Source organism: Echiichthys vipera (assembly GCF_963691815.1).
Source record: "Echiichthys vipera genome assembly, chromosome: X".
NCBI classification, from domain to species: domain Eukaryota; kingdom Metazoa; phylum Chordata; class Actinopteri; order Perciformes; family Trachinidae; genus Echiichthys; species Echiichthys vipera.
Window position 1 is genome coordinate 38563761 of NC_139825.1, and position 72089 is coordinate 38635849.

Consider the following 72089-nt stretch of genomic DNA (forward strand, 5'->3'; position numbering starts at 1 on the left):
CACACACACACACACACACACACACACACACACACACACACACACACACACACTAAACCACTGACATTTACAAAGAGTGTGTTTGTATTGATAGAAATCACCAGTCACTCCCACCACTTCCCAACAGCTACCTTACAGCCTGCGTTTGAAGTTTCACTTTTTGAGATTCAGTTGTGAACCTTTCTTTGCCTTTTGCACATAAGCATATAGGGGTTGTTTGTTAATGTCTTGCCCTTTTAAAGAACTATGTAACATGGGTTTCAATGAAGAAATCAATTATTCTTAAAAAAAGAAAGAAAATACATTTTCCTTTGTTGTTCAGAGTTATGGCTGATCAACAAGTTGGCTCACTTTGGGCTGACTCTCACGCACAGATTTGTGCAATGACTCGCAGCAGCATCTTTTCCTTCCTGCTACTGAAGCAAGAAACTCTTTCAAAGCTTCTCTCAAACGCTGATGCAGTGTTTTGTAAAAAGGCAATGATGTAGTAATGTCTCTGTGTGCAAACCTTGTCCAGCTTGTAAGAACTAGAAATGTCATCCGTTGTCCACTAGATGGTGTAGAACACATAGACAATGTTGCGGTACCCTAGATTAGATTAGTCTGCTGACTATTTTCTCAATGAATGTCTCTAAAAAAGACACTAAAAAATGCTGATAACATTTCCCCGAGCCTTCACCTGGAGATAATCAGGTTTGCCCTGCAGACAAGCTGGCAGATTTGAAAAAGACTTGGTCTCCTTTAATTGAATTTGTGGAAGGGGTCCACTTTGACTTGGACTTTGCTCATCTCACACCATTACACGACTCTGAATAGAAAACCAGCTTCTTGCAACTGTACGCCCTAGATGTTATTTGTTATTTATTTTATTGTATTTTTTTTTTTTGTTTGTTTGTTTGTTTATTTATTTTTTTATTTTTGTATCTGTGCACCTATGGTTTCACTTCATAATTTAGCTATAGAAAAAGACGCTAATGTAATGCATAACATTTCCCAGAACCTAATGGGATATCTAAGTGTCTTGTTTTGTTTTGTTCAGTCAACTGTCAAATCAAAACCAACATATATATATGATTTACAATGATACAGCTCCTTACTGAATCAAGCTGAAAGCAGAGGATGTTGGTATTTTTGCTTTAAAAGAATGACTCCAACCCTTAAACGGACTTGACTGATGGATTCATTATTAATGGTTGGGATCCTTCTTTAAATGTTTGCAATAGAAGTATAATAGTATAATAGTAGTATAAGTATATTCATGTAAAAACTTGTTGCTAAAAAAGTTTTGCTTTTACTTTACAGTTTGGATGTAAAATCTATTTTTTAACAGTTGTACATTGTATCCAAATTTACAATAATAATATTAATTACTCATTCAGAATTTATTATTCAGTGTTGAACAAAATGTTCTTTGTAAGCGAAAACCTGAAAAAGCCTTTATATTGTTCAGGAGCATCACTGCTATTTTACAAGTTGTAATAACACACAGTAATCGAAGGGGTATTGCAGTTGGTCTTTTAATGTACATTTGTTCATCACTTGACCCTGAAGGTGACACAGAGCATTTAAATCTGCAACAAAAAAGGAGCCAGGGAACAAGAGAGGGAGGGAGGGGATGTAAGAAGACAAAAATAACAAAGGCATGTGCCTGTCTCTCCTTGGTATTTTCCACCCTGTTACATAAAATCCCTCCTTCCCTCTTCACAACCCCGTCCTTGGTTTCCCTCAGCTCCTCCCTCCTCCCTGTCATTGGTCAGCCGGTCGACTCCACAAAGCCACAAACTTGTTTTCATCCAAGTGGCTCGGAGTCCACTGAGGCAAAAAGAGGAAGCAGTGAAGGAGAGCAGCAGTGTGGCAGCCGGCAGCATCAGTCACCTTGGAGCAGTCCGAGTGAGCAGAGGAGGTGGGAGGTGACCGGCAGCCTCTCTGCTGAACTCTCACTGATCATCTCTGAGTGATTATCTCTCCGGAAACATGAGCTCCTCATCGGCCAACCTCCACAACCAACGCCTGCCCTGTGAGTCATTTTCAGAAACTTCTAAACCTTTTATAAAAACTCATCTTTTAGTTCAGGCGGATATTTTGAGATGTAGCCACAAGTTTTTATTTTTAGATGTAGAGCAGGACATCAGAGGGGAGAAAATGATTCTCCATATTTTGTTGTCAGAAGTAGGCCTACAGCACACACAGATTTATGGCAAAAGAACAGAAATCAAAGCTTCAATGAAAGCCTTTCCTACTGTTACATTTAATGTATCTGCATGTAAGGCATCAGAAATCCTTTTTTATATGAAATTTAATGTCTATATTATATTAATTGATGTCAAATGAATGTCAAGTAAGTGGACCTGGAGTTTTCTTTCTTTATGATGCACATCAGATCTATTCACTGCTCACTATGAGGCATAAGTATGGTGTGTGTGTATGTGCATGTGTGAGATATAATATACAGTAGAAGCCGGTGTGACAAATAGCTGCCGTTGTGTTGATGATGCCTGAAGTAAATGGTCCAAGTGCTGCGTCAGCCAAAAATCAGACAGGAATGTTGAATCATCACCCTGAGTAATGTTCACTAATACCAAATGAATAGGTCACACTCTCTTTGCACAGGAACAGAGACACACTCACACACACACACACACACACACACACACACACACACACACACACACACACACACACACACACACACACACACACACACACACACACACACACACACACACACACACACACACACACACACACACACACTGTGGCAGGCTTGGATTAGGGCCATCGCAGGGCTCCAGACAAAGATCTCTTATTTCTAATGGGATTGTGCCTGCGGATCTCATCAGAGTCGACTGACTGCAGATTGTTCCACAGACACACCAACCCAGTCAGGACACACAGACATGAAATTGAATTAGTCTCAGTGAGATCAGTTTGTGATTTCATGAGGCTATACAAAGGATCAGGCCTGCAACTCCAATGAAGACGTCTCCCATCTGTTGCTCTGCCCAAGGCCGCCGTGCGTCTGTAGTCCACTCTGTCACGTTCTGAGTGTTGTGGGAATGTGCCAGAGAGTGATACACTGGTGTGCTGCAGAGTTAAGTACTGGCCAGCTGTTGAGAGCTGTTGAGAGCCTGTTACAGACAGCAGGGTCTTGGTTGGAGAAGGAATTGTTTCGATATTCAGAGCTGAGTCCCCCTGGACTTGACCCAGATAGAACTGAGGAGTAGATTCTGTTTAATGAGCAAATTAGAGGGGTAAAATCCATATCAGGTCATGTCTGCATCTTTAATTGATCACACTCAGGGATATATACAGAACATATAACTGCTATGCTGCTCTGATATCTAGACATTGGAGCGTAATGTCTGAGCTAGAGGGAATACTACAAATGGGCACACCCATGTAAGAAAGAAGAAATACATGTGGGTGTATTTACCTCCTTTACATGCTGTTACAATAGTCTTCACAAATGTCAAGTTACATAACTCGTGAAACACAATGCACAGATAAATGCAGACTGATTTATATCTGTTAATCTGTATTTTTGCCTCTAATTTACCACTATATCATCACAAAACTTAAAATTGATGTATCTCAGTCGATTCATGTGGATCGTTTTGAGAAGATAAAACACTTTCCAGTAAATTACAGTAATGCAGCATTTTATGCCAACTCCTAATAAACTAAACAGAAGAAGAGAACAAAACCTAGCGCTAACGTATGTTGCCTGCAAAAGTGAAGACAAAGAACTTACAGGGGGTGACAGCAGAATGGCTAGCTAACTAGCTGCTATCGTGGAGGAGTACGTCCACTCATTAATTTTTTTCATTTCACAATGTACTTTTTATGATGAAGATGTTCGGGCATGGCGTCTGTTGCTAGTTACCGAAACAGAGTAGGCTACTTGGAGTGCTTGACTGTGGTCACTAAGCATCTGCCACCCGCCATATCCCCAAGAGTGGGGACAGGGTATTAGCTAGCTGCTAGCTAAGCTGAAATAGCTAACGTTAGCTTTGCTTGATAGTGATAATAGCAACATTTACCTGTTTTGTTTTGTTTTCATCATCTTTCATGATCATTCTTCTTTCGCTTTCTCTCCTGTGTACCAGTCAGCTTGAACCTCTTCACTGTTAAAATATAACTCAAAAATGGACCCCACAGTCTTTTTCGGCACCTTGAAGGTGACACAGAGCTTTTTCAGACCGTTTTTTTTTCCTTTGAGAAATCTAGGAAAGTCGCTAGCAGCCAGACATGGCTAACACAAAAAAACATGTAACACGCATCTACATGCAGTTTAAAAACCATACCCCGGATAAAATCGGGGTTCTCACTTCCCAGTCTACAGACCTAGAGAACTCTTTCAGTACCCAATTATTCATGCATGTACACAGGATTCCCGGATTACTGTCAGGTTTCTCATCTGCGCATGCTCCCAACTTTGCAGAAGTGGCTTATAAGTGGCAGGAAGCACCGACGCTGAAAACAACGTTAAAAACACAACAACAATAGAGCATTACCTTTTAACCGATGGAAGACTTCGCCACGGCAAGTATGATTACTACCAAGGAGACCCATTTCTGTCGTAATTTTGTCAAAAAGGCGGGTTGCAGTGCTGAACCATCCAAAATGGCTTTTTTTAACCACTAATATTGCTCAAAATAGCATCAAACCTCTGCAGTAGCATGATAACAGTCCCCACACATAAAACGAAGCACCAACAACATAGTAGGCGAACTTGATTTAAAATGTTGATTTAAAAAAAACTGTTTTACAATGCTACAATAACTCCAGTGCATTCGGTAATCGACTTGTTTGGGCTGCCGGTCAATATAGATTATTATTTGGTGTATATTCATGCTGAAAAAGACCGCAGGGTCCATTAGCGCCAGAGTTACACCTTAATGAATACGTTTTTTTTTGTGGTTCGGAAGGTGTTACTTTTTCACCTGGTGTGTTGCTCTAGCTACTGGCCGCTCACTGTTGATGCGCGTGCATCACACCCATCTCACACACTCATCTCACACACCCCCTTTTGATGCTGTTCCAAGTGTTGTGCCACAAAACAAGGCTAAACCAAAAATCCTATTTTTATTAAATCATTCTTTCCTCTCATGGTGGTGCCATGGCGTCATGTGGTTCGGATATATGAGCACTGTCAGATGGCTGTTTTCTTTCCTCAGCCATGATAAAAATGCAGATTACTATCAATTCAGTCTCTTGAAGGCAAATATGTGTTCACACTTTTCTCTTACGTAAACAACAGGAATACTAACAGGATCACTGCTTAACAATGTGAGAAAAGCACACATGGAAAAAAATACACAGATTATTCTATTATAAACAATGTCTTGCGGCCTGTTATCACTTTAAGTGAGTTATATGTGTGTTTTTGTGTGTGATTATTCTAAACAGCCTTGTGTAGATGGCTGAATAAAGTTCCCATCAATTCAACAGTCTAAGCTGTGCAGCCCTGGGGACATAGACCAGCTCCTCTCATTAGTTCTCTAACAAATCCATCTACTCACCGTTGAGCTGAATCCTCAGAGTATAGACAGAGCGAACGCCTCCAGGAATACACTGTGTTCAGAGCCCTAAACAGAAAGACAGCAGCAATTTATCATGTCAACACTCTCCCAAATGCGTAAACCGTGCAGCGCAAATTCTCCTGTTTGGTCAGATACTGATTTGGAGTTTGTTCACTGAGGCACTGATGTTGCTGGAAGAAGAAAACGTATTAGTCCTCAAAATCAACAAAAGAAATCAAAACAAAACAAAAAGGTGGGAAGTTAAAGCTGCTATAATCAGTACTTTTGTATTAATGCTGCATTTCCACTTAATGATACAGCTCTACTCAACCTTGCTTATTCTTTTTTATTTTTTGTTGGAAAAAGTTATTGATAGTTATTTTTTAGTTACCACCTGGGTCGAGGTTCTGTGCAAGTTGAGCTGATACAAAAAGACAAACTTAAAACATTGCAAACCACTGACTGGTCAGAGAGAGTCATCACGTGTGTAACACATGACATCCTGCACAAACCTAAAATTGTAAAAAAAAAAAAAAAAGCCAAGTTACATCAATAGCAGCCTGCAAAACTATGCTGCATCAGGTGACAGCCCAGTAAGAGACCTGCGGGACAGCCAGTGAGTGATCTTGGCTGACATTACAGTCTTTAAGAGGCTGCAGCAAGCTCTACTTTAATGCTAGATGAATATTGGTATCATGTGAAACTAGACGACCTAAGGGATACATTAGGGCCAATCGTGTTTTGCTAGCTTGTTGGGAAGGAGGCTTAATAGCGCTCCATATTTAGGGCCATTTAAAAACAGTGAGGAGTCCATCAAAGTTGAATCCGATGAAATAATAATGAAATCTTAGACATTAAATACAGTTTTAGTGCAGTTATATTGCATCATTAAGTTACCTCAAATGTTATAAAGGAAAAAAGAAAGATAAAAAAAACAACAACATATAAAGCCAGAATTATTCTTCGGGCTTACAGTTAAACACCAAATATGAGGCAAAACAGAGTTCAGCTGTAAAAATGTTTAAATACTGTAATCTTATAAATCATGTACATTTTCTGACTATGCTAACAAAAATAGTGTTTAGTCTTTTATGGCCAGCAGCACCTGCAGGCCATCCTGCCTCAGCCTCATCAAACAGAGATGAGACACTGTGTTGGGTTTAAGCAAACATTCCTACAGTTCTCCCAGCTGAAGTGAAAACAGCTTTAAACCTCCCTCACAAACATGGAGAGAGGCAGCTGTTCCAGGAGGAACATGGAGTCATGTGAATGTTGACGTGACTCCATGTGAGAATTTAATAGGGAAAGTAAAGTTTCACCCTTTGTCTTTTAGAGAGAGAGAGAGACTCAACTCTTACAGAGAGGATGTACTCGGTTAACTTTCCATTGATTTTTAAAAGACACATATATAAATTTTGAATGACAAAAATATGTGTACATTGAAAGAAAGACACACAAAAAGGTGGATTCTAATCATTATATTTATGTTGAAGTGGTTGGGGACACTAAAACCCAAGTCTTTTAGTGGTCTATGGTCAATTAGGACACAGTGCAAGACACTTGGCATGAAAATATAATGTAATATACAGATATTTTTCATGTATCATTTCTGCATGTTACCTTTTATTCTACTGTTCTTAGTGATAGTTATTCTAGATAGAAGTGCTTTGTCAGCTGGTGAAGCCTATTGTGTTGATCAGAACGCATGACAGTCTACTTGGGGGCTTATGGAGGGCAGTGGGACACGACACTGACCTACAAACAGTCCTATTGTCAGTCTGGTTGTAATCCAGGCAGGAGGGAAGGACGGAGAGGGTTAACACTGATGCCATTGTTGTCCTGATGGACCAGGCTGGTGGAGCTGGACACTGCTTTGTCCCAGCAAAAACAGCCCAATCTAATATGGAAATGAAAACACACACACACACACACACACACGCACATGCACACGCACACACACACACACACACACACACACACGCACATGCACACGCACACGCACACACACACACACACACACACACACACACACACACACACACACACACATACAGACCAGACTGACACACAAACACACATCAATAGCTAACATAAATAATTCACTGTCCTTGCAACTGGAGCCCAGTCAATTTTGCCCAGTTATTTGGAGAGACAATAGGGATTTTTGAGAACCAAAAGTAAAAGTCTGAGACAGAGCGACACTCCAAAGATATTATTGTCCATTTTCTACAAGCACGGCCACTTGTCTGTTCCACTTAAGCTCAAAGCATTGTGTGTTCTGAGGACTGAGAACAAGATACAAGCAAGCAATGTGATGGAACTGAAGTCACGAGGAAATAGAAAAGTGGAAAACGAAATGTGCTGTTGAAGCAAAAAGCATAATTTTTTAAGTAATAGTGATAGAGATCAATTAGCACATTGCATTTATAGTTGTTCTTGCTGCTAGAGCAGCATAAATCCTCTACCTGTAGCCAAACAGCCGCTCCCCCATTCTTCACGACCACTGAGACGCCATAAATTAGTGTAACAGCCCGAGCAAAGAGACTGAGCAACTAATGACCAGCTGTAGACTGTTAACAGCCTGCTGCTGCTGTTTGGATCAGTGTTGTGCTGGAAGGTACAGAAAAACTCTTGGTAAATACAACAAGATGTCCTCTTTAGCTAATGCGCCTTTGCAGAATTCCTTCTCTCTATCCTCTCCATCTCTACAACACACACCCTTGTGTTGACTCATTTTTTTTGGCTAACCTCTCTCCCACCATACTCTAGATTTTTTTTAAAAACACATCGTCCTCCTCGTTTTTAGCCTTTATGCAAGTGTTCCTGTCCTCCCTGAACTTTCCTCAGTCCCTTCTTTTGCATCCTCTCTCTCTGTCTTGTCACAGTTGACAACCCAGCCAAGTGAAATAATATCTCTATCCTCTGACAAAAATGTGTGGAAAGGGCAGCCAGTCCACTCTACAAGTGTTACCTCAGAGGTCCATGTCTGTCACAGTGTTGGTCACCATTGGTGGCTTAGTGCCAGCAGGTGACCATGCCTCAACTATTGTGTGCGTTGGAGAGAGAAAGGGAAGAAATAGAAGAAGAGCTGATTTATGGAAGCCCAGAAATGACTCATCATGAGTAAATCAATAAATAATGCCATTTGTTTATTTACTATTTTATTCATTCATTTGATTTATTTTAGGATTTAATGATGTATTTATTTATGGATGAATAAGTCTTTTTTTTGTCCTCCATTCTGCGAGGGAACAGGAAAAGAGTGACATTTGTTCTGCTTAAACCACTAACACAACAGAGCTTGATGATTTTGCTTGGCAGTCTGCTATTTAAATCTAATGGTGGGAGGCAACACATGGAAGTACCACCACAGCCATTTAAACAGGGATGACCTCATGTACAAGGAAGCTACATCTCAGAAACGGCTTTGGCTTTGATGAATAGACTCAAGCTGAGAGTCTGGCAAACTGTTCCATAATCAAAGCAGAGGAGGAAGAGACGGTTCCCACAGGGGTTTCTGTTTAACTACTGTTAACTGAGGGGTGTTAGCCAGAGCTGCTCCTTCAACCAACAAGTATAAAAACAACTGGATCATCTGGAGAGGCAATTTTCTCTGGTCTATTCTGCCCGGACCTTCTCTTTTCCTGTCACAAGGGAGTCTGTCAGTGAGCTCACAGTTTCACTGAGCACAGTAAGGGGCTAATGGCAGCCTGTGGTAGACACCGAGCCTTCCCCTCCCCTTCATTCAGCCTTCAGATCAATATGGAGCTTTTACTGTTTGTGCAGTTGGTGTTTCGGGGTCACGTCCTCAAAAAATGTGACAGTGGAAAGAAGCACATGATACTAAATAGATACATAAAGTGACCTGATTCTAAGCTTTTTGCGGTCTTCACCCTGTTTAGAAAATAGATGTATAGTTAAGCTGAAGGTAGCAGACACTGAACAATCATCATGTGGGGATGATGCATTATATTTGCCGTCAGCAGTGTCGGGTCTGCTGAGACACTCCGCAGTAAGTAACTTTCAAGGTTTTTAAGAAAGATTTATAAAGCAACAAACGAAAAAAACTCTAGAATTGAAGGAATTTATTAACATTGCATGGTTATTACAGTTAAGGATGTAATTTTACTAACACATCAAAGGCTGAGTTTAGGTGTTTCCACCCTCTGCTACATCCAAATTGATTTCCTGTAAATGGCATCATGTCTAAGGAGTGCAGGCCAGTCCCGTTCCTGCACATCCAAGCCTTTGTTCACCACTGAATGGGCTCTTTCTTTCTCTCTCCCCCTGAGCGGAGGATCTGGGTTTGTCTTTATGTGGGGAGGCAGAGTGGCGCGCATACACATACACACACACACACACACACACACACACACACACAGACACACACACACACACACACACACACACACACACACACACACACACACACACACACACACACATACACACACACGTCCGGCCTGCTCTGTCCGTCTGTCTGTCTTTTCGAGTTATTCTGCTCGTCCAGCTGGTTCTGAACCCTGATCTATGACCTTTTCTGCAGTTAGTCCCTGAACGGTCAGAGGAAAGACGGAAGGGAAGACAGAGAGAATGGAGGGAAGAAAGGACAGTGGACAAAAATAAACAGAAAGAAGGATAGAGAGAGGGGCAGAAACATGAAAGAAAGAGAGACAAAAAAGAGGGATAGAAGGGCAAAGTGAAAGATAGATAGAAAGACAGAAAAAAAGATGAGAGAAATGGAAAAGAAAGAAAAGGAAAGAGCGACAGACAGGAAAGAAATAAAGAAAAGGAGACAGACGGACGAAAAGAGAAAAAAAATACACAGGAAAGGGTAAAAAAGTGAGACAGCAAAGCAAAGAGAAAGAGGAAAAAAAAGAAGAAAGAAAGACTGGAAAGACATAAAGAGAAAGAAAACAGGCCTGCAGGTTTATGTCTGGGGCAGCAGGCCCTTCAGACATCTTGTGGTATGGAACCGAAGACTTTGGACTCTGTGGCCGACTTTTCTTGTGAAAGACGATTTTCCCATGAGTGAGTGGTTGCGCTAATCAGAGGTCACGGGGGTCGTTCGTGGCCAGGGAAGCTGTATCAATCAAGGTGAACCTATTGAAAAAAGAACTGGATAGGGAAGCAAAATCAATGTGAGCTAACCTTTAGCTCTCCACAGGCCCGGGCCTTTAAGTAGAAACAATCAATGCTGCGATCAATCAGTGTTTAACTGAGTGGAAAAAAAACTCAGGGATAAGCAATTTGTGTAAACCTGTAGCCTGTAATGAAAAGCATAATTTTCTTGATTGCAGCACAGACATGCTATATAAGTCCTGTCTGCTCTCCTTTTGAAAGGAAAGAAAGGAAGGATGGTTATTAATCCAGCACAAATCCAGTGTTTTGTTTGACATGATGTCCTTGGCTGGTCACATTAAACTGGAGCTCTTTTTATATATACACACGCTTTAAACAGGCAGCTCCTGATTGAGAGTGACACCTGGCTTTGGGAGACTCTGCAGACAATAGTGTTTCTGATTGTTTAACAAAGCGAGGAGAGGAGCGCATCGTACACTGACAACCTCAGACATGCACACAAAGACAGAAATGCTGCAAAGACAAAATGCCATAAAGGATCATTTATGCTCCCATTTCTCGCATAATTAGAGATGTATTCAACGTTCTAATTGTCACTGCCCCTCATGCTTTCATGTGTCCTCTACGTTGGAATGGACGTTGAGCAAAACATCCTTTAGAGAGCATCGCTCAGATTCAAAAGTTACTCCAATAAAGTTTGAAAAAGTCCATGACAACAACAAACATGGCGAAAATGGAGGAGATAACGATTCTGCGTCTATTGAGAAGTGTCTCTAACGGAGATCACCACGTCTCAAGGGAGTCGAGTGCAGGCAACATTTATGATCTATGATTTAAACTGATATTCAACACAGTACCATGCCCATAGACTGTAAAACACTGACCCTCACGGCTGAATCCTCCCGTTGCTCCAGATTAGCATCTAGTGTATGTGCTATCGATAGTAGGCTAATTTATAACAACCTGATTACAACCTGTAATCATTAACCTGCTGTCTCAGGATATTTTCTTCTTCTTTATGTGACTGGCTGCACTCCTTTAATGCATAGTTGTAATCACTAACATCACCTCCTGCAGGGGACTTTCTATCTCTGTTTGAAACCAAATCTGATAAATTTCCTCAAGTGATTTTACTTGAGTCGGTTGAGGCTTAAGTCTACAAGCTTGAAAATACAAATAATCTTAGTTTTTTATTGCTGTTATTGCTGCAATGTTGTAGAGCCAAAACTAAAGAATGTTATTCTCTGCTAAGGCCCCATTTACACAACAATGCTCCCAGATGAAAATGACAAAATATTTGATCAGATGTGCCTTTTGTTTGGACGGCGACAGCGTTTTTGTTGCTTAAAAACGCAAAAAAGTAAAACCGCCCTCCAGAGTGGAAACCTTAACAATGCTCCACTGTTGTATTTCTGTGTAAAGGTGTAAAAACACAAAAGTGTGCTCTGACCTGCTCATGCTGGCTCATATCACGTACGTGTTTACGTAACAACCATGTGCAGAGAACAGGTAAGCGACAACAAACATGGACATGGCGGTGGGAGGCTGCAGACCAAGCTGCAGATCCCTGTCACATTGTATGGTGTCCTGCTTCACCGCTGTTAGGGAGGGAAGTAGAAGGAAGTTTCTACACATGCACGAGTTTTGGGTGGTGTTGTGTGGCAGTGCTTCACAGCACCACCTAGCCACCCAACGTGCATACTACATCAAATTTCACACACTTTTGCATCACCCTATGCATGCAGATTTCCCCCAAAGACGCTCACTTAAACACGGAACAAAAAGTGAGAACGTAATGCCACTTTTGCGTTTCCTTTCTAGATCGTCTTCGTCTAAACTGGGCCTTAGTGTACAGCCATAGTTTTCATAAATTTAGGGCTAGACGCAGACATAGGGATCTGCACAGTCCCTTCAATTTTGATCCTTTGTTGTTGTTTTTTAACTGTTCTCTGTGAGTCCGAAAAGTTACGGCACTTTTTTAAAGCTTTTGAGACAATCAAGGAATCCATCATAATAGTTAAAGGCAGTCTTTCTGGAAGAACTTTCCATGGTCCAACAAAACTCTGAGGATTTCATCAGGATTTTCCAGCTCAGGTTTGGAAACTACAAATCCATAACAGATAGCCTGAGCTGTGAACTAAGGCTGTGGAGCAGATGAGAGCAGTCCCTGATTATACTGATTTTGGGAATTGCAGGGTGCAGTATTTTTTGAGCTTGACCCATATTATGGACTCAAATAGTAATAATAACAATCGATCAGAAACTTCAATCTTTGCTCCACCAATTTTGACCATTATTATGTTTTTAAAGTCAACTAAAACCTTCTGGAAGGTAGCCCTTTAAAGAAGATATGATAAGTTGAATGTTAAGTCAATATATCCTGCTCTCTTAAGGACATACAGTAGAAAGCACTGATATTCAAGGAAATAAATGAAAAGTTGCTGAGGGATGAAAAGGAAGAAAGAGGATGAACGAGGATCAGAAGAGCGGTTTGGTGCATGGAAGGTTTAGATCTTGTCTGCCTGGCCAGAGAAACCCTTTTGATGTTGGTTTAACAAATCATTTAATTTATTTTCCTGATCAAAAGCAAGACAAACAAGTCAAATGTTTAGCACTACAGATACTATTGATGTTGTGATCACTGACAATGTGTCCATTGACAGGATCCTACAAAATGTAATTATTAAATTGATTATGATTTCGGCCAGCCTGTCAGTTTGCTTGTAGATTTGTTTTCAGTCTTTCCTGGCTCCGTCTATGAACACACGCATACAGTACGTGCTGTCAGCCAGTCCAGCCCTGGGGTTTTAGTTGTTCTCTTCTCCCTTTCCCTTTCAAAGCTGTCTGCCTGTCTGATCCCAGAGCCAGTGAGGTCCCTGCACCCAGGAGGCAGGCTGTCAAACAGGGAAAAGCTGAGCTGCAGTGACAGGCGCGTGTCGCTCTGTTACCACGGACATGTGGTATGTGATGACAGGACTGTGCTGATGCAGCACTCTGAGGATGACAACCTGTTGCTGCTTAAGGCAACATCTACATTTTCTAGGTTCATAGTTAGCCTTGACTGCAGCAGTTATTAAGTCATGGCTGTAGTTAATAAGGAGACAGGTTTTCTCATTGTGAGTCTCTTCATATTGGCAGATACAACAGATAATCCCTGGAATCTTTTACCTTTCTTGGTATTTTAAACATATTCAGTTGAATGAATCACCCAGTGCTCTCAGTACACAGTAGATCATCTTCACATTATTATACACTTCATAATAAAAGACTGGAACATTTCAGTGCTTGTTCATAGTATGTGTTGAAAGATGCAACATATATTTTTCTATAAAATGAATTGAAATTTATAGTATAATTATAGGCTTTCTTGCCGGGATTAATACTGCATGCTATTGATCAGCCGGAGCTGGAAATGATGTAACGCCCGAGTTGACTGTGTTCGTACAACGAGTTGGAAAACCATTTATTTCACAGTGGTGTTTGCTCTAGCTTACTCATGTTAGTCATTGTTAGCAATACCAAAAAAAAAAAAAAATGACACTGTATTTTGCACAAACACCTGGCCACATATCTACGGATAGACGTTGGACAGCACTGCGAGTTTACTGATTTAACGAGACAATTAAATGAGACAGAATGAACAGTATGACAGCTTTTACTGTTAAGAGGTCAAGGTTGGTGAGGGTCGTGTGTTGATGGTAACCCTAGATTTGCAGAAACTTGAACTTGGTCATCAACCTATTCTAACCTTAATCATTTGAGTTCAATGCCTACCCTTAACTATTTCACAAGATCTTGGGGTACCATCTAGGCACGGCCATTGGTGAGGTTGTCCTGACTTCCTGTGTGTGTGTGCGTGTGCATGTGTCTGTGTGCGTGTGTGTGTGTGTGTGTGTGTGTGTGTGTGTGTGTGTGTGTGTGTGTGTGTGTGTGTGTGTGTGTGTGTGTGTGCGCGCGCGTGCGTGTGTGTGTGTGTGTGTGTGTGTGTGTGTGTGTGTGTGTGTGTGTGTGTGTGTGTGTGTGTGTGTGTGTATTTTGTTACCTTTAGAACACTACAGAACCAGGCTAGCTGTTTCCTAACACATGTTGCTTTTTTAGACTGAGTGTTTTTTACAACACTTCACCGGAGACAAATTCCTTTAATTCATTTAAGTTGATTCTGATTCTGATATTGTAGGAATTGCTTATAGATATTTGTCTCATCAGTATTAATTCCGGTGCTAATTCCTTTTCAGATACATTTACAGTCCAGCATTTCTCTTCTCCTCCTCATTCCTCTTGCAGTCACACTGCTGCAGTTCACCCCTCCACTCGCACACATTGGACTTGCACTTAGCTTTATTACAATGATGCTGATGAGGGGGGGGGATCTCACAGAATCTCAAACAAGATTAACTTACTGTAATAAAAGACCTGACTGCTTGCTTTTGCAAATCCATCTGTGGATGCATGGGCATTTAGTAAATGTGCAGTGTGGATGATCAACAACGAATAATTTTGGTTTATACGATTGACTTTTCATTACCTCTCCATCAGTCCATACAAAGAGGATTCCACCTCCTTCTGCCCCTTACATACAGCTCACTGTCTCCCCCTTCTGGCTACCAACATTAGACCCCTGTGTGACTGTAAAACAGATCTCACACGATCTGTCCCATTACACAACACCAGGTAATAATCTCAGTGACTCGCACACCTACCGTCAGTGTGGAGGAAATATTGTGTGTGAGATCTCCTTGCATGGTGTTTAACGGACATGCAGCGGTACATGCTGCCTGGCCTCCAAACTGCCTGGCCTCCAAACTGCAGGTATCAGATATGAAGCTTTATCAGATCTCATATTCAACTTCCTGTCCTTCCTGTTGTGATTGCCAGCCGAGACTGAACGAGGCCAGAGGCTCCCAGATATAGACACAGCACAGCAGCTCAAGTTGAGAGAGAGACAGCGTTTCTTCGAGGAGGTCTTCCAGCATGATGTGGACGTCTACCTGTCTTCGGCGCACTTGTGTATCCGAGACTATAAGAGACGTGAGTGGAACTGATTGCATTTTTGTAAACCGATGCATACACAAATGCACATTCATGCATATCATTGCATCGCTTCCCCTCTCTCCTGCAGCTCCAATTGGCAGCATCTCGTCCATGGAGGTGAACGTGGACTTGCTGGACCAGATGGAGCTGATTGACATCTCTGATCAGGAGGCCTTGGATGTCTTCTTCAGCTCTGGGGGAGAAGAGGGGGTGCTGACCTCCCCGCTGCCAGGTATGGACACTCAAAACAGAGCACTGATTAAACACACTGAGCTATTGTCTACCTAACAATATTTTGTATCTGACTCACAGTCCAAGGAAACAACAACAACGAGGAAGTCATCAGTAATGGACTCTTTCGACATGTCCTCGAGGGTCGTGACGCCAAGTCCCGCATGTCCTCCACATCTTCAAACTCCTCCTCTGACAGCCAGACCACCAACACCCCTGTAGTCAGGTCAGACGATGAAGAAACACACACCGGCACAGTCAAGCGAAGAGTCGTGCCTCCAGAGATGGAGAAGCTGAAAAGTCAGACTCCATCATCGTCTCCATAGGATGCGGCGTTAGGTCTCCACATGCACCTGGGAGTTGAGGAGTAGACTTTGGGATGCATGCTATTGAGAGAGGCCTCTCTTGGACTGTCTTCACTGGTTCTTATCCCTACTTTCGACCTTTCCTTTGATTTATGAGTGCGTTGGGTTCTGTGTGTGTTTTGTGGGTTGGGTCCATGAACTGTAAATATGGAGATTTCACATTAATTTCCATTCATGTTTTGGCATGTTTTGACAGAAAAGATTTGTTCCCGTTTCTGACCTCATAGAACTTCCGGTTTATGAATGATGACTTTTGTACAGTTAACACAAGCCAGAGCAATAGTGAAATTATAATTGGATGACATGACGTAAATTTGGCAATAATAGGCTTCATACTAATAAATTTACTATCTTGTCCTGCAGATGCAAATAAAATTCTCTGTTTTTTAGCTCCAGTTTGAATTGAATCTCTAGGATGATCTCTTTGTTTTAACAATAAAGGAATAGAGGAAAATGTATTCATGTGTTTCTACTAAAACTAAAACAGTTCCTGGTTATTTCAAGGTACCTTGACGAATATAAGCAAGGGCTTTCACAGAAGCTTGAGAACGCCACAACAAGAACTTGTAGGACAACCTCATAAAAAGCCCTCAAACTATTTGTTTTACTTGCTTGAGACCATAAAACGTCAAGAATAAAATATAGAAAAAGTGTCACACCTAGGCAATGTTTCAAAAGTCCCATCACTACAAGCATTGTTCGATTCTTAAGACAACCTTATGAGCAAACAGTGTTGATGGTTATAAATGTATCTTGGTAAAATAAACACACACACACACACACACACACACACACACACACACACACACACACACACACACACACACACACACACACACACACACACACACACACACACACACACCGCAACCTGTGTGATTACTATAATTCCTTCGTGTGGGTGTGTAAAGAAAAGAGGGCCGGCTCTCGTCTTTCTTTGCTCAAGTGTCAGAAAAAGAAAAAGCCTCAAACACTCATAGCTGGACGTACTGAACAAGCATCATGCTCTGCTTCTTCCTCCTGGTATGTAGCAACACCGACTTCAAATCTTTCTGAAAGGACTTCAATATATGTCTGATGCTGTAACTATTATTTTATCAATGTCAGTCTCAAATTTATTTCAGTGTTAATTAAAAGGGGACCACCAAAATTAAGAATTACAATATGATATATTCTCGGCCTAGAAACGTCAAATCAATACGTGTGAACATGAGCTACTCTCTCTGAAAGCCAGAAACCAGAGATCTAAGTGTCAAACTTGTGATGTCATCATGTATAAAGTCTGAAACTGCTCCATAAACGATGAACGGGACACTACTATTGTAGTGTTGTCAGATGTGAAACAGAAATAGTAAGTTTCTACAACATCTTTCACAATTCATTGTTTACGAAGCACCTGAACATTATACTTAATGACATCACAAGTGTGAATTTTAGCTCTGTAGTTTTTGGATTTGGGAGAGAGTTGTTCATTTTTATTAAAATGTTTGGACTGTCTCAGACCAAAGGAATGACATGTATGATTTTTTTTAAAGGTTCCCCTTTATAAATGATTTTTTTGGCAGTTTTTCAAGCCTTTATTATATAGGACAGACAGGACATGGAGTGAGAGAGAGGAGACATGCAACAAAGGGCTGTAGGTCAGAGTCGAACCCGCCGCTGCTGCATCGAGGACCTTCAGCCTCTTTACATGGGGCTGAATTGTTTCATCTGGGAATACAACTGTGGCCCGCCCCAAGACAACATTTTGAACATATGAACCTACTGCACTTTAAATTAGCTGTTCATCACAGTTGCTCCGGTTTCTCTTCCAGAGTAAAAACTGTGGTAAAACTGTTGCAAAGGATAATTTTGAATTATGTGACAAGGTTGCACAATTTTTTAATAATATCTATAAAAATCAGTCATCAGTTGTTTTTCCAGTTAATATTTCTTTTGTCACTCTGCTGGACTAAGTCTATTGGTCTACTTCCAATAGAAGAAGTAAATGAGGTGCAAAGTACAGTACCCCACTGTGACATTATTGCTTCTATTGAAATGCATGTGTGCGCACTTCTGAACTGGTTCCCCGTGCAGCACAACTCTGACACAAATTAATACTTAAGTGTACAGACTATAAAATATGAGATCCTGCCTGAAACAAACATTCCTGCATACTATGACTTTCATTGTGAAGACCGCGTGCTTCAGGTTTGGTTGGCTGTTTGTCTTTCAGGTTCATTATTTGTCAACTGCAACATGCACAGATCTCCTGAACCGTACAAAAAGGTCTTGGATCATTGACTCCTTCACTATTGAGGAGGGGCATCCAGGGCCCTTCCCTTATGTGCTGGGCAAGGTGAGGAATCCAATCATTTGCATTCACGCTGGTGGAATGTAACTAACTATATTTACTCAAGTACTATACTTAAGTGCAATTTATAAACATTTTAAGTACTTATACTGTACTTGAGTATTTCAATTAAATCTTTATACTTCTTCTCCACTACATCATAAATACAATTATTGTATGTCTTACTCAACTTCATGTCTAACAGCTTTAGTTAGGCTACTTTTGTTTAATACCTTCCCTTTCCAGTGAAAGCTGTGTATCTCCAAATGTGTTGAATTTGAACGTGTTATTTTGTCATGAACTGAAGGATCAAGTGTTGCTTCATGCTACTGTTTGAGCTAAATAAACTATTTTAAAAAGCCTCTTGGAACAGCTGCAGAATGCATAACCATAACGCTGAAAACGTTTTTTCTGACATCATGAAAAGTTGACTTTTTAGATATATGTGTGTTGTCTGTAAACAATCACGAAATATCATGTGCTCGGGATGTCACAGATAGCACTTGACTGATACAAGTGTAATATCCACAATGATAGGCAGTCTGATGCGTTTCTTTGGAAAACTTGGTTACTATCTTGTTTTGCTGATCAGCTCAAGTTTCACCTGACACTGAACTATGTTGTAAAATACTTACTATGAAACACTGGATGAAAATTCATCAAAAGTTGACACACTACAAACATATGATCTTATGGAACATGATGCAATGCGGCAGATTAAACTTCTAATTATAATGAAAATAGGCTGCAGAAATACCAAACACTAGCATTTGCGTGCAAAGCTCTTAAGACAATCAACACGTTGTGTTTATATGTCTGTAATGAGCTTCATCTTGACACCTACAATCATTTTCTTCAATTTTTATGGCTCTATACAAATGTAGGTCATGTTTTTTGTCATGAAGATCTAGGAAGTCTCAATGTCTCAGGCTCCCTATATCCAAATGTTAAGTGTTTGATGTTGTGTTGTAGATTAATATTGAGCGGAGCTATCGAGTATACTTTGATCTCTATGGCGAAGGAGTGGATGAGGACCCAAAGGGAGTTCTTTCCATCCACAAAGAATCTGGCATCGTGTCTGTCCACAGGGCTGTGGACTATGAGGAGGAGACGATGCTAAAGGTTAGACTCACATACAGAATAACATACCAACATTTAGAAACAACCACCAACCACCTTCTTTTCTATACTGCTGCAAAATTCTATACATTGATTAGAAATGCACATTATGTCATATAGTTACTGGTATTGACTTTATGATTTTCCACAATGAACAAACCCTAAAGTGCTCAGACTCATTGCTCTACATAATTGTTCTATTCTGTAGTGAGTTTGACTGCAGTTGTTTCCCAGTAAAAGCTGAGTATCTGACCAAAGCAAGGCATAATGCAAAGATACATCAAAGGAAGCTTTTACAAGCAATATACCAATAAGTGTTCGAGTGACCGTGTGATAAAAGTTAGTTTGAACATGAGTGTAGAGTTGACATTCCTATTCAAATAAACATAGAAGGATGGTCAAAACGCTTGCTATATTTGTGTGTACTATTGCCAGCGAAAACAACTGTTAACAATAGCGTGCTACATTCACCATAAAGCTCTAAATAAACCAACTTGCAGGAAGGAGGCATCTTTTTTACTCTGTCTGTTGCCTTGCTGCTGGAGAGGAATTGATGATTGCTGGATTTAATTTCTAAATCTAGTGGTTACCAATCAAGAAAACTAAGTTCTCAAACTAGTGAGAGTGACAAACTTGACAGACCCACTCACGTGTGTTGTCCCCATAAAACGAACTAAAGACCATCTTTTGATGGAATCATACCAGCCACGAGGCCAGGGTCGTAAAGTGTGGGGACCTCTATTTCCTACCCCACTACTTCCAGCACCCTGCTTAAGCCACACCTATCTTCAAACTGGGCCTTCATTTGGATCTGAACTGCACACCTCTAAAGTTAATGAAATATAAACACTTGGCAAAATACTTTAAACCATCTCTATGGTAGTTCCACTGAAGTAGGTGTCTCCAGGATCACATTTTGCCATGATGACATACACAAAAATAGTAGCAAAGCTCTCGGAGCTGACAACAGCGTTCGTCAATTTCACTTGAACTACAGTTCAATGTGCACTACACTGTCAAACCTTTAAACCTGCACTTTTCTCAGTGAATCATCTGGGTACATTTTAGATGTGTAAAATATTGCTATCAGGTGTTACATGAAGTTGAACATACAAAAATCAACTAGTTTAGCTCATACAAGCAGTAGACACAGTGGAGTCAGGGTAATATACTTATATTTCATATAATAATCACAATATTCAACAATACAATAATATTTTGTCTTTACATAGTGACTAACTGTGAGTCCCATCTTTCAATCTGTAGCTGAAATTTGAGGCCAGAAAAACAGATTTGTCGAGTGACACTCAATTAGGAGTTGAAATTTCCATACTGGACATCAACGACAACCCACCACGCTTTCAGAGGGATCTGTATGAAATCAGTGTTGACGAGGAAACCACACAAGGTAAAGAATAAACAAAATAATATGCCTCTAAAGAAAATATTTTTTCCTTCACAATGTCTATCAAATACACCCCTTTTTCTTTGTTTTGCCTAACAGGTTCCCCTCTCCTGATGGTGCTGGCCTACGACAGAGACCAGACAGGGACACCGAACTCAACATTCCACTACGAAATCAAGTCCGTGTCTCCAAATCCTCCAGACACTGAGTTTGTCATTGATGAGTCTGGAACAATCTCATTCAAAGGATGTTTGGATCATGAGGCAAGTGTCTGCACAGTTATACTTTCCTGTCGATGGACTTACAGTAGCATTTCCTGTTCTGCAACATCTTCACTTGATTAGAGAATGTAAAACGTGACATGTGGTATTTATGCAAATTCTATATGTACCACAGACTTGCTTTGATGCAAAGCATGTGGAAAACACACTTACCGTATAAGTAGCAGAATGACCTGGCCCATTTTTAAAATAAGTAAGTGACTAGATATATTTTAGATTTTAATACACACATAAAAAGGTATACTTATGATTATATAAAGAAAGACAATTACCGTGACTGAATTAGGAACTGACTCAGTTTACAGTAGTTGTAGTATTTGTTTATTCTCATACCCTCATTCACTCAACCGCTTATTCGGGATCGGGTCGCGGGGGCAGCAGTTCTAGCAGGGGAACCCAAACTTACCTTTACCGGGCCACATTAACCAGCTCTAACTGGGAATCCCGAGGCGGGGAACCACCTCCCAAGGAACCACCTCAACTGGCTCCTTTCAACGCAAAAGGAGCAGTGGCTCTACTCTGAGTTCCTCATGGATGATTGACCGGTAGATCGAGAGCTTTGCTCAGCTCTCTTTTCATCACAATGGTGAGGTAAAGTGACTGCAACACCGCCCCCACTGCTCCGATTCTCCGGCCAAACTCACGCTCCATCGTCCCCTCACTCGTGAACATGATCCCGAGGTACTTGAACTCCTTCACTTGGGGTAAGGACTCATTCCCTACCTGGAGTAAGCAAGCCACCAGTTTTCAGATTTAGAGGTGCTGATTCTCATCCCAGTCGGCTGCGAACCAATCCAGTGAGTGCTGAAGGTCACAGAACCGACAATGTCATCAGGACCACATCATATGCAAAAAGCAGAGACGAGATCCTGAGCCCACCAAACTGCAAAACCTCCCAACCACGACTACTACTCCTTTTTAGTGTGTTACTTTCTGGTCCCCCCTTTTTGAAACGGCTCCGCCAGAGGTGTGAGTGGAAGGTCTTGAACAGGGGCCTCCTCCAGATGTTCCCAGTTCAACCGCACTTCTCGTTTGGGCTTACCTGGTCTGTCCAGAATCTTCCCCCATCCTCTGACCCAACTCATCACCAGATGGTGATCAGTTGACAGCTCTGCCCCTCTCTTCACCCGAGTGTCCAAAACATACGGCCTCAGATCAGAAGTCTTATAACAGACGGCCGCTTGGATTTAGATCAGGAGACCGTTCCTCCCAATGTTGCCCATGTGGGCGTTGAAGTCTCCCAGCAGAACTATGGAGTCCCCACCCTGGGCCTGGGCTTCCTCAGAGCAGAGTCTCTCTTCCACTTCCTCGATTTTTCATGTTGTCTTTGTGAACCATTCTTGGTCCGGCCTCTTGCCTGAGACCACTCTGCCATGGGAGACCCTACCAGGAGCACCAGGCTCCAGGCAACACAGCCCTGAGGGACACAACCCTCTCCACCATGATAAGGTGATGGTTCTCTGAGAGGTTTATTTTTGTAGTATCTTTCAAATAATTATATCGTATTTTTCAATTCTATATTTATGTTGCAGAACTTTTTTGTTATTTGCCTTTCAATATTTCCTGGCAATAAAACCCTTTCTGATTCAGTTCCCTATATTAATCTAGTGTAAACATTTTCATTTGCATGCATTAAGGTGGCGGAAATGTTCACAGTGGTGGTGGAGGCCAAGGACCATGGTGATGTAGTCAGTCTATCCAGTTCAACCACTGTTGTCATGTATGTCAAGGACAGCAACAACCACCTCCCAACCATCAATGGACAAACAGTACGTAGTTGTCTTGGTTAACAATCATCTCTGCACACAGTTCTTCATGCTTTTGCACACACATGCAGTAATTATTATATGTGATGATTGTTGTTGCCATTTGACAGAAAATCATGTTTTAGTCAAAACATTATTCTATTAAATGCTACAATCACGGGAATAAAGGGCAACGTTTTTATGCACTTTCTAACCTATTTACAATAGAAAATAACAATGTGGGAAGTTAATAAATTGTCATGGGTTATCATTAATTAATTGTCAAATGTGAGAAGAGAAATGGGTAAGTAGAAATAAAGAAACTATAAAATACTGAAAAAATACATATATAGATAACAAAGAGATGAGGAATATATACTGTAAGTTAGAGTTGCAGAATGGCTAGAACATAATTACTTTTCAGCTTCACTTTATAATGTAACCTAAAAGAATTATTAATTAATAGAATTATTTTGAATTATTTTGTCAGTAAGGGCATTTTATTTAACCACCGAATAAATGGTGCAGAAACCCCTACTTTCTGAAAAGAAGAGCTGCAGGTTATTAAAAGGAATATGTAGAACAGATGTATCAGCTCTTAACTTTAACTTTCATAAACCAACATATTGCAAGTGTTAATCAAGTTAAATTTACACTTTAAAACAAGTCATATCAGCTCTATGAATGAATAAAAAGCAGTATAACAGACTCGTGTCAACCAAGTAATCATATGAGAAAATTTACACAAATTATGTTTACATACTTTATAATAGCAGTAAGAAGCACTATTACAGATTTCCTTCCCCTGACTTCTGCACTGTGGATGCATACAGGGCTCTGGCAAAATAAGAGAAGATGAGACTGGGACATCTCCTCTGCGGCTGCATGTGACAGACAAAGACACCCCAAACAGCCCGGCATGGAGGGCCAAATACACCATTCACGGTGACGATGGACGGCACTTTGAAATAGAAACAGACCCAGACACTAATGATGGAGTCCTCTCAGTCATAAAAGTAAGTGCAGTTAAGCTGCATGCTTTACATTACTGTGACACCCACCTCTATGTCTGGTATGTATTTATGCTACTACATACATGTTTGGCATAGTTTTTCTGCCCGTAAGTGCTTTAGTTAAATTCAAAAATGCTTCATGATAACATATACTGTATAGTATATTAACAATTAAACTTAACTAATGTATAATTTCAGCCTTTAGACTTTGAGGAGGGAGCACAGAGGGAGTTGACCATCTCAGTGGAAAATGAAGCACCATATTTCTCCTGTAAAGTGAAGGAGAGGACACCTTCAGCTCTCTGGAGAGTTGATAGCAGTACAGGTGATCATCCTCTGCCCCACTCTGTTAAAGTCATCATCGAAGTTGAGGATACCAACGACCCCCCACAGTTCGGTGTGTCCGTCAAAGAGGCCGTGCTGGAGGAAAACGCACCCGTTGGAACCTGGGTAGAGAAAGTGACTGCTGCTGATCACGACTCAAGTTGGGCAACAGATTTTGTGTAAGTTGGACGTTCATTCCAATATGAGCTCTTATGTGGGACTTCCTACAATAAAACAAATTGTATTTTTCCACAGGTACAAGGTAGGAAATGATCCTGCTGGCTGGGTGACGGTGGATCCCCGCACAGGAGACGTCACTACAGTCAAGACACCTGACAGAGAATCTCCTTATGTGGTTAATGGGGTCTATACTGTCTTACTGCATGCAGTTGACAATGGTAAAACTCAAAATGTTGCTTACACAAACCAGTTGTTATATATTTTTATGACCAAGGGAATGTTTCATTCAAATCTCCACTGTTTCATGACACTATTTGAGTATTATGACTTTGATGATCCAATGAACTTTCCGTTGGTGCCACCAGCAGCTTAAAGTTTTCATTTATTCTGTGAAATATCTTAAAATCTGCTGGCGGGACTGGCATAATATGTGGTACAGACTTATTTGTTTCCCATTAATACAGGATGTTTCATCTTCCTTTTCTTCTTTGGCCATCATGAGTGTGATATCTCAACATTCGTTAGGATGGATTGTCACTAAATTTGCTACACACATTCAAGCCCACAGGATAACTTTATTAGCTTTGTTGAATCTTTTCATGTAGCGCCACTATCTGGTCAACATTTCCATTAGTCCAATATGTTTATTTTCAACCAATTCTCATTGTCAGGACCCCTCTGTGTCACTTGTCAAGGAAGTAGCTCTGCGTCAAACTGTGACACACTGCTATTTTTAAATGGGAAATGTGGTTAACATCGTGAATGCAAACAAAACTACATGAGTTACTTACAGGAAGAGACTAGAGGGTTCAAATAAGTATGTTTGTAACGTAACTGCAGTGACCCGTAGTGTTCCTGTGACAGTGAGCAAGAATGAACAATACCAGGATCCTGAAATCCAAGCAGCTAAATGGAATTCAGCTCTTATTTATTTCTTCATTTAAACCTGTGCTCTTTTTACTGTGACAAATCAAAATGTCTTCTGTGAAAAAGGCTTATTAGAAAATGTTAGCATTGTCACTGTGAGCATGCTGGCATTAGTACAGTTTCAAAGTGGTGCTAGCATGGCTGTAGACTCTTATTGTTTTTCTATGTCGGACAGATAAACCCCCAATGACGGGCACAGCCACACTGAACATCCATGTTACTGACCAGAACGACAACGTGCCTCAGCCAACAGTGGACTATGTGGATGTGTGTGTGTCTGATGGACCCACCACCATCAACATCACAGCCTTTGACCTGGATGAAAAGCCCTTTGAAGGGCCTTTTACATTTGAACTGCTGGGGGATGACAGCGGGAAATGGAAACTAAATCCATCATATGGTAAAAAAACAGCTATATTAAAGATATTGGGGCAAACATAAAAAAATCCCAACATTTCATGTTTAATTTTGGATTCTTTCTCACAGGGTACACAGCTGGCCTGGTGAAGGAGCCCCAAGTGTATGCCGGCCCATACACAATCCGTCTGAAGATCTCGGATCTGCAGGGACAGTTTGGCATTTATAACCTCAGTGTGACTGTGTGTGATTGCTCTGCGTCTCCCAACTGCAGAAGCCGCCAGGGCACTGCTACAATAGCTGCCCCTGGTGCTATAGGCGTAGCGTTTGCCTCGCTGTTTTTTTTACTCCTGTGTAAGAAACTGAATTGTTGCCTTTAGTTACTCTGAGTGTAACATTAAAATTCTAAAAACTCACTGCAAGTTGAATTTTGTCATCTGACAGTTTTGCTACTGATGGCAGTCACTGTGACTGTCAAAAAGGAGTTCATCACTTTGCAGACCGGTGATTCCTCTGGAGAAACCCTTCTTGTATCAAATATTGAGAATCCAGGAACAGACTGCAAGGTCTCTGCTTAGAAACATTTGCAAACAAACCATTGATACATACCAGATTTCTTTCTTCATGCAAATATTGTTTCTTTTTTTCTTCTTTTAGTTACCCAGCAGTGTCCTGGCAGTGTCCACTGATGAAACGCACCATGAGCACAAAGTTGGTATTGTACAGGTTTTTTCACACAAACTTTAATGAAGACAGTGCTTGTAAAAGATTATTTTTTGGCAGTTTTTCAAGCCTTTATTGTATAGGACAGGAAATGGGGTGAGAGTGAAAGGGGGAGACATGCAGCAAAGTCACGCAGGTCAACCCATGGCCGCTGCCTTGAGGACCTTCAGCCTCTTTACATGGGGTGGGTGCTCTAGCCACCGGCTGCCCCCTTTATGAAGGATTTTAAAAATTTGGGAATAAAACTGTGGCACGCCCCAAGACCACATTTTGAACATGTGAACCTACTGCACTTTAAATTAGCTGTTGCTCCGGTTTCTTTTCAACAGGATATGGAGCAAAATTTCATCTACAACCATTTAAGAGATCACAGAAGGGAAAACATTTCCTACATAAATGACAACTGGAACCTGGTAATATGCACTCATTGAAAGTTGATCTGTCAAAACTGTACATTCAAATATTGTCTGTTTCATTGCTTTTCCTCTCATCTTAGACTACTTGGAATTATCTAATAGCCAATGGTTGCTATCACACCCGCCAGGTACAGTTTTGTTTGTGCTCATTAGTTTGAGGTATAGTAGCTGAAGAAAATCTTTGTGAACTGTCTTTCCCCAGACTGATGACATGAGAACAATGAATTTCCTCTACCCAAGGAACTCAAGCTACACAGACACAGCACTCCTATCCCTGCTTGTTCAGGTTAGTAGTGCATTTACAGTATTGTGTCTAATTTACAGCAAACAGCCTTGTAAAAGCATGCATGTTCCTGCTGCAGTAAAATAAGCACTGCATTTAGGCTATGGTTTTTCCACTCTTGCAGAGGCTGTCCTCTCTGCAGGAGACAGATGTGCTTGACTATGAGCCTCACCTCTACGCAGATGAGGGGGACTCAGACACCCTCTCAGACCTGGAGAGCATCACCTTTCCTCCTGATGAGGATTCATTAAAGAAAGCACTGGAAGATTTGGGTCCCACATTCAAGCAACTGGGTTCCATTTGCCAGCCACGACATATACAAAACTGAACATTATGTGACCGACATCTGTTTTTGAGTGGTGAAAGAAACAAGCCGTTTAAAAGTGGATGCTGATACAAGTAATGCTGCCAATCGTGTCATTTAATGGTCAAAGTTCTCCACAGTTCACTTTACAGCTACAGCTGTGTTCCAAAAGAAATGTGCAGTTCCAAGTATACAGAAGATTAATACTAATAAACATACAGGCTTAGTGAAGACAAATTTCATATGGCAATATACAAAATGACAGTGAATACATTTGTTTCTAACACCACTGCCTGATTTAAAGAAATCCCTGAATGGAAATGTGGGTGGAGGAGAGAATCTTTGCTACAAAAAGTGTGAGAGTGAAAACTACAGACATGCTACCAATTTTTGGGAGGGATCCCTGCTCAGGGGCCTTCAGCTCCCCCCATGGGGCCCTTGGTTTCCTTGGGCCCCTTGGTTTCCTCGGCGCCTGAATCCACTGGCTCTGCGGAAGTTGCCAGGCACGCCAAATGTTTCAATGTTCAACCTTATCTCCTTTGCCCGGGTGGTTCTCCTGACGATGCACAATAAAAATAAAGTTAAATATACATCTTTGAGCATGAAAAACCACTAAAGTAACAGTTAAATGGTCACCTGGGATTAGAGTCTACGGGGAAGTTGTCAAAGAAGGATCTGGATTGGTCATAACACTTGTTTCCAGGAGGGTCTTCCTGCTGGCGGTCATCAGCTTCTGCAGATGCCTCCTCTGCAACAATTCACAAGTAATTCCATCCATCCACCTTAAAAACAAAATAGTTTGGATATTTTGAAGTGTGGTTGTATGAGGTACTTAGCCATAGTATTACCTACAGGAGATGGCAGTCGGCATGCCCCCAGTTTGGCGAAGCAGGCAGGAGTACCGGCACAGAAGCTAAGAAATGTACAAAATGTATTTTACCCACCTAAATGGTGGTGTACACTATAGTTAGAATATTTTCTGTTTCACCTTGCTGTTAGACAGCCCTTTGATAGGGAAGTGAAGTCATTGTAAACATCTAAGCTATGGTCAAAGCCACCAGACTCCATTGTGGAAAAACTAGTATAATGTCCCAGGACACGGGAGCTGCTGGTTACCAGAAAGGGCTGTCTGACAGCAAGGTAAAATTGAAGATATTCTAAATATAGCATCCACTTAACCATTTGTTTTTTGGTTGCCAATACATTTAGCTGCTGCCCCCATCCACAGCAGTACATTGCTTAGCTCTCAAAATCTACTCCTCCAAACTGGGGGCATGCCAACCGCCATCTACTGTGGGTAATACACTATGGATAAGTACCTCATACATCCACTCTTCTGAACCATTCCTTTAAAATGCTTTATATATTGTAGATTGAGACTAAATTGAAAACAATATCCGTTGCAATAAACTTACCCACAAAAACATCCTCTGTGAGATCATCGTCACACCGAGTAGACTCAAATGACAGGTTTGAGGCCTCTGAGCTTTCAAGACGTTGACCTCTGCGTCGATTCCTGGGCCTGCGTCTGCCTGCGAGCACCGGGGGAGTTCAGATAAATGACAACACTACTGTACGACTGTCTGGTTTAGTGAACATTTAGAACAGGTTAATCTAGTCCTAGATAATTACATGTCTTTCAGTACAGTTTCATGACAGATAAGCAATATGTGTTTATTTTGACAAAACTGTTGCAGTACGTCTGCCCTCAGATGTCTGACAGCAGAAAGTCAAAACAACATGAATGTTCTGTCAGTGAGAAATTGCTTTTTGATACCTCGTCTGCCTCTTCGTTTCTGGTCCGTGACATCTTGGCCCTTGGCTACACTTGGCTGAGATTGTGCCTGACCTAAACATAAATAAAACCATTGTTTTCCTCAGCTGGAATAAAAACAGAAGCAATGTAAAGAAACTGAAGATGAGTGACTTCTCTTGTGAGTTGTATAGCCACTGACTTTGCTTACTGCTGGGTCCGGTCTCCTTATGCACTTGGCCAGAGCGTTGGGTTGGAAGAACAAACTGTCTGCCCTGCTGCTGGGTTGCAGCCGTCCCTCTTTTCTGGGCCACACCGACCAAGGGCTCTGTCTGGGAAGCCTGCTCGACCATTTGAACGCTTCTGACTGGAGGAGCAGAATAATCACGGTGGGTACACAGCCACTGAGATTCCATAGTGCTAGGAAAAAAAGTGACGTTTGAGACATCTGATGTGTACAAAAGATCATAATTACGTAGGTGCAGTGCTGCATTGTACTGAACCCAAGCAGTTAGTTCGTTGTAGGCGAGTGACAGGTCTCTGTATGAAATCCAGCGTGGGTGATAAGCAACAGACGAGCCACTAGTGGCTGACTGAAATTACAAAAAAGACAAAGGCAGGCAGTTTTGAGTATTAAGCCTATGGCCTTTGTCAAATATACAAAGTGGAAATCTCAAAACCAAACCAGTACATTAGCAGGGCCACCAGGCACTCCATTGTGTTGTCTTGGTGGCTCAGAAAAAGACACAGCATTAATGTCACTTCCTCTAAAGATTATGAAGTCATAGTTTTCCTCTCTCGGTGGCGCTGTTGTGGGGCGGTCCTCTGTCCCGTATGACCTAACTGTTGAGAAATAAGTTGATTAGAAAGAGTTTACCTCCAGCATACATTAACTGCAAGACAGACAGCAAGGTAACTCAGGTCACGGTTGTAGAGAGAACAGTCAAACAGAAAATCCCACGTGTCGCCCTGGCCTCTCAACCTACCTTTGCTTAATGCAACCATGGACCTATCTGTATCGGAAAACGCCAGTATTCCCTCATACCGAATCTGCGCATTAGATATCAAATTTATTCTACAGCCGACGTTGGGCAGCCCTCCTCCAGCACTCATGTTTGCAGCGAAAGTAAGTTTCAAACAGAAAAGCAGCGCTTAAAAAGCAGCGCAGTGAATCACCATGAGCATCGGACAAACTAATTGGCTACATGCACAATTGGCGGCACCTGTGCGCTTTAATGAAGCACCTCTCTGCTGCTAGCGCGTCTGCGCGTAACAGGGTGAGTTTCTTTATACATCCAGCCTTCACCGCGAGACATAAGCAAGTCCGTGGTGCGTGCAGCCTTGGTAATTGGCTACTGGACATTGTCACAATGTCAAACACAACCGGACAGCCCGTAACCTTTTATCTTTTATCTATAGTCTATGATTGTAATACACTTATGAGACGCGGTGTCTCACGCAATAACGTAGTTTAACGTTATTTTGTATTTTATTTAACTACCTTGATTCAGGGTTTATCTTTGCCATACAGCCTTCACTCGAAAAGAAAATCAACAATTGTTCCTATTATTAGATTTTATTATAAAAGATAATCAAGTCATAACTAGGCGTTAAAAAAAGGAAATTGGAATAGATAGGCTATTGCTATTGAGAATGAGCAGACAAGTGACAAATTGGGAGGGGTCTGTCCGCCATGGATTAGAGTAACACCTGGTTTGACTGGCGGTAAATATATACCCCGCTATAATCTACCCTGATTTCGCCTTTTTTACATTAACCGGCCTGGAAACCTCTTGCAATGACTAACGTTAGTCAGGCAGACAGCTATACTACTCGTTGCCGAGCGACGATCGTTAAAAATGAAAGAGTTGGTGAATGTTTGTCCAGTTTACCGGATAAGTGGGTAAACAACTCCACTCAGTGGCCAGAGGTGACACACCCACACACTTAACCGTACCTCATTGAAGCACCAGGTAATGCAAAACTATGACAACGATACATTTCTCTGTCGTTTCAGTTTTGCTCTGCAAAACTAAACAAACAGCCAAGGCTTTGTCCACCTGAGGTTAAATGAGGGTGAGAATCTACTATTTCTCTCTCTTAGACACACACACACACACACACACACACACACACACACACACACACACACACACACACACACACACACACACACACACACACACACACACACTTCAATTAAATTCTATTTATAGTGCCAAATCATAACAAAAGTTATCTCAGGACACTTTACAAACTCGGTAAAGACCACACTCTATGACTTATTTATGATTTACAGAGACCCAACAATTCCCCCGTAGAGTACGGTGGCAACGAAAACCTTCACTATAACAGGCAGGAACATCAGACAGACCCAGCTCTGTGGAGGACAGACATCTGTCTTGACCGGTTGGGGAGGAAGAAAAGGAGAGAGAAAGAGAGAAAAGACGGACAGATGGACAGAGAGAGACAAGAACAGACACAAAGACAGAGACAGGCACACTTCCAGTAACTAATAATATCAATTTCAATTTCAATTTCAACAAGCTTTATTGGCATGACTGTGGTTCACAATATTGCCAAAGCGTACAGAATTACAGAAAAAAGTAACAATAATAATGATGATGATAATAATAACAATAATAATAATAATAATAATGATGATGATGATAACAATAACAACAACAATAATAATAATAATGATGATATCAATAACAATAATAAGCAGCATATCAGTGTGCAGGTCAACTCATGTGGAGGAAATCATGTCAGGTGTTGTTGTGCAGGTCGTCTCTTCTCCTGTGGCAGGCGTTCACATATCTCGCTGCATCTACAGCAGTGCCACTTTTTTCTCCCAGTAAATGTTGTAGCTTTTCTTGGTCGGATAGTTTTGGGAAGTCTGGGGTTGAACCTGTGATTTTAGTGTATATCAGGGTTCTGAGATCAGTGTATGTGTCGCAGTACAACAGGAAGTGTTGCTCTGTCTCCACCTGTCTGTGTGGACAGAAGCGACACAGCCGTTCCTCTCTGGACAGCCAGGTCTGTCTGTGTCTGCCGCTCTCTAAAGCCAGACTGTGGTCGCTGAGTCTGTACATGGTCAACGTATCAATATATCTATAGTAATGTGAATATGACTTATATGTTATGGCAGTCAATACAGCAGAATAGTAGAAACAAGCACAGCTAAGGTTGTAAATTATAATAGTAGCAGGAAGCGCCATGCAGGACCAAAGCAGCAGGCACCACCACGATCAGCAGAGACCTGCGAGGCGACAAAGCACAAACAACTCCAGGGAAGAAGTTGAATTAGTAACATCATTTCCTCAAATGTAATCAGACTTATTTTAATGAACTCAGGTCTTCTCCTTTTTTTCACCGGCGAGGGGGCGTGGCCTTTTTCGTGACGTAGGCCTACTCTCTTCTCTGGTTACCCGGGCAACACTGCAACAGAGAGTGCTACAGCACGGAGCTTGGATCACAACTTAAAGCACAAAGAGACGAAATCACTGCGTTTAAACTGAGATATGAAGAGACACTTGTGAAGCGATGGAGAGGAATAAGGCAAAAGAAAATGATTCTTACAGGGACAAACTTACAACCAGCGCCAAGCAGAGATATTGAGCGAAGCTGGCAGATAGACGGCGTTGACCCATACAAGCTGGTTGACAAGTCTTGCAGCTTGTAATGCTTGTTAATGTAAAGTTGTAATTGGGTTTTAGCACAGTGGGTGTCTGTTGTGGACTTTGAAGTGGACAAATCAGTTCTGGTTAGGCTAGGGCCATGAGCAGTGTGAGCAGGGGTGACAGTTTTTATTATATTGACCTAAAGTGCGCACACCGAAAAATACACTTAATTATTTAGTATTGTGTACTTATCAAGCGTGCACTAGGACTTCTTATCACTCTAGTACTTTTTAAAACACTGCTAGTGTAAAAGTCTCAGACTTTGCTACAAACGTCTGTCTGCTAAAACACTTTGATTACCAACTGTGCAGGTTGGCATGAGATCTGGATAAGCCTATTTTGAGCTATTATAGTTCCTGCTTCAGGAGTTCACACTTCCTTTTTTTCATTTTGTTATCAATTAGTATCACGTTAAAAACAATTAGGTTTATATTTTTTTTAACAGTTATTAGTCTGGCATGTTATCCTAAGAAGTACAGTAGTAGTTTGCTATTATGTCTTTCAATTTCAATTAAACTTCCTGAAAGTTGATAAGAAAAAACTGAGTATGCTTAAATTTCTCATATATAAAATTTGTAGGTCTATACCAGAAAAATGACTTTATAGTAAGGTATTTTACACAACTGTAAATGTCTAACTTAAAATGAAAAACAGTACTAGGGTACATTTGGTTTTATATTACACGTGATTACAGTACAACCCAAACGTAAACCCACTTTATTTGCATTGTGTATTTATCTAAAAGTCAGCGGGGAGTTTAACCACACATTTTTGTTGATGTTTAACCAGACTTCTTTAGTTTTTTGGGGGGAGTTTAACCACACAAAAAGTCGTATCAGTGGTGAAAACACCATACATTTCCTCTCTAAACGGAGGGTGGGGCGCCCTCAAACGCCTCTTTACAACAGCAACTTCACTTGTTGGCCAAAACACTGCAGCCATCTTGCACAGCGCATCAAGAGTGAGTAAACTATGAAATTCGACTTGTTGGCTTGTTGTAAACCCCGATATTATTGCATAAACAGTCACACGGTAACATTTTGAAACGGAACAGCTATCGTGCCGGTACAAACACTCCGGAAACAATGTTACATTTGATGAAAACATTTCGTCTGAGACACGATGTTGTTCCGTCTTATGCTTCCCTTGGAATGACAGCTGGAGCCATTGGTACCGCCTTTTGGAATGCTCAACAGCCAATCAGAACTCGCCGAAATCCCTGCTCCGGAGCCGTTTAGTGGTTGTGCGCATGCGCTTGTCAGTTGGTAAGTCCCTCACTTCTCACAAGCTCGCAGGAGTGTGAAGATGGCGGTTGGGTCCGGCCCGCTGGGTGAGCCTTCTTTACACACAGAGGTGAATAAAGCGGTAGTTTGTCATCCTGTACAGTCTGTAGAGCCACAACTGTCTTTCTTGTGTCACAACAACCACTGGGGTAGGCACGAGGCAGCCGGTAATTACATGGCTATAGTTCCGGGACAAGGGGGTAGCGCAAGCTAATGTCCAGCTGGGACTTGGTCAAGACTAAGCAGGTACGCTGTAAATACTAATGTTGTTTCCCTCTTTGTCTCTCCGAGTATACACGAAAACCAAGCGCACGGTGCTGACTGAGAGAAACAGTTGTGTTTGTGTGTGAGTCTTGCCCGCCACATTCAAGATTGTTCTCCTTCTAAACAAGTTGAAGTACAGGGCTGTCATCATAACAAGGTGCCCATGGTTCAACTATGGATGCATCGACGGACTCCACTGCGGGACACGGCCCTGACAAAACACTTGTTGTTAGCGGCGGTGTAACTTCTCTCCCTAATCACCAAGGGAGAGTAGGCTCGTACTCAGTGCAGACTTTCAATGGGAGCCAAACTATGAACTCTCACAATTCAGGAAGCGCTGCCCCTCCCGGTGGGACGACAGTGACAAGTGGCACTGTGATGTCTATCCCAGCTGTCAGCAGTGGACCAGTGATGTCAAAAGGGCTGACCAGTGCAATAATGCACTCCTCGTCCAACAGTGTAATTCAGACGCCTAATTCAGTAGCTTCAGCTCAGTCTGTGAGCCAGACGGGACCCACTGTGACACTCGTCAGGCCGCCTATGCAAACCGCGGGGTCATGTGCGACTTTAAATGGGAACAATAATGCGAGCCATGCTGTGGTTTCCAACACAACAGGTCACGCAGGTATTGGCATACGAAGCCCGCTTGTAAACACTAGCCAGCCGTCCAACTCGGCGTCTGTCAGCGCAGGGTCGCACATAATCAAGGCAGAACCACCCACCACAATAATACAGACAGCACCGCAGCCGGCTGTCCCTCCTGGCTTAGTCAGCGCTCCCCGGATTCCATCGACGGTAGCTGCCGGTCCAGGCGGGATCCGAGCCCTGACGCCTCAGATGTTGGCCCCAAGGCTCCCTCAGACCTCCCCAGGACAGCCCAGTATAGGCCTACATAACATCCAGCTCCCCCCGGGTGAGTTGAGTCCGATCTTTTTACTGTATCTGCACATTCATTTATTTCTGACTGATCCAACAAATTGGTTTCAATTTAATTTGCTTCTGATCACTGATTGTAAAAAACTAATGGAATGGAATGATTATATTCATGTTGAATGTTGGTTATCCAATTCAGAATACATAGAAAGTTTGTGACCAGGTTCCTTAAATAACACTAAGCGGTTATGATTTTTGGTTCAGGCATGGTGCTTGTACGCAGTGAGAGCGGACAGCTGCTGATGATTCCCCAGCAGGCTCTGGCCCAGATGCAGGCCCAGTCGCAGGGAGGCACGGCACCTCGGACTGCTACTCCAACAAGTGTGCCTCCTGGCCACGTGAGATAATCAGTCTTCACAGGAAGAAATTTACATCTATATGTCTCACTTTAGTGCCAAAGTCAGTATTGTAGCTTACATTCCTGCCTAAAGCTGATGGTAGCACCTGTTGAGTACAATATTAGTTATTTATATATATATATACACACACACGTCTATTGTATATATTTTTCTATCTTGTTTTGTATGTCAAAAAACAGCTTCCAAATTGCATCACGGCAATATTTACACAATTTGGACAACGTTTTACCTTCTGATCTTTGCACATCATCTTTATTTCGCACTAAAGTTCTTAATGAAATGAGAAAATACCATAGGCTTTAACACTGACTATTTATTTATTGAATTACCAGAAAACATACTATGTCGTGACATCATTATCAAGATATAAAATTACTTAATAAAATTATTAAATTAAGATTTTGGCTTTTTTTATTTAAGATTTATTATTATTATAGATTATTTAAGAATTTTAAGATTTAAGAAATTTGGAAATTTGTGTGTTGATGTTATTGTGGTGTATTAACATATAGCTTTTTATTTATATATTTAGATGTAAGTGGTGTGTTTTTTTCTGGTTTGATGAATCTGTATTGCACATCTTGTCATGCTTGTTGTCGCGTCTCAGGCTCCTGGAAATACAATCATCAGCAGACAAGTGGCACCCAGCACCCTCATCCGTCAAGGCTGTCCAGTTCCGACGTCACTCGCTGCGACCACAACTCTTCACAGACCTCCTATCCTTCAGGTAACCCCATCTGTAGGTGTCAGATACTTTCTTATTATTGTGACTTATGCAATAGTTGGTTCAAACCAAGTTATGTGATAGCACAAGAGGCTCTATGATTGCTGGTATACGACAATTCACCATGACTTCACCACAATTGTATTTTTCTTTCTTCTGGGTGGCAAATCCACTAGTAAAAAAGTCCTTCCGTGTCATTTAACCAGAGTAAATGGCTTGAATTACAGGGCGATCTGCACCAAAGTGGAAGTAGAATTTATTTACACACTTCCAAAAATCTACAAGTGAAGTTTCATAGTTGTACATGAGCATTTACATGTCAACTTAGTGAACTAAAGTGACGTTGATGAGAGAAAGCAGAGACATCAATCAAGGTAGTTACATTAAAAAAAATAAATATTTAAAATACGTTGTTGCGTGAGACACCGCGTCTCATAAGTGTATTACGATCATAGACTTTAAAAAAAAAGGTTACGGGCTGTCCGGCTGTGTTTGACATTGTGACAATGTCCAGTAGCAACGTTGGTGGTGGGTTTACATTAAAAACTATTTTAAGACTTTACAGTATATTTTGGAGCTGTTAAAGCATGTAATTTTATTGTGAATGACATGAAGTATGATCCTGGATGTTTTGACATTGATGTTAATGTTGACGACCAGCAGCTCCCAGTGTTAACAGCGAAGGGATCGGGGTATCCGACCTGGCCGAGAGGAGCACATGGCTAACTCACCAGTGTCAGCGTCCTTTTCACCACTCTAGTTAACACAAAGCTAAATTAGGCTGTTAGAATGATATTTGGTTACAAAGATAAGGAGTTAGACTTTAATTTAACACCATTAAATTAACTCAAAACATTACACTATCATTTATATTTGTAGTTTAAACAGAAAGTTTGATAGAATTTAGTCCAACTGGTGACACGTATCTGTTATCTGTGAGGAAATGTCTCCACAAAAACGATAATGGAGGTTTGGTTCACAGTCTGCCCCATTAGAAGAGGCTCCTCCTCCACCAGGCAGTCTTACGGTCTTCTCTGTAGCACTAGTTCTTTTAACAACGTTCACTCCCTTTAACCTCCTCACCGACAGGTTCTGCTGGATAAATTTAGTATTTTCCGAACGAAATTGATAACATCCTACACCTTTTGCTGTATATCAGGCGGCTCAACCTCAAACACAACACATTTTTGTTTTTAACTGTGTAACACTGTTTAAAGTAGCAGCTGGTCAGCTTCAGGTCAGTGGAAACTGTTGTTTACAAACATTCTGAAATGCCATATACAGTACATCACTACTACTTTCACTTCTCATGTATCATTCGGCTTGAGTGTTCCAATAACCGCTATTTACATCAAGTGTTGTTAGCCTATTTATTGTAGATAGTAATAATCTTTGCACTGCAAAGATGAACATGTTTCCAAAATAACATTTTGGTCATTAGAAGTGGAGGAAGGGAAGGAAAGAAGTCTGGATACTTCAGTACAAACCTCCAACCTGAGCTGCCGAGTCTAGCACTTGGCAGCTCTTTACAGCAGGCTCATCAGCCGACCTCCACTCAAGATCAAAATTAGAGAACAAAATATTAAAACTTGATTTATTTTTAAATACTGTTTGTTATGTTTGTTTTTTTTTGGTTCAGAATTGGATACAACATCCACTGTGGCTATAACACTGCTGTTCTAGCATGTTTTTTTTTAAATAACCAAGGCACTTGAACAATAACTTTTATTATATGAAAAAACAGTGAGCAAAATTAGAGTAACCATTGTATCAGAAGAGAAGATTTAAACAATGTTTTCTTCAGACTTTAGGATTCAAAAATGAATAGGAAGTGTAAAGGCTGTAGCTTTGAATGACTTCAGCACATCTGTCCCTGCAAGACATCACTAGTTTCTCACACTGCTCTGGTTTGATCTTGGTCCATTCTCTTCAGTCTCTTCCACAGTTCAGTAACTGTAGTGGGTTTCTTAGCCATTATTTTCTTGCCAAGGATTTTCCAGAGATTGTCTATGGGGTTTAGATCTGGACTCTGACACGTCCTCCTCCAAATTTAACTTGTTATAACTTCTTTACACACTTTGGGTTCAGTCTTTCCCAGTCCAACGCGGAACATAATGTTTCCAGGCCCAAATAAATTGAACTTTAGCAATACCATGTCATGATCTGGGGGATGTTTTCTGCAGCAGGAGTTGGGCCTCTTGTACAGCTACATGGCAGGGTGAATGCAAATGTTTATGTGAACCTCCCCTGTCACACTGCAAAACGGGTTAAGTTCCTTGAGGCTTATAATATTTAAACAATGAAATGAACAGCCCAGAGTCCAGATCTAAATCCCATAGATAATGCTAGTACTGCAGTGGTATAGCCACAGCGGATATTCTATCAAATCCTGAACAATAAAAAATAACAATATTTCGTAATGAATCAAGTATTAATACTTTGTTCTCTAATTTTGGTCTCAAGTGTAGACAAATTAGAGAAGAGCAAAAATGATTACAAGGCTAACAATATAAAATATAACCATCGACATTCAGTACAGTAATGAGAGCAGAAAACCATGGAGCAATGTGACTGATCGAGCTGATAAAGGGATAATATAAGGTATAAGATAATAAAAAGGGTTATATAAGGTAGTTATCCATAGTTGGGAAGCTGTCCTACTGAAGAAGGAGGCCTTCTGGGATATGTTATCCCAGAAGACTTCGGAGGAAGTTGGCAAGGTACCGATGGGCCAGAAGGGCTGCAGCTGCTGCTGTGTCAGAGGCAAAGCAGTGGGTGTGGGAGAAGTTTGGATAAGTCATGGAGAAGGAATTTCGGCCGGCACCAAGGTGCTTCTGGAAAACCATTCGACACCTCAGGAGGGGGAACGGGGAACCGTCCAAGCTGTTAACAGTTGGGACGGGACGCTGGTGACCTCAGCTGATGAGGTAGAGCTGGAGGCTGATAGGGAATCATTGTCAATATCTCTGGCGGAAGTCACTGAGGTAGTCAAACAACTCCACAGTGGCAAAGCCCCAGGGATTAATGAAATTCGTCCAGAAGGGCTGAAAGCTTTGAGTTTGGAGAGGCTGTCTTGGTTGACACGTCTCTTCAACATTGCATGGAAGTCTGGGACAGTGCCAAGGGAGTGGCAGACCGGGGTGGGGGTTCCGCTATTTAAAAAGAGGGATCAGAGGTTGTGTGCCAATTACAGGGGTATCACACTGCTCAGCCTCCCTGGTAAAGTCTACTCCAAGGTGCTGGAAAGGAGGGTTCGTCCCATAGTCGAATCTCAGATTGAAGAGGACGATGCAGATTACGTCCTGGACGTGGAACAACGGACCAGCGATTCTCCTGGAGGGGGCCTGGGAGTATGCCCATCCAGTCTAGATGTCCTTTGTGGATCTGGAGAAGGCATATGACTGGGTGCCCCGGGAGATACTGTGGGAGGTGCTGCAGGAGTATGGGGTGAGGGGGTCACTTCTGTGGGCCATCCAATCTCTGTACACCCAAAGCGAGAGCTGTGTCCGGATCCTCGGCAGTAAGTCGGATTTGTTCCTGGTGGGGGTTGGCCTCTGTCAGGGGTGCGCTTTGTCACCAATCCTGTTTGTGATTTTCATGGACAAGATATTGAGGCGTAGTTGTGGTGGGGAGGGGTTGCAGTTCGGTGGGCTGAGGATCTCGTCTCTGCTTTTTGCAGATGATGTGGTCCTGATGGCATTGTCGGGTCTGTGACCTTCAGCACTCACTGGATCGGTTCGCAGCCGAGTGTGAAACAGCTGGGGTGAGGATCAGCACCTCTAAATCTGAGGCCATAGCCCTTAATAGGAAACTGGTGGCTTGCTTGCTCCAGGTAGGGAATGAGTCCTCACCCCAAGTTAAGGAGTTCAAGTACCTCGGGATCTTGTTCATGAGTGAGGGGACGATGGAGCGTGAGTTTGGCAAGAGAATCGGAGCCGGGGGGGCGGTATTGCAGTGAGGTGGTGTGGGCATCTAGTAAGGATGTCCTCTGGGCGCCTCCCTGGGGAGGTGTTCCAGGCATGTCCAGCTGGGAGGAGGCCTCGGGGAAGACCCAGGACTAGGTGGAGAGATTATATCTCCACACTGGCCTGGGAAATGTGGCGCGGGAAAGGGACCTTTGGGGTCCCCTGCTAGAGCTGCTGCCCCCGTGATGTGACCCGAACCGAGATAAGTGGTTGAAGATGAGTGAGTGAGTTATCCATAGTCAGTGGGTTACCTTCAGTAGATGATGGTCGGTGCCCCCCCAGCTTTGAGAAAGACATAGGAGTCCTGGTACAGAAGCTAAGCAATGTACTGTTGTCGAAGAGGGCAGCTGCAAAACATATTTTATCCACCTAAAAAAAGCTCACATAAGGATGTTTGTCAGTGTAAATGCTATATATAGAATATTTTTACCCCTTTAACCTGTTTGATATTCAATTTTAGTACACCATGATATTACAAGTTTATGTGTCAAAGTGACACAAGAGGGATCTTAGAAATGCATTAGTGAAACAAATGCAAACTGTCAATCTCTAGAATATGTGCTGTTTGGTGCATAGTGTGAATAAATGTTTTCTAATTTCCTGTATTTGTTGCTAATCCTGAACCTTGTTTCCTGGATTTACTATAGTAGAGTTGAGATTTAGACTTAAAGGAATTATACTTATTTATAATAAGGAATGCTATGTGTTACATACACTGGAACACATCAGCATTTACAATATGGGTCCTTTAAAACCAATCCATTTAAGTTATTTTTTCAGAAAGAGCACCTGACTGAAATTCTGTAGGAGAAGAGCACTTGCCTCCTTTGATGAACCTGAAAGTTTGATACACTTGACGCTAATCAATCAGAGCGGACTGGGCTTTTTCAGCCTTTTTTTTTTTAAAACTTTGGAGCAACTCTAAAACCCAAACTCTCATGTGATGCCTTGAAACATGGATTTTGACATTTGGAACAACCTCAATAACATGTTATGATGGTGATGGTGATGTCTGTCTTCCCAGAGCTCAGTTGGTGCTGCAGTACCAGGAATTACCCCCAGGACCGTCAGCCAAACAGCTGGGACTTCAGTTGCCTCAGTAACAGTGAGCAAAGTGAGTGGTGCTAAGCCCAAGACAGTGTCTGAATGTGCTGTAGACAATAACAGTATAATAAAAGAAGGCACATCATACTGCAATGTATAATGTGGTTATTCATAAATGAGACAGAGAAAGTTATTCAAAATCTGAATATGTTTTTGGCAGGAGACAATGGAGAATGTGAAGAAATGTAAGAACTTCCTGTCTACACTGATCAAGCTGGCCTCCACTGGAAAGCAATCTACAGAGACTGCAGCCAGTGTGAGAGAACTGGTCAAGGACCTGCTGGTGAGTGAGCTGCACTTATTAACTGCTATATTGTGTTTCACTTTTGACAAATGGCAAATAAAAAATAAATAAATAATTTATTTAAAAAAAAAAAAAAGTTGCTTAAACATGAAAGCGAAGACAAGAATTATCTTTACCTGCTAATACCTGCTCTCACTCCCCACTCTTTATGCCTGTATATTCTACTAGGAGGGCAGACTTGAAGCTGAGGAATTCACCAGCAGATTGTACAAAGAGCTCAACTCCTCACCCCAACCTTACCTTGTGCCTTTCCTCAAGGTAGGGAAGCTTATGTTAGATAATTAGACTAAGACTTAGACTTCTCTTTACTGATCGCTGTAGGATGACTCCCACAAGGAAATTGAGTTTCCAGCAGCTTACAAAAAAACAAGGGAGGTATAAATAAAAATACAGTATAGAATAACCAATAAACTCAGCTAAATAAATACAGAAAGTATATAAAAAAAACAGTAAGCATTAAACTCTTAGTCAAATATATATAAGGTAGATGGAAGAATACAGGGAAATTAAACTTCACGGAAAATTAAATCAGATAAGTTACATGTAGAGGAAATATATAAGATAAAATATGTATAGGCTTAGGCTTGTATGTCTGTATATGACAGAAATGAGCAGTAAGATTAAATTATTGTACTTTAGTGGTTGATAAAGCTAGTGAACAAAGAAAAGAGGATAAATGCCCAGGTATGTATGAGTAGATTATTAATTGCACAGCAAGTGGCTACCACTTCTTCCCTTTCGTCATCTTTATTTCGTCGAGTTGTAGAGTGTGATGGCCTGAGGGACAAAGGAGTTCTTGAGCCTGTTGGTCCTACACTTGGGCAGCAGCAGCCTTCCACTGAACAGGCTCCTCGGGCGGCTGATGACGGTGTGCAGTGGGTGGCTGGCATTGTCCATTGGTATTTGTATCAGTCCAACGCCTCTACCTCAGCTCCCTCTTGCAGGATTGGCCGCAGTATTGGTCTGGACCTCCCAAAATCAATGACCAGCTCCTTCGTCTTGAAGGTGTTGAGCTGTAGGTGGTTAGTGTGGCACCAGAGAGTAAAGTCCCCCACCAGACTCCGATACTCCTCCTCTCTGTCACCCCTGATACATCCCACGATGGCTGTGTCATTGGCGTACTTCTGTATGTGACACAGCTCCGAGTTGTAGCAGAAGTCCGAGTAGTACAGGCTGAAGAGAAGAGGGGCCAACAGTGCTGCTGACCACAGTGTCAGACGTTGTGTCCTTGAGCCTAAATACTGTGGCCTGTCAGTGAGGTAGTCTCTGACCCAGTCCGCCAGATAGGGGTCCACCCCATCCTGTTAAGTTTTTCCTGAAGTATAGGGGGCTGGATGGTATTAAAGGCACTGGAGCCATTCTCTACTCAGCATGTAGAGGATGGCATCCTCCACACCAACATGAGACAAGACAGTCCGCTGTTACCCTGATAACAAGCCAGGGAGATCACATCTGCACAGAAGTTCAGATTCTCCCTCAGACAATGTGTCATCCCCTTTTTGTCCTCACTGTGCGGGTTGATCAGCACATCCCAGAGTGTGGGGTTGTAACTCAGGGCTCTTTCCATCTCCGGGGACCACCTCTCACTGTCTGTCCAGGGGGGTGTACAGTGGCTGTAAGTGAACCAGGTTGGGGGGGTCGTTCTGTATGCATGCCTTACATTAGCATACAGGAGATCAATTGTCCTGTTGTTTTTGGTGGGACAGTCTACAACCTGGTGAAAAACAGCCAAAGTAGAAAAAGTTGCATGATTAGTCCCCAGAGATGATCCTAAGTGCCTCAGGGTGCTGCCCGGTGTCTGCAGCCTTGCAGTGACTGAGTGGATCTTGTCATAGGCAGTGGCTGCATCTGCTCTGGGAGGGATGTAAACACAGGCGGTGATCACCTAACTGAACTCCCTCCGCAGATAATATGGCCGTAGGCTAACAGCTAGCAGCTCAAGGTCCCGGCAACATGAGACTTAGTAGTAGTAGATAATAGTTAATAGATAATAGTTACTTATAATAGTTCATGGACCACATATTACCAAACGAGTATTATCTTTAAGTGCATTCTTGTAATAAATAACCTGTTTGTCTTTTTTAGAGAAGCCTCCCAGCCTTGAGGCAGCTCACCCCAGACTCAGCAGCCTTCATCCAGCAGAGTCAGCTCTCGCAGCCAGCCTCAGGTCCAGTCCCCTCCACCTCACCCATACCCACCACGGTGGTCCTGAGCAGCCCAGCACCCCACCTCACTGCCGCAGTGAGCAGACCCCAACTCCAACCAGGCATTAGCAAAACAGGACAGACCCCCTCACTGGTAAAATGACTAATGCATATTTCAAATGTCAGCTCAACTTGAATCTATGGGCGCACTCACACTGTCCCCCCTGTTTTTGAATATTTCATCTGACCAAATCTGCAGTAAACTCTCCACCTCCGCATCAAACATCCACCAACCGTTTGGCGCATCTCGTTCGTCGTGGAGAACAGGCTCATATAAATAGACATCAGGACTGTCAGTGCTCATGCTCATACACGTGCACACGCTTGTGCCCGTACATTTGCATCTGTGCTTTACAATAGCCCACCTCTCTCAACCGGGCCGCGGCCGGAAAGCATGCCGTGCTGTACAGTTGTACTCACACTAGTCAACCGAACTAGACTTTAGGGACAGTGTGAGTGTGCCCTATAACTATGAATGGCATTTTTTATTTATTCCAGTATCTCCACTCTGTGAACATAATAAAACATAAAGCAAATATGTCACTCTGGTATAATCTGCATTTGGAACTTTACCCTCACAGGTTATCCAGCCTCAGCAGCAGAGAGCAATGTTAGGACCTCAGGTAGCCTTACCGACGACCCCCATGGTGACTCTCAGGAATCAGGCCCCTGGCCGCATCATGCTGGGACAGCAACAGGTCCAACTGAAAGAGCTGCAACCAGGTGAATATGTCGATCTAATAACAACTCTGTCTGTGCAGTCTGTGTGTCTTTCTTTGGGTGACCTGTAGTCTTTTATTGTGATTCTTTTGTCTCTGCCAGTTCCTGTGAGGCCGGAGATGCCACCTGTTTTTAAACAAATTTCTGCTGCAGCCTTGACTTTGGCTCAAAAAAACAAGCTGAAAGAGGCGGGTGGCACTTTCAAGTAAGAACGAAGAGCAAAGAATTTTAATTAGGGTACCATTATTATTGTTTAATCACACATGTTTCAGTGAAATAAAAATGATTTTCCCATATTATGCTAATTTTCAGGATCATACTTGTATTTTGGGTTTCTACTAGAACATGTTTACATGCTTTGATATGTATATCTGTGGCATCTACTGTTGACCTGCTTTCTGCTCTTGAACATCCCCTGTCCCCCTAACTCAACACTCTTAAAAAAGGGGTCGCCACAGAACAGAATAATATTAAAAAAATATATACTGTATTTGTGTGCCTGTAGTATGAAAAAAAATGTTTACAGAAAATGTGCTATATGGTGTTATATAACGCGGTTGGTATATGAAATGACCCAATCGTGACGTCTATATATATATATATATATATATATATATATGAGATTTTGGTCATACTGCCCAGCCCTAGCATTGAGTGGTCATTTTTTCCAGGTCTTGCGCATCTGTACTCTCAGTGGCCCTCATTTATCAATCTTGCGTGAAAATGGGCGCATATCTGAGCGCATAATTGGTCGTAGGAAAGGACCCACGTGTGATTTATGAAACATTCGTATCTGACCAATCTCAGCTTACAAATGAGCGGGCCTTGATAAATGCGGTGGCTGAAATCGATCGTCATGAACACGTTACGCCCTTAAATATTCCTGGTTCGGAAGCCTCGCCCACTGAGGTCAAACATGGAGAGGAGAAACGCTGGTATGAAAATAAACTTTTCCGACTCGGCATCCTGACATCCGAGATGGAGCAATACTCTATACTCTATACTAATGTCTCTATACATCAATGCAGCTTTTTAAGTTTTTATATAACACCTCAATAATAATAAAACAAAAAAAAAACAAACAGACATGGAAATCTTACTTTGTACAATATGGGACCTTGAATCTCCTTGTCAACATACATTTTATAGCTTAAACCTAGTAGTTTTATCCTATCTACAATGCTATTTTGCCACAATTCTGTTTATGTTTACAGAGATGATGATGACATCAACGATGTGGCCTCCATGGCTGGAGTGAACCTTACAGAGGAAAGTGCTAACATCCTAGCAACTAATTCTGGACTAGTGGGAGCGGTGACACATTCCTGTAAGGATGAGGCTTTCCTCTCCTGTGCCATTCTACAGAGGAGAATACAGGAGATAGGTGAGATACTTACAGCATTACTAACAACACACCATCCATCCATCCATCAACCTCCTAAAGCCCCACAATGTTTGTTTACCAGGTAGGAGGTACGGTATGACAGACCTGGGTGTGGAGGTGGTGAACTTTGTCTCCCACGCTACTCAGCAGCGGCTCCAGAACCTGCTAGAAAAAGTTTCCCATGTGGCCCAGCAAAGAAATACCAATTTCAAGGTTTGTTTACAACATTATCAGACTCACACTATTATAAACCCACATACTGTATATGCAATAGTTTCTCCTGTAATATTTTAGTTTTCTCTGGGATAACATTGTGGCACTGCTGTCTGTTGGTAGGAGGATGACAATTATGAGCAGAGCAGTGATGTTCGTGCTCAGCTCAAATTCTTTGAGCAGCTTGACCAGCTAGAGAAACAACGGAAGGAGGAACAAGAGAGAGAGATCCTCCTAAAGGCAGCTAAGGTACAGCATCACTGACAGACATCAAAATATTAGGCTTGGGATCTTCCATGGCGCAAAGCGGCGCATAGTGGCGCAAAAACTGTCATTGTTAATTTCAGATCGACGCAGTTGCCATTTTCACGCCCACGTTGTGTAAGTAGCATATGTACTTGCGCTCATCTGTGTGTCCATGGGTGTGTTGGTATAAAATGAGGTGTGGTCAGGCGCATTGTTAGTGCATTGCTATCTTGAGGCAGCAGAAAGCTATTTCTCCATTGACCAACAAAAACCTGTTCTTTAGTCAAAGGCGTTGTGTTTTCTTGCTATTCACATGGTGCATTAGTCATAGTAAGATTAGTGATTCACGGACTGCAGTTATATCCTCAGTCCCATTTTTATTTTACGTCATCAGTCATAAAAATATATAATCCCATCTACTGATTAAAACCGGACATTGTTAATAAGGATAATATTATTCCCATTCTCTAAAATATGGAAAACAGAGCTGCTTTTGCTATTGCTCTGCCGTTACAATTACTGAAAGCAGCCTCTAAAGTAAACCACTAAAGAAAATACTCATATTAATACAATACATAATTTAAAAACCAACAGCCTACAGGGGTAGAGAAAATCATTTATACATTTAACTGGCATTTCATTGAAGATCTTCTAGATTTAAACAGAATTTCAGCAGTTTAAAGCGTCCAGTTTTATACTGTGTTGTGCTTTTTCACGTTGAAATTAAATCAATGTGTGTAGTAAATGCTACTTTGTCTGGCCTAAATATAGCGTTTTGGTATGTTCTCTAAACTCCATAGACAAAAGGTCACCTGTGATTGAGTCAACCTTAGGATGCTGGGGGATGCAACTCAAACAGTTTCAAACAAATGTACTGTGTGATATATCAAATGGCATTTGGGACCAATTTATAACACCAAATTAAATTCCAATAGTTATGTGACATTAAGAAAAGGTAATTCAGGTTTTGCGTCTGTGCATGCTCCATTAGTTATAAACCCCTCCCTACTCCGCTGCGGTGGCTTTTGACCCGGAAATAGAATAAATCAGGAAGCAACGGCGCCGAAAACAATGTTAAAAAAACAACAATAGAGCATTTCATTTAAATCGAGGGAGGACTTTGCAACGGCAAGTAACATTACTACCAAGAAGACCTGTTTCGGTCGTAATTCTGTCCGAAAGTCGGTTGTTTGCAATTTTTTACAAAGGTGAACAGAAAAAAAGCCGCATTCAGTCCAGTTGTATGTTGGCGGAGCGCCACCTACAATATCGGAGGTCGAGTTACTCCTACCCTCGCTCATGTATAACAGCGGAACTTCACTAATCTGATTATTCCCTTAACCGGGGTAAGGCCATTTTCGGGTTACTGGTGTGCATGTAAACACACTGACTATCTCTCTAGCATTACATAACCAGGTCTACTTCTGCCATAATCAGTTATTAATGTGTCTTGCTTTTGCCCTTGCAGTCTCGAGCTCGGCAAGAGGACCCAGAGCAACTGCGTCTGAAACAGAAGGCAAAAGAGGTAGGATGAGAAGAGCAGGACAGTCGACTAGTATCTGTTTCCGTATCTTTAAGCACTGAATGCTTGATTTTCGTGTTGCTTTGTGTGCATTGTCCAGATGCAGCAGCAGGAGCTAGCGCAGATGAGACAGAGGGAGGCAAACCTGACGGCCTTGGCAGCCATCGGTCCCAGAAAGAAGAGAAAGAATCTGGACTCTCCATCCTCTTCTGCTGCAGCTGAGGTGACATTATTACAGTACATTTCCAACATAGTGCTGTTTATCCTGAGCTAGCTGCAAAATACAACCCCAAATACAACAAGTCACTACATACCTTTGGTACTTTCCTTCACAATCTTTATCCTGCAGAAAACATCTCTTTTCATTACTTAATTAGCATAAGGTGGAAACAACGGACACCAAAGTTAAAAGGCCAAGACAGCTATAATGACATACAGTGTCAGTTTTCTCCTCATCAATATAAAACACTGGTTACATTTAGATAATGTTAGTGCTAACAGCCGGTGAGTTCTTTCCTCCAGCCACCGTATCAAAGTTGATTTGGTGACAAGCTGTCATTGATAGCTCACACTACCCCAAGTCTGTCAGTCATCTTTGCTCTGCACACACAAAATAATTTAAAGCCGCTTGTTACTCATGCACATTCTTAGATGAGTCTTGTACATGTCAGATCACATTTTATTGCATTTTCCAGTCATTTCTATTTTATACAATGAGACAATCTTCATAATGTGACAAACCTTTACACATGGTGCTGCAGCTGCTGGTTATGCTTGGCCCAACCTGCTACACATCGTTGTTATTGGTTTAGTTATTGTTATTGATTTCTCCTTTGACCTCAAACCTCTGTCTGTTCAGACTATTGATTGCCTTGAGCGGTGACAGAGTCTGCCAGGGTTTGATCGCAATAATGACCCGCTCACTTTACATTACAATGCTTATTATACAGCTACTTACTAAAAAAATCAATAATTTCACACAAAATATTGATTTTAAAATGGTCCTTCAGAACTGTGTCCATAGCAGTGGTCTATTATTGTAACAGACCGTAGAATACTGTAATTGACCAATCAGAGTTGAGAATAAAGCTGTTTAAAAAATACATTCAGTATATACTTTATGTGTTGGTTCTGCTTTGTTTAGGGTTTTCTTTCCCTCCACATGGAATATTTTACTGTTGTATATTCACCGGTTGATCGTCCTCAAGAGCCAAGCCTTTTCTGAGAAATAACCATTTGCTCCAGAAAATGGCCTTATGTTCTTTCTCTGACAGTAATTGGCATATGAAAGACAAACATACAGGAAATAATGGGCCTCATGCGAGAACCACTTGTAGAAACAAATTTGTTCTTAAGTGGCTTGTAGGAGTCATTTAGGAGAAAGTGCCGAACACATTTATGAGTGGTAAACTGTAGTTATGTGCCGGTAGTCTGCTGTTTTCCAAATCTCAGTTTTCATTACTTTGTAGTAATTTTGAGTTTGAAAATCCTATAAAATATATGTATTAATTATGCTGACTCTATCTTGTTGGACTCTGCAATTCAAATTATCACTCACTCTCACTCATCTTCAACCGCTTATACGAGATCAGGTCGCGTGGACAGCAACTCTAGCAGGGGACCCCAAACTTCCCTTTCCCAGGCCACATTAATCAGCTCTAACTGGGGAATCTCGAGGTGTTCCCAGGCCAGCGTGGAGATATAATCTCTGGAACACCTCCCTAGGGAGGCACCCAGGGGTCATCCTTACTAGATGCACGAACCACCTCAAGTGGCTCCTTTCAACGCATAGGAGCACAACTTTACTCTGAGTTCCTCACGGATGGCTGAACTTCTCACCCCATCTCTAAGGGAGACTCCAGCCACCCTCTTGAGAAAACCTATTTTCGCCGCTTGTACCCAATACCTCAATCTTTCAGTCATGACCCAGCTTTCATGACCATAGGTGAGTGTAGGGACGAAGATTGACCGGTAGATGTAGAGCTTTGACTTCCAGCTCAGCTCTCTTTTCGTTAAAACCGTGAGGTAAAGCGACTGCAATAATGCCCCCGCTGCTCAGATTTTCTGGCCAAACTCACGCTCCATCGTCCCCTCACTTGTTCACAAGTGAGGGGACGGTAATTGAACTCCTTCACTTGAAGCAAGGACTCATTCCCTACCATGAAAATCACAAACAGGACTGGTGATAAAAAGCACACCCCTGGCAGAGGCCAACCCCCACTGGGAATGATTCTCACTTACTTCCGAGGATCCGGACACAGCTCTCGCTTTGAGTCTACAGGGATTGGATGGCCCACAGAAGTGACCCCCCCACCCCATACTCCGCAGCACCTCCCACAGTATCTCCCGGGGGACCCGGTCATATGCCTTCTCCAGATCCACAAAGCACATGTAGACTGGATGGGCATACTCCCAGGCCCCCTCCAGGATCCTTGAGAGAGTGAGTCGCTGGTCCGTTGTTCCACGTCCAGGACGGATCCGCATCGTTCCTCTTCAATCTGAGATTTGAATATAGGACGAACCCTCCTTTCCAGCACCTTGGAGTAGACTTTACCAGGGAGGCTGAGTAGTGTGATACCCCTGTAGTTGGCACACACTCTCTGGTCCCCCTTTTTGAATAGGGGTACCACCACCCAGGTCTCCCACTCCCTTGGCACTGTCCCAGACTTCCACGCAATGTTGAAGAGACGTGGCAACCAAGACAGCCCCTCCAAACCCAAAGCTTTCAGCATTTCTGGACGAATCTCATAATTCCCTGGGGTTTTGCCAGTGTTGAGTTGTTGACTACCTCATTGACTTCCGCCAGAGATATTGACGCAGATCCCCCATCATCATCCAGCTCTGCCTCTACAAAAGAGGGCGTGTTAGTTGGATTAAGGACTTCCTCAAAATGCTCCTTCCACTGCCCGATTACCTCATCAGCTGAGGTCACTAGAGTCCTGCCTTTACTGTAAACAGTTTGGACGGTTCCCCGTTTCCCCCTCCTGAGGTGCCGAATAGTTTTCCAGAAGCACCTTGGTGCCACCAAAAAGTCCTTCTCCATGCCTTCTCTGAACTTCTCCCACACCAACTGCTTTGCCTTTGACACAGCAGAGTTTCAGCCCCTGGCACTTTCGTGCTGTGTCCCTAAATAGTCATTTGGCCAACATGCATCCATCCATTCATTTTTTTACTGTTCTCAATGCAGTTCAGGGCTGTGGTGGGCTGAAGTCTATTTAAACCAATGATCCATAACACTTAGCTCTCTGTTTTAACCACCAAACCATTTGTGTGGAAATCACTGACTTTGGGGGGATTCCAGAGCAACCTATGCAGGAGAATGTGCAAACTCTGCATAGGGAGAGCCCCAGCCAGATGGTGCTGTTGAAAAATGCTCACACTCAGCTACTCCGCTGCTCGTCGTTGGTCAACATTATTCATTTAAAAATATTGTGTTTGTGTATTGTAATTTATAAAAATATAAAGGATATGTTAGCACAAACTTCTGAATGATTTCTTGGGTTGACTCATCTTACCTCTTAACCTGTCTTTATTTCTCCCTCCCATCTGTCTCTGATCCTGCAGAGATCAGGAACAGGTCCCTCTCTGTCTGGTGGGGCTGGCTCGTCTGGCTCCAGACCCACACGGCAGCGCATCACACGTGTCAATCTCAGGGACCTGCTCTTCTGTTTGGAGAACGAGAGATTTACCAGTCCCTCCCATTTCCTCTACAAGGGCTTTCTCAAATAGACTCGATGTCAGAGGGGAGAAGAGGTAAATGTGTGTGTAGAGATCAGCTGCTCCTACCAATGGAGCAGAAGAGACTCTGTTAGATGAAGGCGAGAGCAGCGTCTAAAGGGGAGAGCAGCGCATTTCAAGGCTTTTCAGATATATCTGATAACCTGTGTAGTCATATTGGTTGGCCTCTCTACCTCCCTCCTCAAGTAGTGCAGACATGAACTAATGCGACTATTTTCCCTGTACAACTTTTCAAGAAGGTGCAAAATGGATTTTATGTATTATGAGGAGGGGTATGAACAAAATACTTCTTTTACAATTATGCACAGTACAGTTAATCTTCAGATATTTTGTATGCATATTAGGCTTAAAGCAATGGAAATCGACATTAATTTTAATAGACCACCGACTTATTTTATTCAATATCGATTTTATTTTTGATTTGTTAACTGAATTAGTTCAGTCTAAGTCCAAACTGTAACTACTGAGTTGCCTTCCTAACTATGAATAAGCCATATAGCCATCCTGAAGCAATTAACCCTGCTGTAACTCATGAAGCAGTAGCTTGCTCTATATCTGTCATCTCCATTACTTTACTAAATTCTTTTTCTATCATATTTATTTACTAAACTCCAGCTAAAATGAACGTTTCTTTATTTATTAAATTTCTTGTTATTTTATTTAATGTAGCTTAATTTCAAATCAAAATGCATTTGCCTGCATAGTTTTAACTTTTTTGATCGGTGTGTAGATTTCAGTGCTTGAAGACAGGTCTGTTTTTTGTTGTGTGTTTTTTTTAAATCTTTTAAATTGTCCTTTTAAAAATTAATCTGACATTTATTGATTTAAATAGGTTTCAGAAGGCATTTAACCCCTATTGCTATACCAAACATACATCTACCTGAAAGTGTTTTCTATTTTTGTAGCTGCCCACCAACACACATTTTTACTTTTTCAATAGTGACTGACAGTGTCCTCTGACTTGACTTACTTCCTGTATATCTGTAAATGTTACACCTAAAGTTTTACACATGGTTTTGTATAGATTTGAGAATTTCCCCATACGACATAAAGAAAAAAAACACTTTCTCTATGAAAAAGTTTGAATAAATAATGATTTTACAGTAACTGGTTTTGTTTGGTGCTTAAAAGATTTCAGTCAATTATTATTGTATTTCATTGCATTGCACTAGGGGGCAGCATTGCATTGCTGGATGTGTACTGTTGAGCATATTGAGGCTTTGAACGTGAATGCCTTCAATTCCTCCTGACTTTACCTGTTCACAGATAATTCCACTTAATCTTTAAACATCTGTGAAGCCACATGTAGTACAGTGTGTGTCCCCTGGGTCTATATAGGCATCTATTGAGCACAACTCCCATGAGCAGTACACACAGCTCCCGAGCCTCAGAATGAAATCACAGGCTGCTACCAGTCTGTGCTGTTCTTTGTTGGCCTGTCTTCTTTGAGTCTGTCTCCATTATCAGCCCAACACACGGTGCATTGGCAACAGCTGCAACATCAGCTGCTAATATTCACCACAACCACGGACGGGAAATAATTAGACCATTCTGCCACTGGGACAGTTGCCTGATGTTACAATGATTGGGAGCAGCTTTTGATTGCCGTTGACCGAGGATTAACAATAAGTGTATATTTGGAGCCATCAGTGGTGATGAGCCACAATTTCATTCTCTATAAGAAAAGTACATCTGGGAGCCACTAGGTGGCAATTTTACCCCATTGCAGGATTCTGCTGTAGCTGAGGACTGGAACAGCAGGTTTTTTTTTTATAGTTAATATTACCTTGTTACATTTGTTTGAGTTTAGGGTTCGCATGTTCATGCTCTGCTCTGCTGGACACGCACAATACAGACTACTAGGCCAACTTGTCAGGCGCTTCCATTTAGCATAACATTTGGCACCAAAAAGAAAGAAAGGCAGAAAAACAGTCTGGGTTGACAATAATTTTACAGCATTGTGCTGCTGTGAGGGGCAGAGATGAATTAAAAAAACGAGGCTTTCAGTCATGAGTACAGAACTGGTGTGGCCTGACGGTCCTCGTGGCGTCTGTCTGGTGGTGGTGACTCAGGTATAAGGCCTCGACCCTTGTGCCTGGGCCCAATCCAATATTTTTCCTGGTAATCCTCCTTCCACTCTTCAACACTGCTGCTCTTTCAGAGTTAAGTCCACATAAGCTCCCACTTGAGCGCCAGTGGCAGAGCAACAACAGGGATGGTGCGGTTGCCTAGCGACGTCTCAGCCACTGCACCTGAGGGTGTTGGGTAAACACCCTGAGCCTGCCAGAGGGGAGAGAAGAGAAGTTACAACGCTGTTTCCTTCCATGACATTTATTAGAGGGATCTGTTATTAATTTGTTACATTGATTGTTATCATTTTTGCATTCACCCCAGGGTGAGATTATATAATAAACCGTACTTAAAGCGAGTTATTTCTGAGTATGTGTCTGTTCTTAGCTACGTGTGCTTTCGTCTGATTTCAAGAGCGGATCTCTGGTAGTTTTTCTCAGCAGGGTGTTTCCCTTGCTCTTTTATGATAAATCTCCAGTCTGAAATTCTTGTGCTTGTTTGTGTTCAGGGCGCCTCATATTTAATGATGGTTAGAGGCTGATAAAAGCTCCCCTTTCCCCCATTACTCACATGAATCGGATGATTATTAAAATCTTTACTAAAGTAAGACCCCCTGGATAAATAAGGTTGTGACATTTTTTTCCACGGCATTACTTTGCAAACCAATGAATTCAAAACTCCATTTGTAATCCCACCATATCCACGCTGTGAGACTAACGCAATACTAAAAGTCAGTTAATTCATTTTATCCTTTTCAACGCCTCCTTGCATATTGTTGATTAAGCTTCAAGCTTATTAATAAAACTCTCTCCTAGGAGGGATGAGAATGAGAATGTGATTTGGATGAACTGATGTGGCACACTGTGATCCAGTCGCCGCACTTTATCACCCATTAAGATGCACAAATCCAGTAGCCTATAACCACTTTTATCCTGAAATGAAAGAGAATGATTTTCAGCCAGACCCTGAAATATAACATGCAACAACAGTTCATTAGTGAACACCTCCTCCCAAGTCCATTTCCTGTGTATCCATGCCCTTGTTCCACCCAGGTTAATGCTGACTTTAGGACTCTTTTGTTATAGGGTCGACTGTGGCGGTCTGCATTGGCCCCCGGGAAACTATAATAAGGCCAGTGTTTATGACTGCTACTGAAAATGGGTTTGTAAGCACGGCTGAACCTGTAAAGTATCGACGCAGGGGTTAATAGCCTGTTGGCCTCTTTAATGGGGCTGAATCAGGTCAAGCAGCAGGCATTGTCAGCCCAAAGGAGAGGAACATCTCCATTTACAAATTCATCTGCTATATGAATTGGGACAGGCACCAAAATGTGTTTAGCATACTCACCTGTGGTCCGCAGAAAGAAATGTGACACACACACTTAGACACACAGAAACTAACAAGCTAAGGTGCCAAGCATTACACAGGCTGACGTGAAAGTAAAAAAAATTGGCTTTTTGCAATTTAACCCACTGATCTCACTGATAGCGTCATCTTCTTTGTTAGAATATATTGATTTTACTGTGCTCTTCAAACCGCTTTCACAACTTGCTTAAGTGTCCTGTGTAGTACACTTTGGTGGGCAGACAGTGAAAAAAAACTTAGAGCCATGCTAACAGCTTTTAAGACTGTAGGCCTACTTTGTTAGCCAAATGCTTACTCACAATTCTCACAAATGACAATGCTAAAATGCTGATGTTAAGCAGCAGGTGTGTTTAAAATGTACTATCTTGCTTAAGCATGTTATGAATGCAAAAGTTATAATTATTTATCCAACACTCTGTGGAAATCCATTCAGTAGAAGTTGGGATATTCCTCGGGCAGTGGTGGCTGCTGGTCTTTCAAGGAGGGGAAGCTCATTTTTCCAGCCTACATCATAAATGTGTTGTCGTACCAACTAGGCGTCTTTTCCAGGGACTTGACCAGTGTCCTCTCAATGGCCAGCAGAGCTAGGCTGCTTAAACGGCCTTGGCCCAGCTGGTGCTGCTGCACCAGGCCACTGTGAAGTGTGATGCCAGTGAGTGTGAGTGACAGGTATTGAGAGATCTCTCATAAGACAATGGTTGAGAGAATTTTTTACATGATCTATTTTCTCTTCAATGCTTAGTTATTCTCTCTTATTTTTATATTGTTAGACATTATTAAAACTAAGTATTTTTATTCAGTTTTGACAGGAATGGAGCTTATATTTGTCTCAGTACACGGATGAAGAGATAGTATTTCAAGTATAGACTGAAAGCTGACCTAGACCTGAAGCTCTAGAAAAGATTAATATTATATCCAAGGTCTTTTCAATTAAAGATTTATCTTTTAGAAAGATTACTGTGTCATCTGTGTCATTTGAGGTTGATTTAGATATGCTAGCATTTGTGTACATAAAATAAATGGGCGAAATTGAATCTTGAATACAAATAATAGATATCTTGAATCTTTTTTAGCAGTTAAATCAGTTAAGCTTTCACTTAGTTTAACAACCTGAGAGTTTGCTTCTGTAAACATAAATACATCTTACAATGTTACTGAATTTTTGCTCTGTATAAACAAAAGGTGCCTGAGTGTTTTCTTGTTAAGCAGCAGTTAGGGGTCAACCCTGCGTCCATCGATGAGTGCATATCCTTCTCTTAGGAAGGCCTTCTTTCAATTTTGTCTGGCTTCTTGAGCCTTGGGCCACAGCTTAGCACAAGCCTCACGATCTTCCTTTGGGAATTCCTCCTTGAACTGAATGTGTCTCTTTGCATACTCTTGCCTCCCTTGATCTCTTCCATACTTAATCACAAACAGTTCGCAAGGCAAACTGGATGATTACAGGTCTGGTCATCTTGTTGGTGGCATCATCGTTCTTCTTTCCCCAGCGGTGCACTGTGTCTACTGATTCACAGAGTTTCTCCACTGACAGCGGGATTACTCTTGTAAGGATGCCGATCACAGTCTCTCTTGTATCCTCCTTGTCTTTTTCCGGAAGGCCCATCAGTCTAAGCCCCCACCTTCTCTTATATCTGGCTTGCTCCAAACAAATCTGCTTTAGTGAAACATTTTCTTTTTTCACTAACATCATTTCTTCATTCATTTTGCTTATTTCTTACTGATTTTCTCTCACTGCTTGTGTGTTAGCTTCCATTCGAATTACAAAGGTTCTCAGTATCTCATCTTGTTCATCAAATCTCTTCATCAAAGCTTGGATTGCATTAAAGATGGTTTCATTTGTAATCTCACCTGGCTGGTTTCAAAACTTTAATAACAGAGCATGCAAAAAAACGCTATTGCTCACTCCGCCATCTTAACTCCTCCCTCTGAGCATCCGACTCTGTAAAGCGCTGAGGATGAATGAGAAGGAAGTTGAACTGGTTACCTGTGATAAGTAGCTGATTTTGAACAAAAGATGAAGGCTTTCTAGTGCGTAATTAGTCAATGAAATGTACAAACAACAGAACATATTTCACCACTTTTTTGGTGACATTTGAGGGGAAGCTGAGCCCTTGCAGTCTTTGAGCAATCAACACTGAAAAGGCGACCTCTGCCAAGGCCACGTTATCTCACGAAATGAAAATAATTTGTGTTTCTGCTCTGTGATTCGGATCTGCTCCAAAAGTTAACGAGTTCGGGCTAGTAGTTTTTCATTAATCCTGCTGAAAGACAAACAGACGAACAACAAAACAAGCTGAAAACATGACCTTCATGGGGGAATTGAATATAGTCAAATTTAGTCCAATAGTAAACCCCATCAAATAAAATGTCTGCAAATGGTCTATCAGAGAAAACAAACAAACAAAAAAAACAAGAACAAATTAAAATGACCATGAGACACCTTTAGGTGAAGAAATTCACCTCATCTTGATGCACTTTCAGGACCTGTCAGAAAGACAACAAGTAATTGTGTTTGGGAGTTGTTAGTTGCTATAAATAGACATAGTGGGGGATCATTATAAAACATGAAAGATGGAGAAAGGAGTTACATACATAAGACAAAAAACATAAGAACAGAGTCATCAAGCTGCGACTTATAAGCTCACATTGTGCATATGGTCAGATTCATAGGTTGTCGTTCCACCCTGTCACATTATTGTAATCATAACATTTACAAGATTAATTCGGTTACACGTGTGATTGTCAATTATTTATTAATACTAATGAGTATGCTATACATCCATTATTCATGGTAAGCTTTGGTCTGTCTTTCTGGAGTGATGCTGACAGAGGGAAATGGAGTGGTAGATGGGAATGGGAACTTGATTGTACCCTAAAGGACACCAGAGACTGACTTGGCTGCAAAGGAATCATCTTTTACCGTTTATACATGTAGACAGTGCACCGGGGAAGGCACTTAACCTGTGGCTAAGGTGAATAATTACATCCAGTTGATTAGAGCAGCCTCTCTGCTCGAGGATGCAGCTTGAATTTCCAACTGCACTCTAGGATGTTATTACACAGAGAAGTCTCCAAAGAGCTGCTCAGCAGCAGCAGCACCACAGGGATCATGTACTTGTGTAGAAGATGTCAATAAATAACACAAGGGCAATCCCATGATGCATCATTAATGCCGATTATATGATAGATGTTTCTGAATGAAAAGTATGTTTGGGCAGTTTTGTAAACATTCATAGGGAAAGTGTCAGCGATGGAAAATGTATTGAGATCATTTATCTAACTAAATGTATATCACGATGAGAAAATGTTTTACAACAAGGTCAAGTCCAAGATTTAGTATTGCACATTTTGGAGGCTCACAAAACCCATTTAAAAACCAAGTGGCAGAACCAGAGATAGCCTCACTTTGTTTGGCTGAGGCTCCAAAGAAACTCTATTACTTATTTCCCATAATGCAACTCCCTCCGCAGAAGGGAGCCACGGAAGACATTAACCACCTGTCTTCACTGGCTGAGTAGGACTCCTTGTGACAAGTAAACTGAACTTCATGAGTAAAAATAGGTTGAGTGCCCCCTGAAGAATTCTGCTGAAAAACAAGTATGGAAGTATTAGCAACAAAATGTACTTAACTATCACAAATAAAAGCCATCATACTTTACATCCTTTCACAGTGTGAATTATTAATACATTAAGTGGTAAGCAGCTATGTTATTTGTCCAGTCATCCAAAACTCAACCAGTCCTCCAATGCTGGAATAAAAGTGTCTGACCTGTGTCTGACTATGTGCCAGCAACTGCAAGGTAATTTGTTTAAGTAAAGTTTATTTAGGAATAGAAAACATGAGAGCACAATATACCTTTGACTTGTCATATTAGCACAGATGTCTTCAATTAAAATTAAAGCAGCTATAAGGAGTTTTTAGTTGGTAGTGAAACCATCTCAATTTAATACTGATGCCTCCATATGACCGACATAGGTGAACAAGACCATCAGCGAGAGGATTGTCTATTTCTATAATTACGCCCAAGCAGCAGCAAAGTGCCACTCGCTGCTATAATTACAGTACATTACATGTTTGAGGCTGAAATAATTTTTCTGTAACATAGGTCAGCATATCAGACAAGTCAAAGGATATTGTCTACCGATCTGCTGCAAGTATTATCTGGTCGTACTTTGCCGCAAAAAGGTAAACTTACGCAGTTTTTAGTTTGGACGTACTTAAAAAAAACACAACAGCTTTTCATAGACATTGCATGGCAGCTTGATGTTATATTTTGTGGTTATGACTTATTCTGGGGCAGGATCAGCAAAGAGAAAAAGAAATTGGCCAAAGATAAAAAAAAGCAAAAGCAAAAAGGGACAGTGATAGAGCATGGGTGAAAACATGATCAATCTCAGTCAACAGATGGAGAGAATTGCAGGATTTGAAAGGACTTAAAACCAATCCTAAACTGGCCCTCTTTCTCCTTGACAGGTAGGCTTTATTATATTCTAATTCTATTTATGAATTACATTAGGAGATGTGTTTTACATCAACATATGGCCACAAACAGATGCATTACCTCGTTGCTATATGCATCCCACAAACAGCTGTGTTTTAAAAAGAAAAATAGTGTTAAAAATAAGTTGTTTTCACTTGTTTCAAAAATTAGAACAAAAAACGAGTCGGAATAAGATGTGACACAAAGCGCTGGTGGTCACGGAAACAGTCCTGCTTTTATCCATAGGATCTGCCAAAATCAACACTGTGGTTCTTGTAATTGCTTTAATGATAGCTACAATCATCCATATGTGCAGGCAAACTCCCTGGAATAACTTGAGCCATTGCAACTGAGCCATTGTTAATGTTATCTATTTCACCTGTGCTTTTCCTATTATGACATGTTGAAATGTCTGCTAGGAAAAAGGTCTAGAGTCTGCAGTGAGGCTTCAGGCTATAACCTCAGCATGCTAATATGTTCACCATGACAATGCTTACAAGCTGACGTTAAAGGAGCAATATCGCAAATACAGCAGTAATAGCATAAAAAAACCTTAAATATGCAGAATATAGGTCAGGGGGGAGACATAACTAAATTTACAAAGGAAATCGCCAACAGTGTAGTGTTCATGGGGCAAATGCGGAATTTGTCTTTGCAGGGCTCTCAAGTGTTACACATTGGGCGTGACATTCACGCATTTCGGTCTTTTATCACGCACGCCCGCCACACATTGTATTTCTCAAGCAGAAAAACATTTTATAATAAGCTGCAGTGCAGTAGCGCTGCTCTCACTATGGAACCGGCAGGAATCGGTTTGTTTCATAACTTTACAACAGTGATTACTGTTAAATCTTCAAACAATATAACGATAGTAACAATAACAATATCGCTCGAGGTAGTGCATAAATCATGAATAAAACAAAACATTGAAGTAGATAAATCATTACAGATCAAATTCATTACAAATGGCTTCGGTTTCCAAAGCTTTGCAGTACTTCATCGGTTCATGTACGCATCTGACAAGGCTAGGACTGGTCCAAATGTCTGGTTTGTCTGTGGAGACCCAGTTATTTAACCTCTAGTGAGGGTGTGTCCTTAGAGGACAACAATGTCCACAAAGGGTTCCAGGGACATCCTCGGCCCTGAATTCCATTTAGCTGTGTCAGTTTCAGAGTCCCGGTATTGTGCATGTTGGCTTATTGTCACACTGTTATGACTTATTGGAACATTTGAATAGAAGGGAGCCATCATTAATATTAATAGTGATTCCTGTGCTTTCATACAGATGAGTGACTGACATAATGTTCAAATTAGCAATATAATAGATCAATTATTTTGTACCTAACTCACACAGTGAACATGGACTTTGTGGGCCCTGGATGTGTGAGGCTCCAGGGCTGTTGCCGGCTTTTCCTGGTTGGTAATCCAGCCATTCTAGTCAGTGCTACAATACAAACTACTGTACTAGTATAATAGGTACTTCACTGACTGCGTTTACTTCACTCACAGAAATTATAGTTGTCGAATAAATGTAGGGGAGTAAAAAGGACCTTTATTGAAAAGATACTTCACTACAAAATGCAATCACGTTTTGCAGGAAACTGTCTTTTTAAATACTGCTGGATAATGCAGACAACAGACAGTGTTTCAGCCCTAAGTGATATGAACAGCCTGTCTTGGTAATAGCAAAGTGTCTCTGCTGGACCAGTTGTCCAAATCATAAATGGCTTGTTGTTAAATAGTAGATATTCTCTCCCTCACTCGCAACAGGGACATCAAATTTATTCTGCTGCTTTGATCTCATTTTAGAGCCCTGAAATAGCAGGAGGCTCAGAGTGGTGTCAGCAGAAGAGCAGCCAGCCGAGCCAGCCTGTCCTAGACAGTACCTTTGCTGAATTGCAACATCAACACTAAGCTAGGGACAGTTGATCACACAGCCAATGTCAGCACCAACATCCGGTGGAGTTTTTTTTAGATTGGATTTTTTCCCAGAACTAGCCCAAGAGACTCACTAGCTAAATAGAGAGGAAAGGAAAAGAGCCAGGATTGGACATGTTTGAAGAGGAGAACTTTATTTATAACATACAAGCCAGCAGCAAAACTCTCAGTCTACACACCATTTATCAAGGGGGGAACTTATATTTGCTTTCTTCTTTCTGTCAATCTGCCATGGGGAAACCAAGTGAACTTCAGCTAAGCCCATCAAAGAAACCTTCTCTGAAGTTAATCTCCTTATCTGCTGACTGGCTATGACCAGCATGACCTTTTACCAACTTGATTATTATTTCAGATTAGTGGTGCCCACCTCTGATGGCTTTCATATTAAAGGTGAAGTTGGTAACTTTTTGTAATTTATTTTTCCATATTTGCTTAATATATACATTCTGACAGCACAATGAGACAGAATGTCTGTGAAATAGTATCTCTGCCTCTCTCTGTCTGCCCCTAATGTCATGTGCCAGATTTACTGTACCCAACCGAGGAAGGAGTCTCTGATGCAGTGTCAGTGACTGCTCATGAACTTCAATCAAACTGTGAAACCAGGCAAATATAAATAAAGATTATGTCGCTGTATTGCATATCCCTTCTGCAAAGTCTTAACATAAACATATTTTAGTGTACTGTTTACCTATAAAATTAGTTTGTCTGGCCAGTCGACTGGCGGATGGGGCTTGCTTTCATCTCGACTTGGTTACAAACGTTCTTATTTTTTCATCCAAATTCATAGAAAGTTCCGAACTTCAGCTTTTACATAGAACCACAACAATTCTGCCTAGTTCACTATTCACTGCAGTAAAGGTTGAACTTAGCTTATTTAGGTTTATTAGTGGATGTTGTCATTGCTGGGGCACTCCAGCGTATATGAGGAATGAAAGCATCTCTCATTAACTAGTCCACTATGCTCCATCAGCTCTGTTCACCTCTACCTGTCTTCTTTCCCTCTCATTGCCCACTTCTCAAATCTCTCATCATAATGGACAACACGTGATTAAGTATTTCTCTAACTCATATTTAACCTTTTTTCCCCCAAACCATTTTCTAAATGTTATGCATTGTTCCTGCTGCGCTCTAACCCCACCTCTCTCTCTGCTGACCCTCTCTTCCATCCTACTAATCACCTCTTCACACGGCCTACCTGCATCTTACGACCACCTCATTTTTCTCCCTCTCTCTTACTGCCTGCTTCTTTGCTTCCTCTCTGGGTGTCTCATTAAAGGGGCTCTATCTAATGAGATTACGCCGTGGGGATTAATGGTGTGGCTAATTGATAGACACACAGCCGGAGAGGATTAAATCCCTATAAGTCCCCAGTGGGTTTTTTGGTGCTTCAGCTGACTAATTGAAATCACAGGAATGGACGTAAATATACTTCCTGACCTCTCCTACTTCGTCTTCTAAGATGCAATAAAAGGACAAATAGCTGTGGGGTTTTATTATAAAATAAAGATATATAGGGTCAAAGATTAACTGCGTAATTCCAAAGGAAGTCAGTTCTGCTTCATTACTCTTTCTAACACTTAAAACTACATTATTCCACCGTAAAAGAAAAGCTAATACAAACCAATCATTTGACAAACTAATAAAGGTGTAAACGCAGTGAATTTAACGTCACTCTAGCCTCTTTCATATATAGTTCCTGGTAAATTACTGTCAACCTTTCAAGCACCACTGTTTTTCACTTTTCAAACATGCACTTCATCGTCATGTGCCTGTTCACACATGCCATGGAGGAACAGATGGGGCAAGGGACAGTCCAGCAGATGGGGGTAATGCAACACTTAAGGATGCCAACAGCCATCAAACTCAACAGGAAAAGAAGATGGGGCAAGGCCGGATGTATGTGTAGCTGGCTGAAGGCGTCTCAGAAACATGGTGGGCAAGGAGCTGTTTACCACTGTTCTTGTAATGTATTTCAAAATTCTTGGCGGAAAAATTGGCACAAATGTAAACAGTAAACAAGTTTTCAGTCTTGTGACTGGTTCACTCCTCACTCCACATGTAAGCTTCTTTCATCAGGCAGACATAACCCTTTACATGGCTGTCCTGGCAATGTTCCTGCTTTCCTTAGGCCCTTTCACACATGCTTTCATTCATTACCCGGAGGAGTATGTAAAAATGCAAATTTCATCAAACAGAATCCATGTAATGATCCCATGTGTGAGAATTCACCGTGAATGAGTGGGTGTTTTGCTGATGTTTCTATTATGCTGGTCGTGCAAAATCTGAAGAAAGCAAACCTCTGAGGGTAAAGATATTATCAGACGAATTTAGGGAACTGCAAGAGACTGGGTTGTTCACGACCAAATTATGAACCGGCTGTGACCGCGGTGCAATCCCCGCCATATCCCTCCTGCACACTACCAGGCGCCTAAACCTAATTTAGTATTTCCAGTAAGTGAGAACGTGTCTGACACAGACAATCTCCTACTGTGTGTGAAAGAGTAACTCTGGACAATTTCTGCACCTGATTTGTTTGACATTGTGCGGAGTTCATATGAGAAAAAGTGGTACTGGGTGTTGAGGTGGGTGGAGGTACAGATTTCCCTGCATATAAATTCCTGCTCCCATTCACACATTCATGCAAGAAATGTTCCTCAACACTTCAGTGACAGACTGCATGTGTGAATGAGAATCTATATGTGATCACAGCAAATAACTAACTAAAATAGACAACCTTGGTGAAACTTGATGCAGTCTGTGTTGCTTTCTGCTCATTCATCATCAGTAGTCCCTGGTTAATCCATGTTGGTGGGGGGATGGAGGCATAAATTGCTGTTCAACCTCTGGCTGTGGCTCAAGAGGTATATTAGAGCAGTCATCTACCAACTGAATGGTGTCAAAATGTCCTTAGGCAAGATACTGAACTCCAAATTACATGAATGGGGTGAATGGTGCCTGTAGTGTAAAGCGCTGTGAGTGGTCGCTTTATGAATGCAGTCCGATTACCATGTCACACACATACGTACATTAGCATAAACCTGAAGGTGATGGATGTAGGGAATATTCAAAAAACATGGCACATTTTCAAAACATGTCTTGTTTATTTTCTGAAGCACACATCCAGTATCTAGATGAATGAATAAAATAATTTTAGGACACTGAATAATAGAACAACTATCAGCAGGCATGGCTAATGAACCTTCCACTGTCCCGAGGCCAAAGGCCAACAGAAGGAGCACGTCTGTCACAGACATTACGGAGTGAAAGGGGCTGTGTTTTCACATATAAAAGGAGTATAACAAAGCATTTTCTAGAAAACAATCTCATAAGAAAAGAAGAGCAAAACTGAAACAAAACATGTGTAAGCAGGCATAAAAATGGAATTATGCTGTAACATAAGACAAAGAAACAAGAAATATCCACGTATTAAAAATGAACAGGCCAAAAATCCCCTACGCCCAATGAAGAGCTAGAGAAAGAGCAGCAACTTTTATGTCATCAATACTTCAAAAATAGGTATCTTACAGTATTTTTATTTTCTCAGTGTCTTTATACAGAGTATATTCATATAGTTTCCGCTGACTATTTTCACATTCTCACCACATAGTTACAAGTGCGTCGAGTAAAACATTTGAAAAAAAAACATCATGCACCTTTTATTAGTTTTGTTGGCCTATAAAAACGGGAATGTTCAAGGCGACAAAAAAAAATCTATCTCAGATGCCTTTGTTCCAAGTAATTTCGAGTTCCACTTTCTTAAACTGTCTGACTAATCAGATCATGCCTACATAAGCTTTACACTGGAAAAAGCAACACAAAACCATACAGGGCAGGCAAGCATCTCACATAAAGGCTCCTAAACTCCACAGAGGAAAGGCAGGCATTCTCCACTAAATTAGAAAACCCCCACACATGTATAAAAATGGTCTCACACAATGTCAGTGTGTCGACATGTGATTCTTGTGAAAGTCAAACTGAACAGGTCCTTGGAGAAGAGTGTGGTCTTCTCCACAACAGCTGTTATTGGCTTCTTTTAGGCCATAATTCACTGGGTTATGATATCCGATAGTCTGCCCTGGTCGTGTCCTTCCATCCTAGGACTGGCTGCTGGGGTTGTTCATCCGCACCACTGTGAAGGGGAGAGGAGAGTGACAGACAGGGCTGGTTTGAGGAGCGCAGGGGGCCGACAAGACAACACGCTTCCGATGTATACTGCACGAATGGCAACCGATCCTGAGATAGCAGGAGTCTGATACAAAAACACACCACAAAAGGCACTTTATAAAAAGACAGTGCTTCTGTTCTAAGGAAATTCAAGTTGACAGAGTGAAAGAGAGCATCTTCCCAAAAACATTCTCTTCAGTGTGAAACAAAAGCAAGAGATGGTTTCGTTTTTTAAAATCAATCAAAGCACAAATTCACTACTCGTGTCTCTCACGACCGCCTTGATTCATCCCCAGAGAGCTCGGGGTCCAGCACGGTGAGAGAACAAAAAAAAAGAAAAGAAAAAGAACATCACACTACAAACTTGCCACTACAAAATATAAAGCCAGAATACAGTTGCGTTGCAGTGGAACTCTTGTTTGCGGGCTTGGTCGCTGTGAGCAAACTAACGCAGCAAATGTTCCTCGCATGTCGACCATGGAGAATGCGTCATGTTCTTGGCCCCTGCCCGTGGTTTCTGGGAGCATCCATCTGAAACCGGCCCCGCCTCTCCCAACCCCGACTGCAGCCCCACCCAGCCCCCAGCTCCGCTCTCAGTCGTCGTCCCCTCCCCCGTAGAGGTCAGCCAGCTTCTTGAAGCGAGGGCCCCAGTCGTTGAGGTAGTCATAATCCTGGTCTCCTGAACTGGTGGAGTTGAGCGAGCTGACAGAGCCGGCGGTTGAACCGCTGCCCTCATAGTCGAACACCAGCAGGGAGTCGTAGGGAGGAGCTGTGGGGTCATTGTCTGCTGCCCTCAGACCCTGGAGGCATGAAAGCAGACATACAGAAAATGAAAGCTATTCAAACCTTCTCTCTACAGTTACATAATTTCCTGTTCTGTGTGGGTAGACTTACAGCATCAGGATGGTCTTTTAGCATTACTGGATTTAGGCCAGTCAGTTCACCAACAATAAAGATATGATGGTGATTTTTCACAGGGTAACAACTTCAGGTGGCCAGACCGTAAAAGTTGCAATAAACCTCATCTCATCTTGTTCACACGCCCATTAAGGGTTTTAATGTTCCATCAAGGCCTGAATGCTGTTTCAGAGCCAGACACAGAGACGTGTAGAGCGGACAAATACTTCTAGCAGTATCCTGTATGCTGATGGGAGCACAATGTAAATCCCTTCATGTTGTGTAAACCTTTGTATTTCACACCAATGAGGTAACATTAACAGTCTGTGACACTCATTTTCCTCCATTCTTGAACTTACATCATTGATGAAATCTCCTATATCTCCAGGATGGGGCAGACTGGGCCTGACGGGGTACTGTGACTCAGCAATCACAGGTCTCTCGTCCACCCTGCGCACCCCCGCTGGCTTATTTATGATGTGGTCTAAAGACTCGGGCTGCTGCAGCTGGCTGAGGTCATAGTCCTGGATGAAGGCCATAGAGGTAATGTTAGGAGACAGTTCATCCTGATCCTATGGTGCTTTTAACTGGTGATTTACTACTGTTTTTTTTTATTTGACCAAATCTGCTTATTTTGGGGGATTTTTGAAATTCAGATTTTTTTCAAAGTAAGATTTCAATGTTTTTTTATTTTACTTTAAAGCAGGTCAAAGTGCTATTTACATACTGTGAAAGAATGAAAGAAAGAATCAAAATGCTCAATATACAGAGACATGCACATAAACCCAAATTACACGTATAAACCTGAAAATGAACGTAATATGGGACCTTAGCATTCAGTATGGTCCCTTCGCAGTCTACTCATAATCATTAATCTATTTCTAATGTCATAAATACCGTGTTGTACATGCATTCTGTTTTGAATCAAGCTCAGTTTACAAGTTGGCACATATACAGTACACTGTCCGCTCTCACAGAAGATTGTGAAGGCTTAGGGCTGACTGGCAGAGAAATCTGTGCTACTGGGCTTTCTAACAGACCTTTGAGCCTCTTTGTAATTCTGCAATATTGCAGTCTTTGCTTGAGGGAACTACCCACAATGCGTAGTGTTCTAATGTAAGAAACAAAGATGTTAGGGGAAGTCTGAAATGGCAAAACTACTGAAACTACTTGCGAGAACATTTTAATATTCAGATAGCAGCAAGGGTTTGATCAGACATTACTGATATGTATTGTCAGTTGTGGTTAAATCCATTACATAAATAACAAACTTTCCTATTTGTTTTAAGAAGCATGAAATATGAGCTTCACACTTTACTGTCACACTGCAGATGACATCTTATATAGTGAATTATGCCCCTGTCTCTTTGTCTTGTACCTAATAGATCCTCAGAAGGCTGCTTCAGAGTGGGAATTTATCTATCTATCTATCTATCTATCTATCTATCTATCTATCTATCTATCTATCTATCTATCTATCTATCTATCTATCTATCTATCTATCTATATATATATATATATATTGGGGTTTTTTGGATTGATGGTCGAATAAAACAATATATCACCTTGATCTGTGGAAAATTATGATGAGTGTCACTATTTTCTGACATCTCATAGACAAGACCATTAATCGAGAAAATAATCAGCAGCTTATTCGATAACTAAACTGATCATTAGTTGCAGCTGTAATTAATTGACTGATCTTATTAAATACATACTGTAGTTTTTTTGATAGTATGGCTAGAAAGGCTCCTGAGCTACTGTATGTCCTCTTAGAACATGTTTGACTCGTGTCCCTTGTGTTTCTTGTCACAGTGCAAGGGTGACCAAACTAGTTAGGGGATTAATAAAGTTATCTAATCTAATCTATTAATAAGTTCCTGTTCTGGCTACACCGGCTTATCATCCTGCGATAAGGGAAAAAACATTTTTTGGATTGTTTGTATTTCTTGGACCCTGAATGCAGCAACGTTCCAAAAAATACGAGAGGAGTGTTACATAAATTCCTGACCTCCCATAAAAGACTGTAAATGCCATCTGTAAGCAAAATAAGTGATTTTTGTTAATAATGTATGTATTTATGATCTTCATACCTGGTCCTCCTCTCCCCCTCCCTCCTCGTCATACTTGAGGATGTTGTCCCTGACGTCGTCCTCAGGGTCGATCAGCAGGGGTTTAGCCTGGCGCTCCTTCTCTCTGCGTTTCATCCATACCACAAACAGCAGAACCATGCCTGTGAAAAACAGAAAACAGCGTTAGTCTTTCAACTGAATTTCATCATTTTCATGATACAATACATACTGATATAATGATCCAACAGTGCAGTTGGTTTGTTCTTTCCACTTTGTTGTACTCACTGAGCAGTATGATGATGCAGATGAGTATAGCGATGATAGCCCCGGTGCCAAGGCCGGCGGCTGCCACAGCCCCTGTGGCGCTGCAGTCCCCGTTATCATCACACGGACAAACTTTGACTCGAATGACAGAGCGGTTGGACAGAGGAGGGTTCCCCGAATCGGACACAATGATGGGGATCTCGTATGCACTCGCCTCCAGGTAAGGAATCCTTAGCCTCAGCTGAGCGTAGTCACCTGGAGAGCGGGAGTGAGAGAGTGTTAGTGATGGCAGGGGAAGGGGGGAGACATTAAGAGAAGGGGGGGGGATGATGAGGAGGAGGAGGAGAAGAAGAAGGAGAAAATAAGATTAGACAGTGTACTGCAGAGAACAATTACATTTTGTGTACTGCAGGATATCATGTCATCATCTAGGCAGGTACAAGAGAATGACAGAGCAAATGAAAGCTGCAACCCAACAGCAATCATTCTGACATGTATGTATGTGAGGAGGTATCCAAGTAAAACAAAAAAAACACAATGTATAACCTTCAGCATCTATCACTCAGTCAAGCTAAGACAAGAGCCTCTGTGGGAGAAGAATGCAGGTATCTGATCAGATTTGTCCTCAAGACAACTGCAACGATACATCCATCTGGGTGGATTAGGTGACAGATCGACTGCTCGGGGGACAGAGAGATGAATGGATCTCATTTGTCACAAACGATGGATCGTATGTCAACACTGGATGGCACCCGCGTCTCTCACTGTGAGCTTTGTGAGACGTTTTGTTAAACTTGGACTACTCTCGCAGCTTACAGCAATTCCTGGTCCCCTGATTGATGTCACCAGTTGTTCTGCAGAGGGCTTTTGCATCCCATCTGTTATGGTGTAATTCAGCTGGGGATGTTGGGTATATCATTCACACATACCTCCGAAATTTTACATCACAAGGGTAGGCAAAATATTTGCAATATGAATCAGGGCTGCATTAAAGACAGTGTACAGCATTTAGTTACCGCTGATTCTGGAGATAGTCCAGTTGCGGCGAACGCTGGCAGGAAAAGAGGGCAGCTCGAAGACAAAGGGCCCTACGTTTGGATCCGCGTCAGCGTCAGAAGCTGTGATATTGACTCTGGAGTTGGGGCGCGCACGCTCGCACACTTGGGCCTCCCGGGGTATCAGCACAGGCGCATTGTCGTTCACGTCGATCAGGTAGATCTGGAGGGTTCCTGTCCCACTAGCTTGTGGCGAGCCTGAGGGAGTTTGAGAGGAAAGAGAGGAGGCACAGAGATCAAAGGAGGAGATGGAGAGATAATAACATAGCGGTGGAGAGAGGAGTAAATGGCGCAGAGGCAGAAAGCAGGAAAGGGGAGTTGAGAGGCAGTGCGATGAGAAAGCTACAGAAGTCAGCAAAACATTCCTTCTATTTCCGTTACACTGTTCTATCTGATTCATGCGTGGAAGTGAGAAAATGAGGTGTGCAGGCAAAGAAATAATTGGAAAATAAATAGGTTTTGTTTACTGAGGGACTGAGAGTGGAGGGGCAATACTGTGTACATTTATAGAGCACCCAAACACGACAGCCAGAACAAATGAATGGACACATACATCTCTTGGTTCTTGTATTTAGAACTGACTGATTTCTGAACAGGCTGAGGCGAGACTCATATTGGAGGGGACAGCGCTTACATAAAGATTGCTGTTATCTGCTCTCTGCAAAAGCCCAGTGGGAGATGACTCAAAGGATAACCCTTCGCTACATCCAGCAACACAAGCTCATCATAACTTATTCAGGGATTTTCACATCTGCTAGGCCAAAACAGAACCATCAGGTTGGGAGACACATTTTTGATGTTTTATGCATTAACAGCAAATCTCTAATGTGCTTTGATTACAGCACATAACTGACTGAATTTTTTTTTTTGCCACTGTTTCTGTTGCTTTTGGTGCTGTATAACATGATTGGTGCTGGGAATAAGTGCCTCATTACTTTTTAAGTGCAAGGCTAGCTTGCAAAAAAGTAAAGTGAACTGGAAGTTATTCTGCTGGTCTCAAGCTGTGCAACATGAAAACTGTAAAAACATTTGTAATGAGGTTTAATATTTAAGTCCTGGACTGAAATTGATGTATAATGACTCTTAAAGAAATTACATTCATCAATGTATCTAACTGTTTTTGCTGAGTAGAATATTTAAAGGCCTTGAAAACATTTTCTTAATCAGCTTTTTACTTCAAGCGATTGTGTCCGACATGAACACAAGACTGCCAAAGTCCTGAATAGTTTTTGTTGTTTCCATAGACTGTATATAAAGATGGACGTTGGTTGTAGAATAGAATAGAATAGAAATACTTTATTGATCCCAAGCTGGGAAATTGTAGTGCAAGCGCAGCATTACACACAGACACACCAAAGCAGTAATATAAAAACACAATATAAAAGATACCTACAAATAAAATGTATGAATAAGGGGACTAATTGTATTAAAAATGTAAACATATAATAATCTAAGGCCCATTGGATAGATTGTGAGAAAAAACATGAGGTGCTTGCGATTGTATTGTTCTGAACAGTTTAACTGTTATTGTACAGTGTGATGCATGTGGCAGGAAAGATTTCCTGTATATGTCCCTTCGACAGAAAGAAGAAATCACCTCCCCAAAGAGTAAACCAAAACATCTTGATCGACCCCTGGTGGTTGGCTGCATGTAGCGGAAGGGACACGTGCATGCATGTCAAATACATTTTCCCCAAATATGATTTCTGTCATTTTAGACAGTTAGTATCAAGCTAAACTA

At 41.7% G+C, this 72089-nt stretch overlaps 4 protein-coding genes across 5 annotated transcripts in view; 3 read left to right on the forward strand and 1 right to left on the reverse strand.

The window, feature by feature from the left end:
• The first annotated feature begins 1826 nt into the window (after positions 1-1826).
• Positions 1827-16660, forward strand: LOC310966025 (dysbindin). The gene is made up of 4 exons (XM_083939812.1): positions 1827-2017; positions 15480-15632; positions 15724-15867; positions 15948-16660. Exons 1-4 carry the CDS (start codon positions 1975-1977, stop codon positions 16190-16192), a joined length of 585 nt encoding a protein of 194 aa, XP_083795938.1. The 5' UTR covers positions 1827-1974; the 3' UTR covers positions 16193-16660.
• Positions 16661-17233: 573 nt separating this feature from the next.
• On the forward strand, positions 17234-27664 carry cdh27 (cadherin 27; the record flags this gene model as incomplete). The annotated part of the gene is made up of 14 exons (XM_083939627.1): positions 17234-17254; positions 18447-18569; positions 19536-19685; positions 20949-21090; positions 21187-21350; positions 23006-23137; positions 23947-24129; positions 24325-24629; positions 24706-24848; positions 25733-25957; positions 26044-26268; positions 26359-26480; positions 27256-27339; positions 27461-27664. 14 exons carry the CDS (start codon positions 17234-17236, stop codon positions 27662-27664), a joined length of 2223 nt encoding a protein of 740 aa, XP_083795753.1.
• A 6724-nt stretch (positions 27665-34388) lies between these two features.
• Positions 34389-53073, forward strand: taf4a (TAF4A RNA polymerase II, TATA box binding protein (TBP)-associated factor). 2 transcript variants are annotated; one of them, XM_083938389.1, is made up of 15 exons: positions 34389-35536; positions 35761-35894; positions 36523-36654; positions 41629-41718; positions 41869-41991; positions 42181-42270; positions 44098-44310; positions 44798-44939; positions 45039-45141; positions 46151-46320; positions 46403-46533; positions 46657-46782; positions 48248-48304; positions 48402-48524; positions 51866-53073. In XM_083938389.1, exons 1-15 carry the CDS (start codon positions 34798-34800, stop codon positions 52028-52030), a joined length of 2538 nt encoding a protein of 845 aa, XP_083794515.1. In that variant the 5' UTR covers positions 34389-34797; the 3' UTR covers positions 52031-53073. The 2 variants fall into 2 exon arrangements, with proteins under 2 accessions (XP_083794515.1, XP_083794516.1); XM_083938390.1 differs by having other exon boundaries at positions 36523-36642.
• A 13580-nt stretch (positions 53074-66653) lies between these two features.
• cdh4 (cadherin 4, type 1, R-cadherin (retinal)) overlaps positions 66654-72089 on the reverse strand; it is a gene marked incomplete at its 3' end in the record, with an annotated part of 224366 nt that continues 218930 nt past the window's right edge. The window contains exons 13-17 of the mRNA XM_083938972.1: positions 70310-70546; positions 69315-69548; positions 69051-69190; positions 67317-67481; positions 66654-66860 (exon numbers count right to left, since the gene is read on the reverse strand). Coding sequence (XP_083795098.1) covers positions 66654-66860; positions 67317-67481; positions 69051-69190; positions 69315-69548; positions 70310-70546 — 983 coding nt within the window. The remainder of the gene's footprint in view (positions 66861-67316; positions 67482-69050; positions 69191-69314; positions 69549-70309; positions 70547-72089) is intronic.

Coding starts and splice junctions, on each gene's coding strand:
- LOC310966025 (XM_083939812.1), top strand. CDS start 1,975: ATGAGCTCCTCATCGGCCAACCTCCACAACCAACGCCTGCCCT. Junction 2,018..15,479: donor CCACAACCAACGCCTGCCCT/GTGAGTCATTTT, acceptor TGTGATTGCCAG/CCGAGACTGAACGAGGCCAG. Junction 15,868..15,947: donor GCTGACCTCCCCGCTGCCAG/GTATGGACACTC, acceptor TCTGACTCACAG/TCCAAGGAAACAACAACAAC.
- taf4a (XM_083938389.1), top strand. CDS start 34,798: ATGGATGCATCGACGGACTCCACTGCGGGACACGGCCCTGACAAAACA. Junction 46,534..46,656: donor AAAGAAATACCAATTTCAAG/GTTTGTTTACAA, acceptor GTCTGTTGGTAG/GAGGATGACAATTATGAGCA. Junction 48,305..48,401: donor TGAAACAGAAGGCAAAAGAG/GTAGGATGAGAA, acceptor TGCATTGTCCAG/ATGCAGCAGCAGGAGCTAGC.